The 58,767-nt window shown below is 40.1% G+C and overlaps 4 protein-coding genes and 1 non-coding gene across 6 annotated transcripts; 2 read left to right on the top strand and 3 right to left on the bottom strand.

Moving 5' to 3' along the window:
* Positions 1-19,379: 19,379 nt before the first annotated feature.
* LOC107769804 (uncharacterized) lies at positions 19,380-21,117 on the top strand. Its single transcript, XR_012702735.1, has 2 exons — positions 19,380-19,482; positions 20,724-21,117. It is a non-coding gene; the product is annotated as an uncharacterized LOC107769804 (transcript).
* Positions 21,118-22,919: 1,802 nt separating this feature from the next.
* LOC107769805 (putative glutamyl endopeptidase, chloroplastic) lies at positions 22,920-34,090 on the bottom strand. Of its 2 annotated transcripts, none has more exons than XM_075237902.1 (15): positions 33,621-34,090; positions 32,235-32,454; positions 31,835-31,945; positions 30,384-30,429; positions 30,113-30,222; positions 29,510-30,013; positions 28,864-28,992; positions 27,893-28,192; positions 27,361-27,819; positions 27,177-27,242; positions 25,243-25,303; positions 25,009-25,158; positions 24,741-24,878; positions 24,204-24,508; positions 22,920-23,274 (listed from the first exon to the last, which is right to left on the bottom strand). In XM_075237902.1, coding segments are annotated over exons 1-15 (2,721 nt in total). In that variant the 5' UTR covers positions 33,742-34,090; the 3' UTR covers positions 22,920-23,273. The 2 variants fall into 2 exon arrangements, with proteins under 2 accessions (XP_075094003.1, XP_075094002.1); XM_075237901.1 differs by having other exon boundaries at positions 24,216-24,508.
* Positions 34,091-35,601: 1,511 nt separating this feature from the next.
* On the bottom strand, positions 35,602-36,922 carry LOC107769809 (uncharacterized). The gene is made up of 2 exons (XM_016589068.2): positions 36,741-36,922; positions 35,602-36,304 (listed from the first exon to the last, which is right to left on the bottom strand). The coding sequence occupies exons 1-2, from the start codon at positions 36,790-36,792 to the stop codon at positions 35,703-35,705; spliced, it is 654 nt and encodes a 217-aa protein (XP_016444554.1). The 5' UTR covers positions 36,793-36,922; the 3' UTR covers positions 35,602-35,702.
* Positions 36,923-49,994: 13,072 nt separating this feature from the next.
* LOC107769806 (calvin cycle protein CP12-2, chloroplastic) lies at positions 49,995-50,634 on the top strand. Its single transcript, XM_016589065.2, has one exon. The coding sequence runs from the start codon at positions 50,055-50,057 to the stop codon at positions 50,442-50,444; it is 390 nt and encodes a 129-aa protein (XP_016444551.1). The 5' UTR covers positions 49,995-50,054; the 3' UTR covers positions 50,445-50,634.
* A 1,147-nt stretch (positions 50,635-51,781) lies between these two features.
* Positions 51,782-53,434, bottom strand: LOC107769807 (bZIP transcription factor 53-like). The gene is made up of 2 exons (XM_016589066.2): positions 53,292-53,434; positions 51,782-52,888 (listed from the first exon to the last, which is right to left on the bottom strand). Exon 2 carries the CDS (start codon positions 52,523-52,525, stop codon positions 52,091-52,093), a length of 435 nt encoding a protein of 144 aa, XP_016444552.2. The 5' UTR covers positions 52,526-52,888; positions 53,292-53,434; the 3' UTR covers positions 51,782-52,090.
* Positions 53,435-58,767: the final 5,333 nt, after the last annotated feature.

The following is a 58,767-nucleotide window of genomic DNA, read 5'->3' as shown; positions in this document are numbered from 1 at the left end:
TTTCTCAAGATATCGAAGGTTTTTTGGAGGTGCTTTAGATGATCACCTGTATTCAAAGACTTGACCAACATGTCATCTATATACACCTCCATCATATTACTCTTTGCTTCTCGAACATCTTGTTCATGAGCCTCTAATAAGTGGCTCCGGCGTTTTTAAGCCCGAAGGGCATCACATTATAACAATATGTGCCAAAGTTTATTTTGAATGAAGTTTTTTTTCTTGATCCTTTGGGTTCATCTTGATTTGATTGTACCCAGAGTAAGCACCGAGGAAACTCATTAATTCGTGCTTGGTCGTTGCATCAATCATTTGATCAATGTTTGGCAAAGGGAACGAGTTTTTAGGGCACGCCTTATTCAAGTCTTTATAATCTACACACATTCAAAACTTGTTGTTCTTTTTCGGAACCACAACTACATTACCTAACCATTTGGGATACTTTACCTCTCGGGTTGAACCGATGTCAGGTAGACGAGTTACCTCTTCCTTAACAAACCTGTTTCTAACCTCGGCTATCATACGTTTCTTTTGCCTTACAGGAGTAGTCTCAGGTCCAGACTTAGCTTGTGCACGACCACCTCTGGCGGGATATCTGTTATATCTGAGTGCGACCATGCAAAATAGTCGACGCTAACTTTAAGGAAATTAATAAATTCTAACATGAGCTCGGGAATGAGTCATGTTCCCAAGTTAAACTTTCTCTCCAAGAATTCCTCGAACAAAGCCACTTGCTCGAGTTCTTCTACTACGGATTTGGTCACGTTTTTCTCTTCTGGTACCTGAAAATATCTTGGTACCTAGTGGGATTCTGACGACTCCTTGCCCTTATCACCTTCATTCAGCATGGGAGCAGACGTCGGTTCCTTTAATTGCTATTTGCTAGGGTCCTTCTCTTTACTACTGGAAATCAATATTGCATTCATTTCTCTTGATGTCGGTTGGTCTGCTCTTATCTGTTTGATTCCCTTTGAGGTCGGGAGTTTCAATAATTAGATGATATGTTGATGGTACGACCTTCATTTCATGTAACCATGGTCTACCGAGAATTATGTTGTAGCTTATGTCACCGTCCACTACTTCAAATAAGGTGGTTTCATGACCCCTTCGGCGTTCGTGGGCAGTAGGATCTCTCCTCGGGTTGTCACACTTGCCAAGTTGAACCCGGCGAAGAGCTTTGTTGCTGGAATGATACTTCCAGTTAATTTGGCTTGTTCCAGCAGTCTCCATTGAATTTTGTTGACTAAGCTTCATGGGTCAACCAAAATATGCTTAATTTTGAAATCTAGAACATTAAGAGAAATTACCAGGGCACCGTTATGCGATAGAAGAAGTCCGTCGGCGACTTCCTCCATGAAGGTGATATTGTCTTCGGCGACTTCCCGGAGTCTCTTATTGTGGGTCACCGATACCTTTGTCTTCTTGGCCAACGAGAATGTTATACCATTGATTTCATTCCCTCCAAAAATCATGTTGATAGTCAACCGAGGAGGGTCTTCCCCTATCTTTGAGGGCTCTGAATTGTCCCAGTTGTGACCGTAATTGTTCTTGGCTCAGTCGCTCAAGAATTCTCTGAGATGGTCGTTTTTCAATAACATTTCCACCTCAGGTGCCGGCAATCCCCGGTCTTGTGGCCGTGAGTCCCATGATACTCACAACATAAGTTAGGATCCCTCTAGCTGGGATCAGATCTGATTGGCTTTGGGAATCTTGCTTCTATGATATTCCTCATCGTCGATACCAACTCCACTACACTGATGTTGAAATTGTAATCTGATAACCTGGGATATGCGGAATCTCGGGTCCCCGGTACTTCTTTTTCTTGCAATAATCTGTTGTTCCTGCTGCGGTTAGTTCTTCTTTCGGGAGCAAACCTATCCGAGGATGGGAACCCTTTGATGTCGTGTCCCTCGATTCTTGACTACATCAAAATATAGAAGATTGTTGGACTCCATTAAAATAAACCTTGAACTTATCATGGTTCTTGTCTCAATCCCACCTAATGGTTGATGTCGGGAACCCAAGCTAATCATCTTCTATCCTTTTTTTTGATTAATAGCGGTTATGGACATCCGCCCATGTGGGTGGTGCTTGGAATTCGAGCAGGCTTTCCTTCAACTTTCGCGAGGCATCAGAGCTCCTCGGGTTCAAACCTTTTGTCAATGCCTCTGTTGCCCATTCGTCCGGTACGACCGGTAGCAACATACTTTCTTTCTAGAATCTAATCACGAACCCCCACAGCTATTCGGACTTACCCTGTGTGATCCTGAATATGTCCGCCTTCCTAGCCCCGGCATGGCCTTAATGAATGAATCTCCAAGCATTTCAAAATAGTCAATTGAATGCTAGGGTAAAAGTGAATACCATGTCAAGGCCCCCTTCGTGAAGGTCTCTACAAACTTCTTCAGAAGAACTGATTCGATCTCATATTGAGCCAAATCGTTCCCTTTCACAGTCGTTGTATAAGTTGTGATGTGCTCCTGAGGGTCCGAAGTCCTATCATATTTTGGTATATCTGGCATCTTGAACATCTTCGGGATTAACTCTGGTGTTGCGCTCGGCTTAAACAACAACTTAGTATACTTTTTCGAATCTGGGCCCTTCAAAGTTGGTGGTGCGCCTGGAATCTGATCCATTCGGGCGTAAAACTCCTTTGTGTTCTGATCCATCCACTCGTTCATCTCCCCCGTGAATCTCATGAGTTCGATTTTGAAGGGATCATTACCGTTGTCGTGACCGGATCCGCTACTGGTCCCCCCAGCGTCGTCGAAGCCAACCTCACCCCTCGAGGTATTGTTATCAACTCTTTGAACCACCTGATTTGCAGGAATGCCGGAAGGAACCGGGCCTCTTCCATTTGCGTTGTTGGAAGCGCCTAACAATGCTTGCTTCAATTCTGTCATGACTTGATCCTGCCTTGAGAGGTGGCCCATGATGGCTTTATGTTGCTCTCTTAAGATCCTTACTGTCTCCGCAACGTGTTCATCTTCTGCATCATTGGGAGTTGGCTTTCGTACATGTCGTGGGTACTGTCCTCCACGGACCAGGGTTACATCATCCTCCTCGTTGCGGGTGTCGCTGATTGAATCCTCGTGTTGAGGTAGATTTTTATGTCCCTCGAGATTGTGTGCGATGTTGACATTGTTAGCTGCCATTTTTGAATTTTTGCTAAGAAACAAAGAATCAAACAAGTTAGTAATAAACCCAAGGATCAACTCAATTACGCAATTGTCTAGGCCCCACGGTGGGCGCCAAAATATTTACCCGTAAAACAGTACAATGAAAATTGTTACGTGGTTTATAGACAAGCGAACCGAGTTGATCCAAAAATGATAAATATATAAGATTAATAATAAGACTTAGCGTTAAAATAAAAGAAAATGATAAGTCTGGCTCGGGGAGCCATGTCTCCGAGGATAGAAATAAGAACAACATGAAACAGTAAGCAAAGCATTTTAATTAGCTTGAGAATGGAATATAGCATAAGTTTTGCCAAGAATTTTCTCTCTTATAATGGCTGATGAGTCTACTATTTATAGCTATACCGGTGGAAACAAGATCCTATGATCAAACCCCTCTTAAATGACAATAAAGAGGGCCATTGATGAATATGTAGCGACATGCCATGAATGCAAATATTCTCTGCAACGGCTGCCCATTTAATGCTAGAAAATATTTTTCATAAAATAATTTTCGATGACAAACATTCGATATGCTCATGTTGATTGTGCTCCCTTCGGGATCCACCCGATATCAATGACAATTGTTGTTCCCGGTACTGTTGTTACTCGATTTATCTTCTACCTGTCTTCGATTTTACGTGTTGCACTACTATTCGATCATTTAATATAAACCAATTTTATTATATATATATATATATAGTGACTCGAACCCGCAACCTCAAAGCTAAAAATAAGGGTGTACTAGTTTAGATGTGGCTTACTTTTACTCTTTTGTTTATTGAGGTGTCACACATACACCCTGCTCTGTGTATCTTTCTTAGAGTATTAGATTTAGTAAATTCCTTTTTCTGACAAAAACATAAAGAAATAAAGTATGTAACAATGGTTATTTATCTCAGCAAGTAGAAATTAAGTTAAAATATTGACCTCTTTATGCCGGAGAACTGTGCTTTTGTATGTGTTTGTGCCGTGCGCATGACAGGGTATCCTCTTCGTTTTTCAGTGTGTCTTCGTTATCAACCAATACCGACAAAGAGAAGGATATATTGAAAGAAAAAAAAAAACTAAAAGGACATGGACAAAAGAAAGTATAGCTGCATGCGGGAAAAAAAGTTTAGTTTAACGTAGATGTATAAAGCCCGTCATGTTAAGTTATTAGTATGTGAATATTATCATTTAAGATAAAATAACGAAAAACAAAAGATAAGTCATAAGTAGGTGTAGGCCGTCCTCCACATGCATCTACTTTTAATGGGATATTTGCACGAATAGGATTATTTAGTGTTACTGTCACAACTCGCACTTTGGAGTTGTGATTTCGGCCAAGAACCGATGAGAAAAAACTCTTCTAATTGTCTGACGTAGAACTGTCTACTCGGGCAACTTGGGCTTTTTAATTTTAAGCATATATAAGGGGGTATAGGTGATTAAAGCTCCGACCTGCCTCCCTCATACGTGCTGCCACCAAGCCGTATCGAACGAGCTACCTTGGGGGAAACCTCAAGGGCCTGCCTAGATGACTCAAAGGAGTGTCAAAGGTATCCATACGAGTTTGGGAACTCTATGGACGGCGCAACGCCTTCGGGCTAGCGTTGGGCATCAAAGTGGTGTTGGAGGCTCGATGTGTGGGACAGCCAACCCCGCGGGCTGCCGAATGTTGGAAGGAGACCTTCATGCCGATTGGATACTTGACGCACCTGTCATAGGGGCATCATGTGTCGACTAGTGAGCATGGCTTGAGTTCAACCATGCAAGCAAGGGTCTGTTGGCCTAAAGGTGCAGTTATGGGGCGACACTGCACTATTCGGGATGGAAGCGTGTCGCGAGGGCAATGTATGGGCATGGCACGAAAGACGCGCATGACAATGGCCAAGGGCTAAAGGTTGGCTTACTCGGGGCGAGGCTCGAGCTAGTTGCGGATGCACTAGGCGAGTGTCAAGCTTGAGGATTGGGCTGTGCACGTGGGAGCGATGCTCAGTCTTGGGCTAAGGACAAGACATGTCCTAAGCCAATATCCCCCAGGGCGCGCATGAATAGTGATCCTAAGATGAAGCGCCATGACATGTCTAGGGCCAAGGGCCTAGACATCTTACGGGCTGCACAAGTTGGGGCAAGCCCCACCAACAGGCACAGGATCGTGCTTGGAATCCTGGGAAAGGAAACAGGCTGGCCTGCAGTGAGGGGAACTGCAGGCGCCGCACGGGCGAGCAGGTGCCACTACCCAATGTAACCCAATGTAAGGAAATGGGCCCGTGACACTTGGTATCAGAGCTGATTAAGTCCACACTATGTCGTGGCATAACGTCAAGGCAAAGGGTGGATATGGCGAGTGCATTTTGGATGTCAGTGCGGAGATCATGTCAAAGCAGAGATTGATATTCATATGTCACCAGAGATCGAGAACCCGATACTGATGGTCGAAGAAAGAAATGGGTGATTTCATTGTCTTTCGAGAGTCTAAGGTGCTACCGAATGAGGTGATATGCCGATGAGTCGGATGGTCAAGAGAAAGCCATGTTTGCCAGGTCGTGCAACCATATTACGAATAGTGGGAGCCATGGACTATAAACTTGGGCATGATCATAGCGGAGATCTTGCCAAGGATGCGTGCAACGCATCAAGTTGAGTGTTTTTCCTTCGGGATAGACTTGTGAGCTGCCTGAGGGCATTGCCAAGGTGAGGAAACAGATTCGAGGGTATAGCAAAGCTTCGGAATTGGGCGAATTTTCAAGTTAGAAGGTGTCATTCTGGAAAGAAGTACGTCGAATGATCGGGGACCGTTGAGAGTCCAGGTGTTAGGCACACCGAACCGGAAAGCCCTGCTAGCAGGACCAAGAGGGTACCTGTCTATAGGGCGAGTATTGAAGTACTACCGGGAGCATTGGCTACTTGCTGAGGAAGTGACAGTTGGAAACAAAGAGCTTTGTTCGGGAATGCGACGATGCTATGACTTTGAGAATGTAGTACTCACCAAAGGTCGTCCCAAGAGTTGGCTGAATGCCGAGTGGGACGACAGTGCTAAGATGTATCCTCCACATTGAGTGTGGGAGGATCCTGCATATGCAAGAGGCATATGGGCGAATCAGTGAGTCCGGAAGCCAACACATCTTCAAGGTAGTGAAGGCAAGAAAAAGCTACGGGAGCGAAAGGCTACAGGAGCTATGCCAGAGGCGTTTGAAGGCTATGTGAGCGATTGAGCTACTAGAGCCGCGCCAAAGAGCACATTGATGTGCTAAACTGTGAAGGAAAGCTTCAGACGGACATGAAGGCCGTGAGGGTCATGGTGTAGTTGACTAGTGTGGGTCAACTACAAAGTGAGACACCAGAGAGTGCAAGTGCGGAGGCACTTTCCAAGCGAACATCGAATGGAGGTGAAGTGCAGAGGCACGCTTGGAAGATACTTGGGGGAGAAGTGCATGGGGCACAACTCCTTTTGAGAAAGGACTTCGAGGAAGTCCAACCCACAGGACGAAGGGAGCCGACATGGGCATACCTGAGGGGGCAGACTCCGGGATATCGTAGGCCATAATGTGTCATCGGGGATGATGACATTATGAGTATGGGAGGATGTCACAACTCGCACTTTGGAGTTGTGATTTCAGCCAAGAACTGGTGAGAAAAGGCTCTTCTGATTGTCTCACGTAGAACTGTCTACTCGGGGAACTTGGGCATTTTTTATTTTAAGCATATATAAGGGGGTATAGGTGATGAAAGCTCCGGCCAGCCTCCCCCATACGTGCTGCCACCAAGCCGTATTGAACGAGCTACCTTGGGGGCAACCTCAAGGGCCTGCCTAGATGACTTAAAGGAGTGTCAAAGGTATCCATGCGAGTTTGGGAACTCTATGGATGGCGCAACGCCTTCGGGCTAGCGTTGGGCATCAAAGTGGTGCTGGAGGCTCGATGTGTGGGACGGCCAGCTCCACGGGCTGCCGAATGTTGGAAGGAGACCTCTGTGCCGATTGGATACTTGATGCACCTGTCATAGGGGCATCATGTGTCAACTAGTGAGCATGGCTTAGGTTCAACCATGCAAGCAAGGGTTCGTTGGCCTAAAAGTGCAGTGGTGGGGCGACACTGCACTATTCAGGATGAAAGCGTGTCGCGAGGGCAATGTATGGGCATGGCACGAAAGACGCATATGACAATGGCCAAGGGCTAAAGGTTGCCTTACTCGGGCGAGGCGCGAGCTAGTTGCGGATGCACTAGGCGAGTGTCAAGCTTGAGGATTGGGCTGTGCATGCAGGAGCGATGCTCAGTCTTGGGCTAAGGACAAGACATGTCCTAAGCCAATATCCCCCAGGGCGCACATGGATACTGATCCTAAGATGAAGCGCCACGACATGTCTAGGGCCAAGGGCCTAGACATCTTACAGGCGGCACAAGTTGAGGCGAGCCCCAGCAACAGGCAGAAGATTGTGCTTGGAATCCTGGGAAAGGAAACAGTCTGGCATGCAGCGATGGGAACTGCAGGCGCCGCACGGGCGAGCAGGTGCCGCTACCCAATGTAATAAAATGGGCCCGTGACAGTTACTGTTTATATTTCAACCCGTTAAGAAAAGCTTTAAAAAAATAACTTTGTTGCCGATAATTTAAAGTATGCTGCCAGAATTTTTAAGTATGTTGGTAGAATTTTGAAGCACATTGCTAAATTTTAAATACTGCCAGAATTTGAAGCGTGCTGCTTGTTTACCCGTAAAATAGTCTAGTTGAATTTATACGTGGTTTCTAGATAAGTGAACTAATTTGATCATGAAATAATGTAATAATTGAAGAAATGTACAATACTTTAGCCTTAAAATGTAGATGAAACCGCTGAGATGACAATTCCGGGCACAGCAATGACGAGATCAAAAAGTGGAAAAGTAAGATTGTATTAAGCTTTGTATAGAATGGGGTGTAAGTTTTTTCAGAAAATTTGTGTCATTTACAATGATAACTGGGCTCACTATTTATAGTTGTGTCTAGAGAAGGAGGTCCTAGGATCGTGCCCTCCTTTAATGTCAATTATGAGGGTCATTGATGAAGATGTAACGGTAAATATAAATGCCAAATTCTCTGTAACGGGCCATCGCTCTTAATGCTGCAGAATATTCCTTATTAAATGCTATCGGGCGCAGAGCAATTAATACACCTTTATGAACATTATCCTTTCCGGTGACAAGTGGAATAGCTGCGTTCGGTCTTTGGCCATCCCTATCTAGGGTTCTATGTGTCTTTCCTTTAGATGACCACGTGTCATATCATATTTCATCCTATACAGATAGTCCCCCTGCTTTCCAGTGACATAACTTTGTGTTATCAAGAAGTTGATAGAAACACACTTTTGGCGGGAATTACTATAACTCCCTCTGAAGGCTTCTGACGGTTGATTAGACGCACTTCTCTTCGTATGTAATGCCCCAAAAATGCGTCATCCCACGATTCAACACAACTTTTGCCGATTATCGAGGTAATCATGGCCATGAATTTAGCTGCCAAAATTTTACTTATACGCATCATTCTTTTCCTTTGCACTTCATAATTTTTCGAACTTGTGATTTGCATATTTGTTCTCCATCCTTTCTCTAATTCTCTTCAAACAAAAACCGTTTCCTTCTTCTTATTCAATGGATTCTTTCTCCAAGCATGTCGGTTCTTCAAAGAACAAGAACAAAGCCGAGGACTCTGCTCCTCCAACGGTGGGTTCCATCATCCCAAGGAGACTCAGTACCACAAAGGACTAGAAGAAAAATTTCCTGCTGCTAACCCTCGCACATGGGCTGTTAGTAGGTACCCTTCTTCCATTCGTCCTTCCAGTATTCCTGTTATGAAGGAAGACTGCCGCTGTCATGAGTTGGATATCATTGCTCCAGATCTATCGGAGCGAGTGGCCCTTCTCAAGGAAGGTTTTACATACTTTTACATGTATCCATTTACTTTGGATGTGTTTTCTTTGAGTGGAGAGCTTGATTCCATGATTGCGGAGTTTTGCCTTCGCTACCAGGTGTGCTTGGCATAGGTAAGTCCTTCATTATGGAGGACGGTCGCCTGCCTTCGACGCCTGTGCCAGGAGACTGGAGAAGAGCTAACATTAGCTCGTATGATGAATCTCTACTCCCCCAAAATTTTCCGGGGGGTATGATAAACCTCTGCAAACGCGGTCACCATGCTCTGTTGACTAGCATGGATGATGACAACGACCGTGGGTGGACGGAACGATTCGTTGCAGTTGCCACCAATAATATCATTCCGATAATGGCTTCATCCTTTCTGGCCGCTTGGAACCACACTCGTAAGATCTTTATTTAATATATTTTCTTTCACTAAATATTCTTCTATGGCCTTATCGACTCTTCACCCTTCGTATGTTTTAGCAACTCGATGGATCCCACCGGTGGTGGAAGGTCTAGACCGGTGGGTTTAGAAGATCTTGGATGTCATGACGCCCGAAACTCTTTTGTGGAAAGAATTGGCCCTTAAATATGGGTGGAAGGCCAAAAATTATGGTAATTTTAACTTACCTTGTTTCCATTTTGTTTTTGTATATGGAGAACTTGGTCGAACCCTTCTAACTTGTTCACGAAATTAGGTCTACATGCGAGCTCTGTTGTTGCACCTGAGGAGTACGTCTTGGCTGATCCTACTGATGCACTCAGACTGTTTCAAGAGGCACTTACTCGAACATATATCTCCGGGCCTGTTTCGGGCGCAAACATTTCTTTACAGAGTCCTCGGCCGGAGGATAAACAACCGAAGAGAAGACGTTCCTCCGTGATCGGGGAAAAGAATAAGAGGGCAAAGACTAATGCTCCTGAGTCATCTCCGATGGCGATGGTGAATGGTCCTCCTTTCGGGCCAATTATAGACACTGTGATGATTGATGATAACGAAAAAGCTAGTGATGAGGGAGCTTCTCTACATAGAAGACAATGATCCCCATCATCTCAACAAGATGTTTGACCTGTTGAGAGAGTTACACCAACCGAGGGCGATGCCTCAGCACTTTGGGGAGAGTTTGATTTGGTAGATAATATCAACTCCCATTTTTGGGCCCCAATTGTTCTGCCTGGTACTGTGGGGCTGAGTACGGGGTCCTTGCCATCTTTGGTTGGCGAGCATCCAACAACCAGCACTGCATTTGATGCATCTATTTCTCACTATTCAACTCCATCAGCTTCATCTCCATCTTCACCAATACCAGCAACTGCTACATCATTTCTATCTTCATCCACTCTTCCGCCAGCAGTTGTTGGATCGCCTCCACCGGCCGTACCTTACCACGAAGAGGGTGTTCCTCTTCCACAGTCCCCAGTTCATGGGAATTTGGGGCAAAATTATGCTGCCCCTTCTGAAGATCCACAAAGGAGGAGGAACGTTACTCTTTCGGTCTCTACCGGATGTAACTTGTTATCCCGGCCGGTAGAGCTTATTAATTATCTAACGCCTTTGGCTGCAAAGAAAGACTGGGAAAAGATTCAGGCACTCTCCGGAGAGTGTTTGTTAAACAATGCCATGCACAATGCCGCATCGGTACATTCATTTCTTCCTTCGTTATTTCTTCTACTTTTGTATGAATGTATTCTAAGTTTTACTTCTTCTTGTTTTGTAGGCCAACTTTCTTCCTTGTGAGGGCCTTCAGAGGTTGATTCGTGAGAAGGAGGAACTTACTTCTGAACGAAATAATCTTTTGGTGGAACGGGACCGAACTGTTCTCCGCCTCTCGGAACTGGAAACCAAAGCTACTAAGGTCATTGTTTTGGAGGCTCGTTTGTAGCAAAGCGAGCAAGAAGTGGTAACCCTTAGCCAAGAAATTGGCCCGTTGAGGGTTAGATTTGATGAAGCCAAGGCCAAATGGCCTAAAGTCTAGGACGACATTCTTGTTGCAACCGAGCGCAAGGCTGCCTTCGCTGAAAAAGTGATTAACTTAGAGGCAGCCTTGAACTCCAAAATTGAAGAGCTTGCTGTTGTGGGGGTGAAACACGTCCAGCTAGAGAGAAGTACAGGAAAACTGTCGAGCATAATAGGCTCTTTAGTTCAACTTAAGCGCCAAGAGGCTCAAAGGCCGAGAAACTTCCCTCGTTGTTGAAAACACTTACGCAATGTACAACATGAGGAGAAAAACCATGGAAGAGGCCAAAGATGGTGTCATTGACTTTGATGCCAAAATTGTTAAAGGCACGCGAGCTTGAGTTAGCGGCTTAAAGTGGACTCCCATCGAGTTCTGATGTACCTGGCCCTTCTAGTTCTGAGTTTTCAGGAACTGAAGAAGAATCGAAAGATGATGATGCCGAAGGCCAAACTAATGAAAATGTTGAGCCACCGGTGGACCCACCTACTTCTCCCGGGGATGCGAACACTTCTTTTCCTCCTGGTTCCTGAGGCACTGTAGTTTAGCTTTTCTTTTCTTTTTCCCATTTTGTACTTTTATCGTTTTGGCACGTTCTTGTAAATAAAGACATATTTTTACTCAAGTATTGTTTGAGTCTTACTTTCGTTTAAACATCCATGCAAGACTTTAACCTTTGTATTTGCTTAAGAATTCTATGAACTTTTTTCTGTACGCGCTTTACTGTGTGTAGTCTCGGATGCATTATCCTCGAAGCACTTTGGTTCTGAGCATTATCCCTTTAACGTGAGGGTTTCTATAAGTATTTTCGCAAGTTTACTTTTTGCATCCTTTCGTGTATGTCTTCGGGTGTATTTTTCCTCGAAGGCATTTTGATTTCGGGCATAAATTCTTCCAAAACCAACTATTTAACATGAGGGTTTTCATAAGAGATGGCCCTTTTATGTTTACAGTGCTTTTGAAGAGGACGTCTCATGTTCATTATGGCACTAACATTTGAAGTACTTGTTTAACTTTCAAATGACAAAGTTAGTTCATCGTTCAGACAAGAAAAAAGATAAAAATAAAAGGATTTCTTTTCATATAATTCATTCTATTTCCAAAAGTACACAAGCATTTATTATGCTAAGAAATTACCATTACTTGTGGCTAGCATTTATTATGCTAAAAAAATGGCCATTACTTGTGGCTATCTTGTACAACTTGTTTCTACGGGGCTGGCTGCGCAGTCCCCAGTCTCGATGATGTATTTGGTTTCCGGATTTTTGTTTCTCGGTTGATGTGGCAGTCAATGTTGTCGTATCCTCATATCATTCCCCCCCAGTGTTCGAATGCGAAGAATGCGAATTGGAACACTAGAAGTCTTGTGTCTTCAAAGATCCCACCAATGAATTGCTAGATAATCCTTAACTCGGCAACATACCTTACTTTCCCTTAGGAATTCATGCTATCGAGCGAAAGAATATCTAACAATACTCTAGCAGTTTGTGCTCGTAAACGGTCGGGTAACTTCTGTTCGGTAGCAAACTTAACTTCCCAGTGGGAATTTGCTATCGAACCAAGGATTATCTAACCATCCCCGAGTGGAAGATTGTTTGTTTGCCTTGCTATCAAAGGTCTTATTGTTGTTGTCTTCGTAGTATGCTTTCTATTGCTGCATCATTAAAAACCTTGCCAGAAAAACCCAATTGGGACAAAAACTAAACGAAGGGGAAAAAAGTGCGTACATACTTTCCGCTTGAGTAATGTTCATCAGTAATAATATCTTTTGAGGTGTGCCACGTTCCAGTTGCTAGGTAACTTGTCTCCATTCTGGTTCTCCAGCTCGTATGAACTTTTCCTACTGATAGCTGAAATTCGATAGGGATCTTCCCACGTTGGACCTAGCTTCCCCGGGTTGAGCTCCCTGGTATTTTGGGTTACTTTCCTCATAACCAAATCTCCTACTTTGAAATAACGGAGGTTGGCTCTTCGATTATAATATCGCTCTATTCTCTGCTTTTGAGCTACCATTCTTACACGCGCCAAGTCCTTGCGTTCCTCGAGCAGTTCCAAGTTGATTAACATTGCTTCGTTGTTCGATTCTTCATCTGCCCGAAAATATCTCAAAGTGGGTTGGCTCACTTCCACCGGGATTAGGGCTTCAACACCGTACACAAGGGAAAAAAGGAGTTTCTCTTGTGCTCGATTTGGTCGTTGTTCGGTAGGCCCATAGAACTCCGGGCTATTCTTCGGGCCATTTGCCTTTTGCTGCTTCCAACCTTTTCTTGAGGTTTTGAATAATCACTTTGTTTGTTGACTCCGCTTGACCGTTTGCGCTCGTATGATAAAGAGAAGATGTGATTCTCTTTATCTTCAAATCTTCGAGGAACTTTGTAACTTTTGTATTAATAAACTGTGGCCCATTATCGCATGCTATCTCTTTTGGTATTCCGAACCTGTAAATTATATTTTTCCATAGAAAATCCACCACTTCGCGTTATCTGATCTTCTGATAAGGACCTGCTTCTACCCATTTAGAAAAATAGTTAGTCAGAATTAAAAGAAACCTTACCTTTTCGGGAGCTGGTGACAGCGGTCCGACGATGTCCATCCCCCATTTCACGAACGACCATGGGGACAGAACCGAATGTAAGGGTTCTGCCAGTTGGTGTTCTAATGGTGCGTAGCGTTGGCACTTATCATATTTTGGTACTAAGTCTTTGGCATCTTGTTCCATGCGATGCCAATAATATCTTGCCCGTACCAACTTCAGCACCAAAGAATCTGCGCCCAGTGATTGCTGCATATCCCTTCGTGGACTTCTCTCATGATATAATTAGCTTATGCCGCTCCTAAGCACCGGACCAACGGGCCTTGGAAGGATTTTCTATATAATTGGCCTCTCTTGAAGCTATAACGTGCAGCTTTGATGCGTAACGCCCGTGATGCTTTGGGGTTTTCGGGCAACTTCCCGTACTCGAGATAGTTGATTATTTCATTTCTCCAGTCCCAGACCAGACTAGTCAAATTTACCTCATAGTAACCATCTGTATCCGGGACTGAGTTCATCAGTTGCACTACCGTCCCGGACTTTGATCCCTTTATTTCCTTTGACGATCCTAAGTTTGCTAATGCATCTGCTTCTGCGTTATCCTCCTCGAGATATGAGTAACTGACCATTCCCGAAATCGTGCCAAAAGAGCCTGGACCTTTACCACGTATTGTTGCATACGTTCTAATTTGGTATCAAAGATCCCGTAGACCTGATTTACCACTAGCTGCGAGTCACATTTGATTTCGATAACCTCGGAATCAAGTCCCCGAGCTAATTCGAGCCCTATAATCAAAGATTCGTACTCTGCTTCATTGTTAGTTAAAGGGATCGTTCTAATGGCTTGCCTTAAGGTTTCCCCCGAAGGCGTGATTAAGACTATTCCAAGTCCATGCCCTTTTACGTTGGAATATCCGTCCGTAAATAAGGTCCAAACCCAGGATGTCGATTCTGACACCATTACTGCCTCCTTGGTTGCCAGAGGCAGTAGTACCAGACTAAAATCGGCCACGAAATCAGCCAAGACTTGTGACTTAATTGCAGTCCTTAGTTTATATTCTATGTCAAACTCACTCATTTCGACGGCCTATTTGGCCAATCTTCCCGAGAGCTCAGATTTATGGAGGATGTTCCGCAAAGGGAAAGTACTCACCACAACTATCGGGTGGCATTGGAAATAGGGCCTCAGCTTCCGAGCGGCCACTACGAGAGCTAAGGCTAGTTTTTTTAAATGTGGGTAGCGAGTTTCTACTCCCGTTAAAATTTTGCTAACGTAATAAATGGAAAATTGCGTACCTTCGTCCTCTCGGACTAAAACCGCACTTATCGCAACTTCTGAAATCGCGAGGTAGACTGGCAATGTTTTTTCCTTCTTTTGGATTTGAGAGAAATGGAGGGCTTGATATGTATTTCTTTAGGTCCCTCAGATCCTGCTGGCACTCCGGTATCCATCAAAATTATTTTTCTTTTTGAGTTGTGTGAAGAAGCGATAAATTTTTCCGACGACTGGGAAATAAACCTACTCAAAGCTGCTAATCTTCTTATGAGCCTTTGGACTTCCTTTACGTCGACAATTGATACGGGATATCCTCTATGGCCTTGATTTCGTTGGGGTTTACCTCAATTCCCCTTTGTGAGACCAGAAATCCTAGAAACTTACCAGAGCTGACCCCGAACGCGAACTTCTCAGGATTAAGTTTCATGTTGTGCTTTCTTAGGATGTCGAATGTTTCTTGTAAATGCTTAAGGTGGTCACCTGCATTCAAAAACTTAACGAGCATATCGTCTATATAAACCTCTATACTCTTTCCTATTTGCTTTTCAAACATCTTATTTACGAGCCGTTGATAAGTGACTCCGGCATTTTTCAACCCGAAGGGCATCACATTGTAACAATATGTACCAAAATGTGTTATAAACGAAGTCTTTTCCTGATCTTCCGGGGTTCATCTTGATTTGGTTGTACCAGAAAAAAGCATCGAGGAAACTTATTAACTCGTTGCCCGGTCGTGGCATCAATCATTTGATTGATATTTGGTAGTGGGAATGAGTATTTCGGGCACGCCTTATTAATGTCTTTATAGTCTACACATATGCAAAATTTATTATTTTTTAAGGAACTACTACTACATTGGCTAGCCAGTCCAGATATCTTACCTCTCGGATCCAAACTCAGCTTGTGCACGGCTATATCCGTCGGGATACCTATCATATCCTCGTGCGACCATGCAAAACAACCGGCATTAAATTTAAGGAATTCAATAAAACCAGACCTGAGCTCCGGGTGCAATCCTGTCCCTAAATAGAATTTTCTTTCTAGGAATTCTTCGAACAATGCAACTTGCTCCAGTTCCTCCGCCATGGACTTCGTTGCGTCCATCTCTTCTGGAACTTGGAAATATCTCGGCACCTGATAATGTTCTGACGACTCTGCTCCCGAGCTAACTTCTTCTAGCTCGAGAGTAGATGTCGGTTCCTGTAGTTGCTATACCGTGTGCTCCTTCCCCTTGCTACTGGAAACCAAAATTGCATTCATCTCCCTTGTTGCCGGTTGATCACCTCTTATCTGCTTGATTCCTTCGGGCGTTGGAAACTTCAACAATTGGTGATATGTTGAGGGTACAACTTTCATCTCGTGTAACCATAGCCTTCGCAGGATGATATTGTATCCCATGTCATCATCCACTACTTCGAAAAGAGTTGTTTTCATTACTCCTTCAGCATTTGTGAGCAGCAAAATCTCTCCCGGGGTGTCACGCTCGCAAGATTGAATCCAGCGAGGAGCTTTGTTGCCGGAATAATGCTTTCGGTGAGTTTAGCTTGCTCCAATACTCTCCATTGTAAGATATTATCCGAACTTCTTGGATCCACTAGAACATGTTTAATTTTAAAATCCAATATATTTAAAGAAATTACCAGTGCATCATTGTGTGGTAACAACAATCTGTCTGCGTCCTCCTCCGTGAAAGTGATATCGCCTTCTCGGAGTCTTTTACTATGAGTTATTGATACTTTCGTCCTCTTTACTGCTGAAAAGGTGACCCCGTTAATCTCATTCCCTCCGAAGATTATATTTATCGTTTGGCGTGGGGATTATTCTCCAGCTTTCAAAGGTTCCGCGTTGTCTCTGTTACGACCATTATTGTTCTTAGCTCGGTCACTCAAGAATTCTATGAGATGACCATTCTTCAATAGTGTTGCCACCTCTTCCCGGAGGTGTCGGCAGTCCCCTGTTCGGTGGCCGTTCGTCTCATGGTATTCATACCATAAGTTGGGATCCTTTTGGCCAGAATCAGATCTTATAGGTCCCGAGAATAATGCCTCTTTAATATTTCTCATGGCCGACACCAACTCCACTATACCGACATTGAAGTTATATTCGGATAACTTGGGGTAAGAAGGATCCTGAGACACCGACGTCTCTTTATCATGAAGTGATCTATTGTTTCGACCACGATCAATCCCTCTGTCAACAGTGAGTTTGTTTGCTGCCCAGAAGTTTCTGCCACGATATTCGGTCCGCTCGTAAGGAGAAAATCGGCCCCTCAAAGTCCGTATGTCCGCGTCGTAGTCATCCTTTGATTTTTCTCTGATCTTTTCTCGTCCTTTGGCCGATGATGTAGAACTGACTTGGTCATCTTCGATCCTTATCTTTGACTCGTACCGGTTGTGGATATCTGCCCAAGTTGTTGCTTGAAACTCAAGCAGTCTCTCCTTCAGCTTTCGGGAAGCGTCTGAGCATCTCAGATTCAGTCCTTTGGTGAATGATTCAGCTGCCCATTCATCCGGGATAGCCGGAGTAACATTCTTTCTTTCTGGTATCGGGTATCGAACTCTCATAATAATTTAGATTCTCCCTGTGTGACCCTAAATATGTCGGCCTTTCGGGCTTGTACTTTTCTAGCCCCGGCATGAGCGTTGATGAAAGAATCCACGAGCATCTCAAAGGAATCTATGGAATGCTCGGGTAATAATGAATACCACGTTAGAGTTCCCCTCTGAGAATTTCTCCAAATTTCTTTAGGAACACAAATTTAATTTCGTGAGGAGCTACATCATTTCCTTTTACCACCGATGTGTAGGTGGTAATATGCTCCTGTGGGTCTGAAGTCCCGTCATACTTTGGCACTTCAAGCATTTTGAACCGCTTTGGAATTAGTTCTGGTGTCGCACTCGGCTTGTACGGTAATTGAGTATACTTCTTCGAGTCCGAGCCTTTCAATACTGGTGGCGCACCCAAGATTTGGTCCATGCATGCATTTACTTCCCTCGTAAACCGTAAAAGTTCATTCTTGATTGGGTCGTTCTCGTTGTTGAGATCGGATCTGCTCCCCCTAGCCCCGTCGGAGCCAACTTCACTCCTGAGAGTATTATTGTCGACTCTCTGCGTTGTTTGATTTGCGGGAACACCGGGAGGAATTAGATCTCGTCTGTGAGATTGTATAGAATGTGGTGTAAGTTTTGCTAGAAAATTCATGTTCTTTAATGATAACTGGGCTCATTATTTATAGCTGTGCCTAGAGAAGGAGGTCCTAGGATCGTGCCCTCATTTAATGTCAATTATGAGGGTCATTGATGAAGATATAACGGTGAATATAAATGCCAAATTCTCTATAACGGGTCGTCGCTCTTAATGCTGCAGAATATTCCTTATTAAATGCTACCGGGCGCAGAACAATTAATACACCTTTATGAACGTTATCCCTTCCGGTGACAAGCGGAATGGCTGCATTCGGTCTTCAGCCATCCTTGTCTAGGGTTCCACGTGTCTTTCCTTTAGATGACCACGTGTCATATCATATATTCACCCTATATACTGCTATAACTCATTAAAAAATTTCTACTTTTAATTAGGGGGAATCCAACCTTAGATACACTATCTTAAAGAATTAGTCGTATACCCATATATCATTTTTTTAGTATATTGAACCAAAAAAATATTAATAAAAATATATTTTTTTACCCCTAAAATGAGTAACAATTAAATTTGTACGCGGTTTAAAGGACACGTGATTTAATTTAATATGAATGATCTAAGAACAATAAATAATTAAATTAAAGGAAAGCAAGGCGATCAACCAAATATGATGGAACGATTAAGCATGAATTTAAGTTTGAATGCTGAAATCGGTTCCGAACGAGCCCTCGAGATGAGCTCGATTGCAACGAAAGAAATGAACAGCTGAAGAACACTTTGAACAGTAGCTAGAAGACAAAAATAAACTGTATTGCTTTGATATGCGTGCCAACAGTAGTGAAAAAATAAAAAGGTTCTTCCATTTATATACTAGGGGAGTTTCAATCCTATTACAAGTCTAAATAAGATAAAAATCCCTTTCTCCTAGCAAAACACGATATGCAGTTGATATCGGGCATGATCCCGCGCCGTAATATCTGGTTGTTGGCGGATATTCTGGCCCCTCGTCCATCTTCTCTAACCGTCTTCGATTCCATGTTTTGCTTCAGCTCGATTCTCCATGTGTTTGGCCATGCCCGATTCTTAACGTGTCATTCGTTCCCTTAGGTTTCGATCTGTGGGCACCCTCGGCTTTACCCCAGGCATCGTCGAACCGCATCATCTCCTGCTCCTTCACGGGAAAATCGGGGATAACTTTATCCCTGAATTTACCCGTATATAATATTTATTAAATAATTTTATTATTATTTATTACCGTATTATAATTGTATGAGTATAATGTCGGTATAACTTGTTCAACCAAACGACTCCTTAAAGATTAGTCGTATACTAGTACTTGGGCCACGATAATATCGCAGATTGGCCCATTTCGGACAGGGAACCAAGTAAGTCCTAGATACTCGTAACTCGTAAGTGGTCCCGTGAACATGGTCTATTGGTGTAGGCCTAAAAAAACAAACAAATAATACTCCTACATTTCTCTTCTCTACCGCATCGTCCTCATCCGAGCTCTTTCCTCTCAGGTACAAACCCTAGCTTTTACTTTTTAAGACAATCGAATTTTCAATCTTCAACGTTTCTCAAATTTTTCCTGTACTAGTTTTCTGATCTGCAATTTTATTCAGCAAAGTTGTTAGGATCAACGTCTCTATTTTCAGTTGATATTTTTTTCCCCTTATTTTTGTTTCATTTCTCATGGATCTGATAGAATCTGCTGTAGTTGATTTTATTTATCAGCCCGAACTCAGATCCAGTGAGAACAATGCTTTTTATTTATATATTTTTTATGCTTGACTTGAAAGACTTACTTTCCGATCTGGATTTTTGAATAATTTTGCTGCAGTTTGAGTTGAATAAATTGGATGAAATAGCAGCTATGATAGGATATAAACTGTACGCTTGATGTTTAGCTACCTTAGGGTGAAAACATAATTAAAACATAAGCCAACTATTTAGAAAGCAGTTGCTGTGAGGTAGAGGAAATTCCTCTCTTTATGTGTGCTTTGTACTTGGTAAGAATTATTTAAGCCACCCACACAAAGAAAAAGGGTATAAAAGAGCTAGTAACTATTAGGGATAAAGATAAAAGTAAAGCAGGTGTAGACCGAAGTGGGATGGGAATTATTGCTTTATGTTGCTGCAGTTTACAAATGTTGGATTCAAAAGAGAATAATAAATAAGAAAATATTTTGGTTAGAGAGCAATTAAAATTTGTAGAGGGAAATATGGAATTCAGGGATAGTGGAGGGAGATAGGAAGAGGAAGAATGATATCATGATGGAACTGCAAGCTATGGTCAATTCAAATTTCATGTTAGTGCTATTCGAAGCCCCAATGAATAAACCCATGTCCAAGGAAGGGAAAAAAGAGAGTGTCCATTGTGGATGGGCAAACTTGTTGGGAGTTGCAGTGGATGGAGCAACTTTAAATTGTATGAGTAGGTACTCTGGACCCCCCAGCTTTTTGGTCAGACTTAGTTTTACCTCCATTGCTAAGCTGAGCTCCTGTTGGTTCATCTTTCATTATTATTACCTCAAGCATAATTGCCATCAGCTCAATGTTTTGGGTAATTCTTTGAGTCAGTCATTCTTCAAGTTCGTTATTGTTTGTTTCAATGTAGTCGCTTCATTAGTTTGTTGTATGGTTGTGTATAACTCGCTTCTAACTACATTTCATGCGTCCTTTACCACCATTTAGTGGACTGTTGGTTTTATGTGTAAATTAATATGGGTGAGTTGAACTATACCCTGCTGTGATTTTGCAGAAACTTACCAAGTTCAGCATCAAATGGCTGGCCATAGGATTGCACATGCCACATTGAAAGGCCCTAGTGTGGTGAAGGAAATAGTTATTGCAACTGTACTTGGTTTGGCTGCTGGTAGCTTATGGAAGATGCACCACTGGAATGAGCAACGAAAAGTTAGGTCATTTTATGACTTGCTGGAGAAAGGTGAAATAAGTTTAGTCGCAGAAGAATAATTTTTCGAGGATCTCGCGTGAGTTGGCTCTTCAATTAAACATGGGCATACTCTTATGTCTAAAAGAATAAGTTTATAAACCAAGTATCTCTTTGTCTATTCATTGCTCCATGTTTGACTATTAAGTTTTTGATTTTTCATTGACCTGCTTTGACAGGCCAGAATGAATTTTCTTCATCAGTTTAAGTGTGTCATTTAACAGGCAAACCTCATATGTCTAATTTGAGTATATTATTTCTCGCCTAATAGGTTTAATCCAAAACCAGAAAATTTATCCCTGACCAATATGGTCCGTGTAATCCTCGCCTACACGGACTATTCGCTTAGTCCGTGTAATCCTCTCTAACATATATGCTGTTTCTGTATCTAGGTCTCTCTTCATTATTATTTACACAAAATAGATGTAGACGTGTGCTTGTAACTCCGAGATGGCATTATTCTGTTAATATATGTCTTATCATTGCTAGGAAGAACTCTTTCTTTTTCAAGAAAGATACCCTTTTTGAACGCATTTGTTAGGCTTTCCATTCATGTTGAGTTCCAAACCTCAAGCCGTGAAGCGTTAGCAACTTAATCACATCCATGTTTGGATTTTATCGAATGTGCTCTTTTCACATATGGTCTAAAGCTGACGAAATAACGTGCTAATTTGGTTATTCTAAATGGGTATGTTGAATTATATAAACATATGTTCACGTTTGCGTTATAGTTGGTTATTGACTAAAATTCACATTTTGTTGCAATTTCTTTGTCGTTATCCGTTAGAAGTTTCACTGTTTGTTGGAATCTATTTTACCTATCCTATTGCCGGACTTGCATTACATCGAATATAAGTATAATGGCGTCAAGAAAAATGAAGAAATCGGTCCTTTGGCGAATGTTGAATAAATTGCATGCTTAAGTAGAAATCTCTAGAGAAGGCATGCTAGTTATTTTACTGGTTCCTTGGTTGTTTACTTGTTTATCCTAATTTAAACCATTGTAAAGTTCGGGGGGGTATTTGGACCTTTTCCATTTAAACTATTATGGTCTAAGCAAAATCTGGTATTTGGCCAAAAAGAAGAAACGAAGGAGGACTTGGGTTTTTTTGTTGTATAACAAATATAAGTGTTTAGTACCTTATTATCTAACTTAATATGTTTTATATTTAAATTGGAGTCGTCGAATTGTATCATTTTAAGATAAGTCGAGCTTGTACAAGTTGACTAAAGTGTGAACTTTCTTTTTTAATAAATAAAGGTTACCATTGTGGTGAGAGGTTTAGACCTGTATATTAAAATCCAAAGTAAATACATGAAGAATTGGGACAAATATTCTATCCCTTTCCTGGATAGTAGTTTGGAAGGGACCTCTATCTCTACGACTACAACATAAAAATGCCCGATCATACAGAAATAGAGGGTATGGGACAAAAAAGCTGATTTAGTAAATACCCTGTACTCCAAAAACTATACGTCAAATATTTTCCTTCTAGTTTTGATTCATGATGAGGCTTTTGAAGAATATTGAATTTTGGAAAAAGTCAAGTCTAACCGGAATAAAATGAATAATGAAGGGGAGTTATTTCGTTACAAGAATGTAAGATCATTCTTTTAAATACTCTCTCCAAAAATAAAGCTCTTTTAAATATATATTATTATCGAATTGTATAAGCTCAACACGAAACATCGTTAGGATGCTTTTCCGTTTTTTCTGTCTCTCTTTTCCTCTGCAACCTCTTTAATTTCAATGTTTTACTGTTTCTTTTTATTTTACCACTCTCTATCTTTACAGGATAGGGGTAAAATTTACGAACACACTACCCTCGTCAAACCCCACTTATGAGATTATACGGGTTTTGTTATTGTTGTTGTTGCACTAGTGTTATTACGTACTTCTATATGTGCCACGAAAGTCGGATTTTAATTTGAATGCGCACTCTGGGACTTCCCCGGAAAAAAAATGTAAAGTTAGAACCCTAACAAGAAAAACAGCACGAAAAATTAAGACTGAAATCACAACCCAGTAATATATTAGGTGTTGAATAAACAATTTTTAATTGTAGTACACAGTACAAAGATGTTTACAATATCCAATATGAACTGTCCCTGTAATTAGTAAACAATAGCTTTACACTTGTAAATTGTAACAGGGCAGAGCAGAAGGCAGTATAGTCACCCATGAGGCCATCACTGGCCATGACATTAAAGAAGTACAGCGTTTTATGAAAACATCTGAACTGCACTCCTTTATCAGGGTTCTTATTGTTGCAATAGAATTGCTGTATAAGTGTGGTCAGCAGGCGGACCTTACCAGTGACTCCTGGCTTCATCCCCAGGTAGTTTGTCAACATGAAATCTACAAAGCAAGAAACAACGATGGGCAATTTGAGAAAAGAAAGAGAGATGAGAGTATAAATTCCAGTGAATAACAACGTGATCACCAATTATGCATAGTACATTGCTAGAGTATAAAGATGTAGCAGATAGGCGTAGTAGCTACTCTGTGCTGTAACCTTGTTATTTAAGAAGGTTACTAGAAACAATGGAGGTCATTCAAGGCACTTGCATTTGGACAATTATGGGAAAAGGGGAAAAGGAGGCATTTGAAAGAGTCTACTGGTAGGTTGGTAAGAATGGACGGAAAAGTAAAAAGGAGCATTAATAAATGCGACAGTGTATTTCCACCTATAAAGGCACCCATCTCTAAGTAAATCTACGAAAATAAATAAATGACATCAAACCTTTCCTTCCTATTCTTCAAACCAACCAACCCTTGAATCTTTAAATACAGAAAGCAAAGCACCAATCTCTATGTAAATCTAACTCCATACTGAGCATGGACGAAGTGTACCTTAGCCAATGAATTTGAGGATAACGTTCCCAAACCACTACCGTATCAACTATTGGAATGGAGATCTAAAAGCCCTCAAGGCATTCCCAAGGATGAAGGTCCATGACTTATCATAATAAAAAGGAATGACAAAACTATGTGTGGGTTCGCCAAATCTTGGTTATTGAGCGATAAAGTGCAGATTCAAGTAGTCTGTCAAATTAATTGGCATGGATAATAAAAATAAAACGAGACTGCATTTAGCCATGCTAAAACACAAAGCGCCTTCTTGAATAGAAATTCTCCACATGTGCCGAACGTGAGGAATCAAGAAGTTATACTTTATTCAAGCAAACAATCAATCAACTTGACTAGATTTCCATGACAGAAGATCCAAGTTCTTGATATGAGAAATTTTAGAACATACGAAGATATTTCATGAAATAAGAAATTACCACAATAATGACCTTGTGATACAGTGAAATTTTTCATCATCCAAATTTGCAAGCTCTTGAACACCTCCAGCAGCACCAACAGCTTTGCTTTGTGAATCTACTGTCCCTTGTGCATTGTCCTTGCACGCATTGAGATCTGCCTTGACATCTGAAGAATAGGCACAATGCTTTTGGAGCCACCTATCAGTCTCCCAGAGTACATGCATTATACTCTCTCGTGCTCCATAACCATGACTCTCATATGGTAGAATTACAAGGCGACAAAGTGCACCATGACCTTTCAGTGCATTGAAGAAACGATCTGACTGTATATTTTAAGCAAAAAGAAAAGAGTTTTTAAGATCAAGACTCTTGAAGTCAAGGCTAGCAAACTCATTAAATAAATCTAGGAAGAACTAGCATATTTACGGAGTAAATCAAGAACATATGCAACTAACTTGCCTACTTTAGGTGACAGGCAACATTCAAGGAAAATTTGGCTCTTGAAACAAGACGCTGAAAGAAGTAAGAATAAGAACAAGAGGACTGTCATTTTACCTGCATCGTCAAGGTTCCTGGATTGTTGTCCTCCTCCCCATGGATAAGCAAGATAGGCTTCTTAATCTTATTGGCTGACATAAAAGGGCTCATCTCAACATAAGTATTGGTCGCCTCCCAAAGTGTTCTCTCCTCGTTCTGAAAAGATAAACAAATAAGTTCTTAGCAATGGAAGTTAATTAAATAAATCCTCCTAGAATGCAGAGAGAAACACCAAGTCTTTAGGACTTTAGACTTGTTGACCTTACACATGACTTGAGAGGATTACCTGGAACCCAAAAGGTGTTAGTGTTCTGTTATAAGCGCCAGACCGAGCAATTCCACAACAGAAAAGATGAGGTGCACGTGCAAGGAGGTTTGCTGTCATGAATGCCCCATAGGAATGACCACCAACAGCAATTTTGTTTGGATCAGCCACCTAAAAAACAAAGCACCACAGAGCTCAGCCGTAACTCCAAAGTTTCATGCAACATATGTTCAGCGGGAAGAAGAAAAAGCTTACTCCACGGCGTATAACTTCTTCCACTGCAGCCTCAGCACTTGCAACAAGTTGTTCTATGTACCTGGTTAAGACAACATTTAATCAAAAAACAGCCAAACCTCCAAATTGCAGGTGGAAAAGTAAAAGAATCCATTTCATCACAAGACAGAGACATGGTTTATCCTTAAAATTAGTCCCCGAACATCAATAATCTACAAGGAGCAGCTGAAGGAAGCAAGTCCACTCAACATCCCATGACACCATCCCTCCCCCCACCCCCCCCCAAATAAAAGCAACAAAGAGAAAAGAAAGGGTTTGATAATGCTTCATCACTTGTCAGCAACCACATGGGCACAAAATTTTACGGAGGAGAAGTTCAGTAGAGTAGGTACATGCGGCATGGTATTCAGAATATTACTGAGGGAGGTTTTTATATTCAAACTACTCCCAAAATCATTAACTCTACAAATTACTAATACACCAACAGTCTCTGTGGCTAGCACGATACTCATGCAAAGTGAATTTTTTTTTAGAAGAACTAAATTCGTGGTTTTGATGGAGAAGTCCAATATGCGCTCCAACAAGCAACTTTCACATGGACCACCTTTCAGGCTATTATTCATAAGAATAATATAAAGATCAAACTTTTTGATGCAGAAAATTATTTTGATGAAGAATAATATAAAGATCAAACTTTCAGTATGCACTATGCAGTTTAACTCATTTCATAACAATGTGCAGAACACCAACAAGCTCAGAAGACGAGGGCTAACTGATCAAGATGCAACTGAAAGCAAAACATGCAAAAGAAAGGGAAATCTAAGATGAAAGGCAGTAGCTAGTCACAGCATTTTCCATTTTCCATTTTCCAATAGAGCATTTAGAAAGAGTGGAAGAACCTGGGAGAGCAGGGTTTCACTTATGGATACTCATTTCTGCTGTAAGTTTTACCAGATAAAACAACAAGAACAAATTCCCAAACAAAATCCCAAGGGCATAGGTAAGTGGTTGAGGCATAGGAGATTAGGAGTAACAATCAGAAGGGCATTTAGTAGTCGTTGAGGCACAGGAGTAACAATCAGGAGATCCCAAGTTCATACCCTGCTACAACAATTATTGTAAGTCCAACTGCTCAATCCTTGTTGGGCATGTTTACTCGACACATGTGCTTGTAGACATTTAAAAGGCTACCCGGTGAACTGGTTGAGGCTGACCTGAACACTGCCGTCATTAAAAAAAAAGGATAACTAGGCATTGTCCCTAGCAACTGTGCCTTTTTAGCTTCCTTGTTGAAATTTGCAATATTTCTTCGAGTTTGACTCAAATAGGAATAACATATTTCACTTGCCAAAAAAATGTAAGTCACATTGCTCTAAGCTTGCTTTCACTTGACCGTGAAACGCCCCTGCTTCCATTTCGGTTTCTCATAAATGAGGTCTGCCCACTCATTAAGTTCTCAAATAAATTAGATTTAAACCTGTGATTTTAAACCTCTGATTACCATTGAATTAAAGCTTTATTTTCACTTATAAAAAAACATAAATTGGATTTAAACCTTTTATCACACTTCTGCTCTTAAAGCTTTAGTCTTGTGACTACGCTTCATCAGTCAAAAATTTGCTAGGAGTCTAATTAATCTTCTTGCGGGGTCTGTATGTCAATTTTCAATAGAAAACGTAAAAGACCTCTCATGTTAGAGAAATTAAATTTTTAAATATCAAAATAATGAAATGAGACACTCATATCGGAGTGAAACGGATAGTGAGGATTCATGCAGCTAGGCCCAACTAGATTGAGATTGGTCTTATTATTTGTTGTTGTCGTATTTGTAGCAAGAAGACAACCCAGTTTTTCCACTAGTAGACCAATGATCATTAAACAGATTTAGTCAAGTGACTGCTACTCAAATTGATAAAGAGAAGTCACATCCTTAAATTATTAGTGCACAAGTTTACCTGTCATTGGCCTCTTCATCACCCTCTCCAATGATTGGAATTGTCGGCCCTGATAAGACAGCAAACCTGAAATTTGCGGTTCCAAATCAAGCAGATCCCCGAAAAAGACTAACATGACACACCAGCAAAATAACAAATATAGTAACCAAAATTTAGATGGATAATACAGAGAACAGAGACACACCTCCTTGCTAACCATAGGAGGGGGGATGTTGGCCCAATGCCAGCAAACTCATTAGGGGAACCTCGAACTTGGCTAGCTGCATCTTTACTCTTAAATTCTCCTGGGTATGACCATATTAGGCATGGGAGGGGTCCATCTCTCGAGGGATCATAACCTGGTGGAAGATATAGGGTCGCAGTAAGTTGAACTCCATCCTTCCTCTGATACCTGATCATTTCTTTTTGCAACGATTCCAACTGTGGGTATGGATGAGGGAAGTTTGTAATCTGACATGCTTTTTTCTCTGGCCAGCACAGAAGGTAGTACTGAGTGTTTTCAGTTTTGGATTCTTTAGAAGTGAGTATCTTCAACTTATTTATTGACAATTCCCCTTCTTTCTGATCAGACATCAAAGCAACAACAGTCTCAAAATATTTTTCCTTGTTACTCTGCCATATTCGTTCCTTACTGCCTGTATTTCTGAAAGAATTAATGTCAGATCACTTTCTTTGGCAAACGAAAAAATATGGGAAAAAACGTACACCAGACCTACATGTCAAACAAATCAAGAAACGGAATGTTTCCTTCCGGGGTAGCGCCACTTCCATTTAATAATAGATAAGTGTCCCCATCATCTTCCTTCTTCACCTTTGCAATAACATAAGTTCCAGCAGGAGTTCTCCGCGACATAGGAGAACCAGGATCAGAATAAACATCTTCTGATGATCGATCAAAGAGTATACGTGGATTTACATTCTCTGATCCGGGGGATATAACCCATGTCCTCACCTTCCTTGTTTTGTACCACGATTCATAAACTAATGCAAGTGTATCATCACACCAAGAAATCCCTCTGTACATGTAAGAAGATCCCAATATAAGAACATCATTTTTATTGGAGAATAATCTTGGTTCCTAATTCTTGGTTGTTTACTCGACAAGTGAATCCCCTCGTCAAATATAGAGGATAAATGAAACCTGTTTTTTGTAAAGGCAGTCAATGATAGCAATACTATCAAAAGCATCTATCTGTTATAACCCTATATAACAAGTAATATGTCCTTTTCCATTTATTTTGCAAAATGAAAAGAAAAACTTATCAATTCTTTATAAACCTGGCAACCCAAGTCAAATATGATATTAATTGTGTAAAAGTTCTTTTGAGGACTTTGAATTATGTTACTGCAAGTCTGCAACCACCCACCAAAATGACTTGAAATTCAACTTATCTATAGGTAATCAATCACCTGTAGTTGGCCAAATACTTGCTAAATAATCGGCATAGTGGCACCAAAAAAAACTGAACAATTGACTATTTGCATACTCTTACACAAAGTATGACTTGCAATCCAATACACCATAAGTAATATCTTCCGACCGAAAAATATTAATCACTGTTCAAGCATGTATCAAAAATAAATGAAAAATAAAGCTGTTTCAACGCACATATGAATCCCATGTGTATAAATCACATTTGTTGAGTAACAATCGTACATAACATGGCAGGTATAATTTTGTACATACCCATAGCGAAGATCCAGTTTATGTAAAATTTTAGGATGTTCATTTTCATGTGGTGCAGCAGATTGTGTATAAATTATGTCACGTGGAGAAACTTCGACTTTAGCATCACCACCGTCTTGTGTCTCAACCCTGAAACAGTTTCAGGAGAAAAGCATCAAATAAGTGACAATACTGACAATATAGCATCAAATAAGTGACGATACTGATAATTCAACAAATCAACATGCAACTATCATGAATTGTTACTTCAAAGGGGTAATTATAGTACTAGATTAGTACTAGCATCCAAATATTAGTGGATTACCAGAAACAAGTCATTCACATGAGAGCAAAATACAACAAACAACATCTACCTTTCTTCTCCCTTCTATATAGATCTGTAATCATTCAATATTTCTTTTATGCTTTTCTGATCTGAGGAGTCATAAGCCCATATTATAGGCTCAAAAATCAGTTAGAAAGATCTGGATAAGACTATTATTCAACTCCCCCCTGCCCCCAACCAACCACGAAAACAAGGCAGCTTAATTTTCCCCCATCAAATCTGAAACATTCATCTCTCTTTTTTTGGCAGTCCAGAAGCACATCCATGGACTTTTGTTAACCAGTGAACTAAATATACCAGAATAGATTTTTGTATGCGTACCAATAGAGATTCGATGGTTTATCTGCTCTCCAATTGATTGATCGCATTCCTTTCCTCACACTATTGAATGCAATGGGAATATTTTCGGCAAGGGGCAAATCACAAAGTTCTCTCACAAATTCGCCATTGGCCTTCCACACTTCAACCTTTTTGGGAAACCTTCCACATGGTACAACAAATGAAAACGGCCTGTGAGTTGAGGTTAACAAAATGTATGCTTGGTCCGGAGATGGGTCCATTGACGTGTATATAGCTGGTGGACCAAAAGTCTTTATTTCCCCATCTAAAGAAGCCAAAACCAGCTGTGTAGTAGCATAATACTCAAACAGATCTTCATCATATTCATCTTTGAGCAGATCCTGGTAGGTTCTAGATTGAATAACATTCTTCTGCTCATTAGATTGAATCTTGGGGCCAGAAGGAACCAAAGGTTTCCTTGGTGGATCTCCACGAGACAATGGAATGGTACATACCAAAAGAGTTGAGTCATTCACCCAAACAAAGCTGATAATAACAGAAACAGAGTTGTCAGGACAGGGAGATGTAGCTTAGAATCAGCAGACTTTCCTTTTAATGACAGGCAGAGAATGGAAAATGACCTACTTGTCAAAAACAGCATTTACATATATATCTGGTGACTCGAAAAGAGGTCTAGCCTTCCCAGTATCCACATTAGCAACCCATACTCTCAGTTTGCTGCTGCTACCATCATCCTAATACAAAAAATCAAAACATAAGATCAACCTTGTGACAAAGGACCTTACATGATATTAGGCATTAAGAATATCAGAATGATACAAAGTGAAATAACTGAAGGCAAAACGTACAAATAATATAGACTCACAGGGAGACACCCAAACATATATCAAAATACCTCATCAAGACGGACAGTGAAGGCTAAATGCTGACCATTATTTGACCTTCATAAAAAAGCAAAGAATCAGATGAAGAAGGAAAGATAATAATTGATCCAAATATACAGGTAAATTAGGTCTCTATTGAAGAGACATCTATATATAAAGGGAAATATGCAAGGAAAATATGATAAAGAGGCTTTTGTTTTTAGAAGGAAAAATAAAAGAGGCTTTTTACTCTAGTTTCACATTGCATCCCACATTAGGTGAAGTTTCTGTTTTCTTCTAGTAATTAAAGTGATGTACAGGTTTAATAAGTAAGGTAACTAATAGTAAACACAGAAATTATTCTTTTGGATATGGTAAACTCCAACCTCCAAACCCACTTTACCTAGGAGCCGAACAATGGCCCTTTCCAACTTTGTTACCTTAGTGATGCGAAACCCCAACCTTACCGTTAGAGGTCGAGGCTTCTTACCTCTAGAATATCCTCCCTTAGGAAGGAAATATTGAACTGTAAAATGAAAAGCTTTTATAGTTTTACTTATTCTTATTGCTAGTCAATCAAATGCTTTGGAAAGATCAATGACATCTACTGGTTGACCAAGAGCTAAGTGTGATGTTCAGTCTACCGGATCATCTCTTCTCTTAGAAATGATATTCATTTTTCATAGGGAGGTTGAATAAGTTATTAGTCAATATCGAATGTTTAGAACACTTGGAACTCATCGCCATCTTGCTCAATTAGGAAAATCTGCCTCCCATTTGTGACTAAATGAATTTTCAAAAGTAAAAACTAGCTGGTTACCATTTCCATGAAGGTTAGAATCTTGGAACAGATGGTTGTCTCTACCAGTTTAAAGATACCTTTTTGACTTCCAGTGCAATTTTGCCATATTTGACATGACAAAAATGGAGAAGGTAGGTTAGCTTGTGCAAACATATTACAGAAAGCTAAAATTGATATAGGGTAGTATTAGTTAATACTATTATGCAACAATAAATTTTTGGAAAATTTTAGATTAACCCTACCTTAACATCAAAGAGTACATTTTAGTTCTTAAAATCGTGCGTCTGAGATGCATGGAGTAGTTCATTTTGTAAAAGTTTCACTGTCCCAAATTTGAAAACCTAATGGAACTACTGTTTAGATTAAGAGAAAAATGTGATGCTATTATCGCCTGAGTCGTCAGAGATAATAAGTAATATTTGGAGAAGTATAAAAATGTCACATCAAATTTAAAGTAATACTAGAAAGTGTTATTATGTGTTACATTTGTTTTCGCAACTCAAGGAAAGAGGTCAATCTTTTCAATATGGACTTTAAAAAAAAAAAGCAGTAGACCAAAACAAAAGGGATAAAATGAGTATTACATGTAGTGCATATTAACTGGTAAGACCATTGTGAAGATAAAGCCATTACACAGTAACTTAAAGCACGCACATATAAAAGTATGGAGAAGGAAATTACCATGTTAAAAAATTAATTTTAGCACCTTCTGGGAGATACTGGATCTCTTTTTCCGGTCCTAGGCTACCATCTTCCATTAACTGATGGATCCCTATACCAGTATAGAAAGACCTGAGAAAGAACATCATAAGATCCTGTGTGGAAGCTGCCTACTAAAGATTGAAGTAGTACCACCATCAAGGCATCAACAATTACTAGCTTTAAAACAAGAAAACATTTCTTTTTAATAATTAACAAGAAGAAAAAGAAGAAGAATGATACCATCAAGGAGCGCTTAATCTATGCAAAGAACATAAGAGACACCAAGTATACAGCCAGAGGGAATAAAACAACCTAACATAGCGTCTCCAGCACTTGAGTGCTTAAAGGAAATATCATGAGAAGCTTCATCATTACTCACATGCGACTCCTGGTATTACATTTCCCGTCGATGCGGACTCCAGCAAGTTTCTCCTCGGGTCTTGCTAAATCTGACAAAGGTGGCAAGGATCTCCGCTTAAGAAACAGTATTTTATCCCTCAATGGAGAGAATGATAGTGCTGGAAGTGGTGGAGCATCAACAATATCTCTAATCTCACTGGGAGGAAGACGATATCCAGTGTCTGATGCTGATTCTAGATCTAGTAAAAAATTTAAAAACAAGAAGATTTATCCAATTAGCAACATATGTAAATTCTATTAAAGAAGGAAAATTAAAGAGTTAGAGAGTATCGAAACATGAAACCAAAGGCAGTGTAAAAATGGAGATATAGATGAAAAACTTGTAAAATTTACACATGGCCCCCCTCCCACCCATCCCCCCCAAAAAGAAATTTAACTAAATAAGCCTATCCTTGTTTTATCTATGGAAGGTACATACTCTACATTAACATGAAGCCAGTGCATTTACCACGGGTAGTAATACATGAGGCAAAGGAAGAGGCTTTATGAATGAGCATGGAGAAAAGCGAACAGCTTTATCATTATCTATAAGCAGTTAAGCACTAAAACAGTGAGGAAATTTTTCCACTTGAGATCCAACGCTCCAGCATATAAATCCACTGAAGGCGGCATTGCATATGTTACTTCAATAGAAAGTTAACTTGCCTTAAAGATGAGGAACAAAATACATCCTTTCATATTAAGGACTCTGTTTAAATGTCTATAGTCGCCTTATAGGCTAAAATTCTGAAATATAGTGCATGTGTAATATCGAAAAAATTCTTCTTTTCTCTGTGTTTCTCATTTTAGGGATGTACGGCAATCATATACACAGTAGTACGTTCAACGAATTTTTAGAGATAAACCTGTTTGGATCGGTTACAATAAATCCTCTACATTCATTCCACTCAAATCAGGTCCACTCCGTTCCATTAGAAAAAAATGATTTTTAAGTCAAACTAGACAATCTCTAAATCCCCCACTTATCTCTTCATGGACAAGTAGTTTAACCCCAAAATATCAATTTAACGCTTAAATAGCACTGTGAGAATTCTACCAATTCTTCTTTTATTCATCAAAACTCCTCAAAATCTCCATAGAGATAACTGCCTTAACCCTGTTCTATCATCTGAAGAACAGAAGTCATCATTTACTGAGGGATTATTCAGGTCCGTTTCATTCCAATACTAAAAAATTTATCTTTTAAGACAAATTAGAAGTTCTCCAAATCTCCCACTTATCTCTGCACTGATAACTAGCTTAATCCCAACAGGTATCCATAATTAAGGTTACCTGGCAGCATTAACGAAAAACAGGAATATTTATTAACGAAACTGAATTATTCAAGATGAGTGGACTAAAATACCGTCATCATAAGCAACAGAAGCAGTAGCATTAGCAGCGCCGTTAGAGCCACTACCATTGCCGCCGTCCTCACTCGCAAGGGCGTTGACGGGGACAACGTGGTGAAATCTGGAGGAAGCCATGGCGGATTTGGCCTTGAATTGCTTGCCGGTAACGAATCTTCTAGAATGTGCGCGGAGCAACGGCGGCGATGAGAGGCGTTTCACGGCGAGAGGGAGAGAAGAAGAGAAGAAGAGGGTTTTGGGAGAGTGTAGAGAGAGTAAAGAGAAACGATGATAGACTTTGGGAAGGCTCGTGATTGACTGACCGGTTCTTAGATTTCAATCATCCATTTGAGATTCCATAGTTTTTTTCCTTTTTTTAAAAAAGGGAACTCCCCCACTAGGATTTTTCTACGCATGTTGGTGTTACATGAGATGCCTTATTTTTTTCTTTTTAAAAAGGCCAAATAGATAAAGCCCCTTAAACTTTGGCTCCAATTTTTACTTGGATACCTTAATTTATACTTGAACCTATTGAAGACTTGAACTTCCATCAAGTTGTACTTATTAGACACAATTTGATGGCGTGGCAAAAAAAATTATTTCTCATGTCTCTAAAGCGCGTGAGCCTATTCAAAATCATATTTTTCTTCTTTTTTTTTATTCAAACAAATCTTATTTTCCAAAATCACCCTCATCAGTAAGCTCTCACCTCCATCACTGTCAATCTTCCGCCACTGCAGCTATCATTAATTTTCCTTTCTCTAATAATATCAAATGTGTCAAACAAAATGTATCAAGATAAAAGTTACCTAAGCAAATGAGAAAAATAGAAGCAAGAAAAGTAAACCCAAAAGCCAAAATGTAGACTTTTGCATAAAAAAATATTATCTTAGGAGACAACGGATAGAAAAAGAGTTGTATCATATAAATCCACTTTCCTCTGTTTGGAAGTCATATAAAGAAAGTTATCTGAAAATTCTTAAAGTGCCATAAATAGAAACTGACTAAGTTGAATAAAGATCCCTAATAGAGCTACTGTGTGTTGAATCGGAGTTCTGCCAAAAAAAACTAGTGGCACTGATTGCTAATGTTGGAATCTGAACCACCATTGGTGAAATATTTTTGAGATAAGGTGTAATTAGATGATGATGGAGTTAGACAATGGGAGAGGGGGCCGGCGGGGACGGGTCTGAAGATGAAGAGCGGGGTTTGGGGGGGAGGTTGTGGGTCTGATTTTCTTTTTTCCATTTTTTTCGTTTGGCTCAAAGCGTTTTTGGATTAATTGTAATCAAAGCCACGTGGTTTTCTTTCATTTGTGATTTTTGCTTTGTCATTGCGCGTGAAAGTCACACAATTTATATTTTTTGCTGGCAAGTTATGAAGGGTTTAATAGGCACACATTCATTGGAGTTAAAGTGTTCAATAGGTACAACTCTCGATTAAAGTGTATAAGTGGAAATTGGTGTCAAGTTTAAGGGGCTGACTATGTATTTGGCCTTTTAAAAACAATTACTTCTTTAGCAGGAGAGAGAGATACACAAAGCCAAGAAGAAGAAAAAATCATTGAAATTCAAACTCTTAACACTACGTGTGAATATTAGCTAGTGCTATACATTTGCAATAATCTTTTACCAGATTGACATTCTTCCGGTCAAGAAATAAATTTTCGTAAAACTTTAAATATTTTATTGTATTTTATAATTGAAGTTTTGATGACGACTTTTTTTATTCACCAAGGAAAAATAATTATTATTATTTCATGAAGAGGGAACATTATTAGTTATGAAATGATATTTTATGAAATTGCAACACGGAACTATTTTTATTTCACCTTGTCTCACTACTAGGCCATCAATTACAATTTTTTACTTGCGTCCCTTATCAAATTAGAAAAGACAATAAGAAAGAATCATGTAACCATGATCCGCTTAACCTTTACGCTTGGAATTACATATTGTAGTTTGCATCAAATTACACAAGGCTACAACTCAATTGAAGAAATGTGAAACTTTTTACAAAGTTCAAGGCTTTTAGCAATAAATTGTTGCACTAACAAGCAATAATATTCAAGCTTTTAATTACAAAGAGAAGGTCTTTCACTAGCTAGGAACCAACAAGAGTGAGTTGCTTTCTCTATCATTCTTAGTTTTCATGATTTGATGTAGATATTGCAGCCCAATTCCCACATCATGCAACATTAGGCCTAGCCTCCCACCAATCCAACTACCAAATTGGCTTCCCAAAAGAAAACCCAACCAACTAGTTTTCCCTTCTCCAATCATTCCTCCAATATATGACCCCAATAATGTGCCAATACTTCTAATAATTGCCTCAGCCAATGTACCACCTACATATATAGCCTCAAAAAAGTCCCATCCAGATGAAACCATTGGCCCCATAATATGTTTTGCTTGTAAAGATGCTCTTTTAGCCGCAGCATTTCCCAATTGCTGTCCTATTTTGACTGCATCTTCAATACTTTGTCCTTTGGACAAGTTTTCTTGGACTGCTTCTTTTGTTGCTTCATTCCTTACTTTGTGCACGTATGTTGCTCTAATGTAGTATAAATAAATCTTCACTAATTCCTTGAGTAAACAGCCTATGGTTCCGTAACTCATGTCAAAGCAGTTAATGAATGTGAATCTTTCGGTCTTGCTCCTTGCAGCTGATTCTTCTCCCACCAACTGCCTGCATTTTTCGGCTGCAGAAGAGAAACATACAAAATAGGGTCATTAAATGAAGATATTACCAGGTTGAAAATCTTAATAACCTATGATAAGAACAATAATTACACCTCAATTTTAAACAAATTGGGGTTGACTATACGAATTCTCATTAATTATTCATGTAGCTATTTAAGTTTGTATCAATCCAATATATTAAAATTTAGTTTCCAATCAAGCACTAGAAGTTATCTATATTTTGTATAAATCTCAAAACTAATATATATGACCACGGAAGAAAAAGATTTGTGTAGGCTATATGTGTATGCACGCGCATATGAAATGTATAAAGATGAAGTTTTGAATCTATATTTTCAATAAACTCAAAACCTTAAACCCATTACATTTAAATCGTAAATCGGTCTATGGTTTGAGGCCACACGAAGTTGATGCAGAAGGCGAGAGTAGATGTACCTATGAAACTCAGAACAAAAACTGCTGTCAAAGAGAGCAACTGTGCCCTCATCCTTTTAGGAATTGTCTGCTTCTTTCTTCTCGAAACTCAAAACCCCGATCGACAAATTAGTTTTGGGGTTAGAACATGGATGGGATTGAGTTTAAAAACGTAAAGATCATAGAGCCTAGAGGGAAAAGAATCTGATGTCATGTCGTAAAGGAAAAGGAAAACAAATAACAGTGTCCAGGCAAAGGAAGAAAAGATGCCCCGGAAACAGGAAGGCTTTAGGCTCAAATTAAGCACATTCAATTCACTCCTCTGTTTAATAAGAATTTCAATGTTTCCTCCTTCCGCGGACACCCCATCTTAGTTTCTTCCACAATATTTATAATTCAATGTCCAAATTTTGGAAGCGACATATTGCATTATACCTCTATCAGTTGGATTAGCCGATTAGGTAAACGTAAGAGATACACTATGTAATATAAGTATATTCTTCAATTGCGTCTGCCTTATTAATTAGTCGCATCTCTAGCTAAACTTTTTCTTCTATATCTTTTATTTTTATTTTTTGTGATTGTATACGGGTAAAACCGAGCCCACGAGATGCCTCGTCTTCCAATGAAGCAAACGGAGCAAGAGACGCGATGGCAGGGAACCAGAATCGAGACCAGGAGCCCCGCGAGCCGGGGTCCGGGCAAAGCGCCCGACCTCGAGAAGTATCGGGGCCATAACCCCGAGTTCGGTTCGAATCCTAAAGGCCTCGGAAAACACTACCAGGTAGCTGAGCACGACCAACAAAAGGCCACGGATATCACGACGTGGATCTCGGCACGTATCGACACAGAACCAGTGATTGGTTAAACAGAGGATTTTTACCTTTCATAGAATTGCACTTAGGGTAAAACTCCCCTACTATATAAAGGGGGGTTTGATTGTTCATTAACGGCATACCAAGGCAATATACTATTATTTTCTGTTATTCAAAGTTCTTACACTTGTTGATCAGTGTTCCGTTACTATAAGTCTGGGATCGAGAACGGATATCTCATTGAGGCTGACGTCGAGTCCAGAATCATCCCTTTCTCCTTGTTTTCAAGTGGTTTGACAATTTATTATATTTTTTATCTGTTTAATCTAGTAATATTTACCGTTTGTGTTGAATTAATCCATGTATCCTTAAAACCACAAACAAATTTAATTGTTATCCGTTTTCTGGGATAAACAGTTTGACGCCCACCGTGGGACTAAGGATAATAGTGGCAATTTGATATAAATCTCCATAATACACCTTATTTCACACTTGTTCTTTTAAGTATTTTTAATTTCAGGTCAAAGTTTAAAATGTCAAACTCTTAATCTGCTCCTCTGAACGTAGATGTTGCGTCTGGTCACCATGGGGAGAATAATAATATGGCACTCAGTAACGAGGTTCCCCCTGTCGACCCCAACGGAGTTCCGACTGCGGACCTGATCGACGCTAATTCACATGTGGCCATCAATGCGAATTTACCTACCCATCCTGAGAACAGCATCCGCAGGGGAGTCCTTTCGGAAGCCCAAAATACACTCGACGGTGAAGGTGATGGAATCAACCTGCGAGTAATCTTCGAAATGTTGCAAGCTCAACAAGCAGCGATAACCCAGTTGTAGAACCAGAGTTGTGCCCCCAACAGAGTCGAGCCCGAACTATCCCGGGAGAACGCTCGCAGAAACGAATCGATCGTAGAAAGGCCGAGTGAGGCCAAACCCGGGACCAACCCCGATATCATAAAGATGCTTGAGGAACTAAAAAAACGGGTAGAATCGGGTAAAAAGAAAATCGAAGACAATGACAAAAAGATGGAAACCTAAAATTTCAGGGTCGACCAAAACCCATGAGCACTACCTATATTAAAGGGCATGGATTCTAAGAAGTTTGTTCAAAAATATTTTTCTTAGAGCGCAGCTCTAAAGCCAATACCAAGGAAGTTCCGCATGCCCGAGCTTCTTAAGTACAACGGAACAATCCCAAATGAGCATGTGACCTCCTACACGTGCGCCATCAAAGGGAACGACTTGGAGGATGATAAGATCGAGTCCGTCCTGCTGAAAATATTCGGAGAGACCTTGTCAAAAGGAGCTATGATATGGTATCACAACTTACCCCCAATTCTATTGACTCGTTTGGTATGCTTGCAGACGCCTTCATGAAAGCATACGCCGGAGCCATCAAGGTCGAGACCAGAAAGTCAGACCTTTTCAAATGAAGCAAAGAGATAACGAGATGCTTAGAAAATTCGTGACCCGATTTCAAATGGAACGAATGAACCTGCCTCCGGTCGCGGATGATTGGGCCATCCAAGCCTTCACCCAAGGATTCAATGCTCGAAGCTCATTGACTTCACATAAGTTGAAGCAAAATCTGATAGAATATCCGGCAGTAACTTGGGCCGACGTCCATAACCGGTACCAATCAAAAATTAGGGTCGAAGATGATCAGCTTGGGGCCTTTTCCGGGTCTGTTTATCCCGTCAGAGCCAGTGACAGATCAAAAAGAGACATTGATTGTGAACCAAGATAGAATAGAGACCAGTATCAACCATACAATGGAGATCGAAGAGGTAATGGGCCTGGACAAAACCTTGTGAGAAGTGAAAGAAGAGGCGACCAAGGACAAAATAACTAGGGGCTCTTGAGCAAAAGAGGTTTTGATAGGCCTAAGGAAGCGCCAAGGTTATCGGAATACAACTTCAACGTCGATGTTGTTGCCATTGTATCTGCCATCGGACGTATCAAAGACATAAGTGGCCTCGATCTTTACAGTCTGATCCTGCCCAAAGGGACCCCAACCTAATGTGTAAATATCATGGCACTCACGGCCACAGAACCGAAGACTGCCGACAACTGAGAGAGGAAGTAGCCCGGTTATTCAACAACGGATACCTCCGAGAATTCCTGAGCGATCGAGCCAAAAATCATTTTATGAATATGGACTCCAATAAGCAGATCAAGCAGAAGGAACATGATTATTGATGGGGTCGACGTCCCCCAGGGGCCGATGTTAAAACGCACTAAAGTGTCCATCACAAGGGAGAAATAGACTTGAGATTACGTGCCTGAAGAAACCATATATTTCAACGACGAGGACACTGAAGGCGTCGTGCAACCACACAATGATGCACTGGTAATATCTATACTCATAAATAAATCTTGAGTTAAGCGTGTATTAATTGATCCAAGTAGTTCGGCCAATATCATCAGATCGAGGGTTGTAGAATAACTGGGTCTACGAAACCAAATTGTGCCAGCAGTCCGAATTCTAGACGGATTCAACATGGCATGCGAGACCACTAAAGGAGAGATAACCCTACCAGTGAATAGCGCTGGAACCATTCAGGAAACAAAGTTCTACGTGATCGAAGTAGATATGAGATACAATGCTTTGTTTGGGAGACCATGGATTCACAACATGAGGGCGGTGCCCTCGACACTACACCAGGTGTTGAAATTCCCGACACCGGGAGGGATTAAAAAAATTTACGCTGAATAACCATCCACAAAGCAAATGTTTGCGGTTGATTAGGTGGTACCGATATCCGTACTCTCGACACCAAAGAATATGAGTTCGATCACCAAGGAAGGAACCAAATAGCAATCACCGATATCGGTCCCAACCGAGCCGGAAAAGTAGAGACTGGGCGAGGATGACGACTACGAAGTTCCCAGATTTCATAGCTCCCGATGATACTGATGCCACCAAATCAACAGTCGAGGAGCTGGAGCAAGTCATATTGATCGAACACCTGCCCGATCGGCAGGTATACCTGGGAACGGGGTTAAGTCTCGAGCTCAGGAAAAAAACTCATTGAATTACTTATAGCTAACATAGATTGTTCCACATGGTCCCACCTTGACATGACAATGATCCCGCTTGAAATAACTACTCACAAGCTGAGCCTAGATCCAAAGTTCCACCCTGTCAAACAGAAGATGAGGCCTCAGTCCGAGGTCAAACATGCGTTCATCAAAAGACGAGGTATGTAAACTCCTTAAAATAGGATCCATTCGGGAAGTTAAATACCCAGATTGGTTAGTAAACATAGTAGTAGTCCCTAAAAGGGGGAATAAATTAAGAATGTGTGTAGACTACAAAGACTTGAACAAGGCATGCCCCAAGGACTCTTTTCTTTTGCCTAATATCGATTGCATGATCGATGCGACGGCCGGCCACGAGATCCTCAGTTTTCTCGACGCATATTCTGGGTATAACCAAATTCGGATGGACCCGGGTGACCAGGAAAAAAACATCCTTCATCATTAAATACAGCACCAACTGTTATAATGTAATACCATTCGGACTAAAAAATGCCGGTGCCACTTACCAACGCCTAGTAAATCGGATGTTCGAAAGAAAATAGGAAAATCAATGGAGTTTTATATTGATGACATGTTAGTTAAGTCCCTGCGAGCAGAGGACTATTTGAAATATTTGCAGGAGACCTTCAACATATTAAAGAAATACAATATGAAGCTAAATCTGGAGAAATGTGCATTCGGAGTCGGGTCCGATAAATTCCTCGGATTTATGGTGTCTAACCGAGGAATCGACATCAACCCTGATAAGATAAAGGCCATAGATGACATTACCATGGTGGACAATGTCAAGGCCCTCCAAAGGTTAACCGGGGGCATAACCTCCTTCGGTCAATTTATTTCAAGGTCCTCCGATAAGAGCCATCGGTTCTTTTCGTTATTGAAGAAGAAGAATAACTTATCATGGACTCCGGAGTGCCAACAAGCCTTGGAAGAACTCAAGCGGTACCTTTCGAGCCCGCCTTTGCTTCATACTTCGAAAGCGAATGAGCAGTTTTACATGTACTTGGCGGTATCTAAGATAGCGGTAAGTGGAGTCCTGGTCTGGGAAGAGGAAGGTACGCAATTTTCTATCTATTATGTTAGAAGGACTCTAGGCGACGCCAAAACTAGGTATCCTCACCTGAAAAAATTGGCGCTCGCTTTGCTAGCCGCCTCTAGGAAGTTAAAATCATATTTTCAATGCCATCCCATATGTATCGTAACTACTTATCTGTTGAGAAATATAATGCATAAACCCAAGCTCTCGGGGTGATTGGCCAAATGGGCCGTGGAAATCAGTGGATACGATATCGAATATCGACCCCGAACCGCCATCAAATCTCAAATTTTGGCGGACTTCGTGGCTGACTTCACTCTGAACTTAATACCCATGGTCGAAAAGGAATTGTTGTTGAACTCGGGGACTTCCTCGAGGATCTGGACCCTCTTTACGGACGGTACCTCAAACGCAAAGAGTTTCAGGCTTGGCATTGTGTTGAAACCACCGACGGGTAATGTAGTTAGATAATCTATCAGAACTGTAAAATTGACTAACAACGAGGCCGAGTATGAGGCCATGATTGCAGGTCTCGAATTGGTTAAAAGCCTGGGGGCCGATGTGATCGAAGCTAAATGAGATTCCCTCCTTGTGGTAAACCAAGTTAATTAGATGTTCGAAGTCAAAGAGGGACGAATGCGAAGGTACCTGGATAAACTACAGGTAACGCTACATCGGTTCAAGGAATGGACCCTGCAACATGTACCTCGGTATCAAAGCAGCGAAGCCGATACTCTCGCTAACTTGGGATCGTCAGTTGATGACGATGAATTCAGCTCGGGAACGGTCGTACAACTTATGAAATTGGTAGTAGAAGAAGGCCACGCCGAAATAAATTCGACAAGATTAACATGGGACTGGAGAAATAAGTATATAGATTACCTGAAGACCGGGAAGCTGCCCTCAGATCCTAAAGAATCAAGAGTCATGCGCACAAAGGCGGCCAAGTCCTGTTTGTCCAAAGATAACACCTTATTCAGGAGAACGTTCGATGGCCCACTCGCCATATGTTTGGGACTGGGAGATACCGAATATATCTTGAGGGAAGTTCACGAAAGCACCTGCGAAAACCATTCGGGTGACGAATCGCTGGTTCGTAAGATAATCAGAGTCGGCTACTACTAGATCGATATGGAAAAAGATGCGAAGGAGTTTCGTACGAAAGTGCGACGGATGTCAGAGGCACGCACCGATGATCCATCAGCCCGGGGAGCTACTGCATTCGGTCCTGTCACCTTGGCCATTCATGAAATGGGGGATAGACATCGTCGGCCCCCTACCATAGGCACCCGGTAAGGCTCAATTTATATTATTTATGACTGACTATTTTTTCTAAGTGGGTCGAAGCCCAGGCATTAGAGAAAGTCAGGGAGAAAGAAGTTATTGATTTTATATGGGACCACATAATATGCCAGTTCGGAATGCCGACCGAGATCGTATGTGACAATGAGAAGCAGTTCGTCGGCAGTAGGTGGGCAAATTATTCGAGGACCATAACATCAAAAGGATCTTATCAACACCCTATCACCCTAGTGGAAATGGGCAGGCAGAGTCTACGGACAAGACTATACTCCAGAACCTTAAGAAGAGATTGACCGACGCCAAAGGAAAATGGAAGGTAATCTTGTCTGAAGTCTTGTGGGCGTGTCGTACGACCTCAAAATCTAGTACCGGGGCCACCCTGTTCTCGATGGTCTACGGTGACAAAGCGTTAATACCAGTCGAAGTAGGAGAACCGAGTTTCAGGTTCCGATATATGACCGAAGATTCAAACGATGAGGCCATGAGCATAATCCTAGAATTATTGGATGAGATATGCGAGGCCGCCCAGAAACAACAGATCGAAAGGTATTTCAACCAGAGAGCCAACCTCCGACACTTCAATATTAGGGACTTAGTGTTAAGAAAGGTGACACTAAACACCCGGAACCCGAACGAGGGGAAGTTAGGACCGAATTGGGAAGGTCCATATCAGATTATCGAGATTACCGGCAAAGGATCATACAAACTCGAAGCAGGAACGGTGAGCGACTATCGAACAACTGGACCGTAACCTACATAAAACGATATTATTGCTAAGGTATGACCCCATCCTTTCTTTTCTTTACATATATATTACAAATTGGACTAACACTGGTAGGAAACAGTCAAAGAATAATGCAGCTATTAGGCCCGAAAGCACACATTGCACTCTTTTTTCCTTGAATCGATTTTGTATCAAATGGGTTTTCTGACAAGGTTTTTAACGAGGCAACAGTAGATCGTGCTAACTTAGAATTGAAGACCGGTTGGGAACCGGAGTCTAGGGTCGCATCAACAGTATCTGAGCCCTCTCAATGATCGACCTCGAATACTGGGGGTCATTGCCCTCGGATAATGATTTTATGATTTTAGCAAGCAAGGAAACTTTGTGCTTCAATAGTCTGGGCTCGGTGGATAGGATTTATTGTAAGGGCCAAACGGTCAAATGAACTGTGCACACATAGACCACTTGTATGTTGCGCACAGAAATAAAAGAAAGTTTCTACCTTGTATATACATGTTTTGTCCCTTAAGACTATTAAATTTTGTTCGTTACAGATGGATTGGATATTGAGCCTATGCGTTGGCTCTATCTGGATCCAAGAAATCACCGCCACTCGGAACTATCATCCTAGGCAAGCCCGGACAGCTCAAGTATTGAAGCCCAGGGGTACAAAGCCTATTAGGAAATAACCGAACTTAAAAGGCTATGATCATCCTAGAAATGACCCGGAGACGTCCGAAACCCGTAATCAAAATATAAGGCCTTCAAAAATTCCAAACCGGTTCAAAGGCTAACATCGGCAAAACTATAATCTAAGAACATTTAAATACGCACTTCTGGGAAGGATTCCGGTCATACGAAGCCCCCCATAAGTTTCAAACAAAATTACATCGAGAACGAGCCATGTTCGAACCTCCGAACAAGACCCTATTACTACGCTTTATTTCGTGCTAAGGCATTGGAAATATTTGCAATTATAAAGAGGAAACCGAAGAAACTAACTTAAAAATAGAAACAAACTCGAAAATTTCCAAGGAGAAAAAAAAATCCTTATATATATTCTAATAAAGATCTTTACAAAGGCCAAACGGCCTCAACAAAATGAACAAAAATACAAAAATAAAAGAAAAATCTCTAAGGCACCTAAGCCTGATCTCCACCGGAGCCAGCCTCGTCACTGGAGTCCTTAGAGCCTTTCTCATCCTCGGGGTTAGCCAACTTCTTGGCCTCGACCTCGAGCCTTTTGGCATCTTTGATCTCGACCGACAGATCAAAACCCCGGGCATGGACCTCCTCGAAAGCCTCTCTTCGGGACTAGCACTTCACATATTCAACAGTGACTTTCAAGCGGTCCTGGGCCGCCTTAACATCAACTCGGTTCTGAGCCACCATCTCTTCAGCATCGACCCTGGTTGTTTCCGTCACTGACTTGGCTATTTCCAGCTCCTTGCCAAAGGCATCCCATTTAGCGATAATCGATCCCAGTTGAGACTGGAGGTCTTCAATTTTTAGGGCCCGGGCCTTAGTTTTCTAATTTGATACCCAAACTTTGACCTCCACCGAGGCCAGCTGCTCTCGGGCAGTCTCCTTCTACGAAGCCAGTCGGTCCATTTTTCCCTTTTACTCTTTGGCAATGGCCTTGAACTCGTCCATCTCCACTCGAAGTTGATCGATCATGTCAACCTACTGTTTAACTTACGGGTTTTGACCATTAGTCGTCATGTCTAACTCGTCATCGCTAACTTCAAAGATCTTTACCTGTTCCACCAGGTCGGCATGTTCCTTCCGAGCCGCGTCGAATGTAGCTCACTGAGAAGCCTTGAACTGGTTAACCTCAGCCCGGTATCGGAGAAAGACTTCATGATGGAGTACCGAGGCCTACAAAAATATGAAAAGGAAAAGGCATGAGAGCTATCAAAAATTAAATTCAAAGACAAAAGAGTGTAATGATGCCTTACCCGGTTCAGCGCCTTTTGTGCTTCGTTGAACAAACACAGCACATCTACCTCTTTTATTTTTTCCTGGTCTTCCTTAGTTACCAGGCACCGGAGGTAGCTAGCCACTCCGACAGGGGCGAAAAGGAACTGGGTATCCTCCGGGACAGTGATGCTAACTGACCGCTTCCGACCAGGATCCGTGCTCGGGGCGGGGAACCGGTTGATTAACTTTGGCTCGAGTTCGGCCCATCGACCTCCGAGGATGAGCTTTTCCTCGGCACATCTAAATCACCCAACCCAGAGAAGTCTTCTAGAGCGATTGAGTGCACACCATAAAAAAAACGGAGGGGATCGTCCGCGCCATGATCCCCTTTGTTGGATCGCTCCTTCGTCACTCGGGCTTCATCGAACATGGACTCCGTAAATGAAGGAGACCCTGAAATTTCTATAACACCGGGCGGGGAGGGGCAGAGCCGGCTTCTCGAGAAGTCTTGGCCCTCGCTCTTGTACCAGCCTCCTGAACCCAAGGGGGATTAGCCTCAGTCGTTTCCCCCTCGGTTGCCACCCGCTCCTCGGGGATGTATGACTCACAGGCCACGAAAAGATCATCCTCTTCGGGCTCGTTACTGAGCCGGTAAAGCGAGTCCGAGTCTGGAATTCGAGAGCTGGAACTTTCCTTTGGCTTACGAGCCAACCTTCTCCTTAGTTTCTTTTTCTCCGAGCTCGGGGAACTCGGAACCCTCCTTCTTTTCTTCTCTCCTGTTATGGCCCCGGGCTGCCCCAAAACTGAAGGATCAGCGGGTAGGTCTTCACCCCATTCCAAGGGCCAAAACTCGATGGTCTTAGGTAAGCCTGCAAAAAAGAGAAGAGAAGCAATGAAGACGTAGTGTTGAAAAAGAAAGTCTAGTGCTCCTTATTTAGGAAAAGAAATCTTACTGTGAGAACAGGCCTCCTAACGGCCCTTCGAGAGCTCGCGCCATGAATGCTCGGCATAAGGCATCTACGACCAAATGCCCTCGATCCACTCCTTGAGCCAAGGAATGGCATTTGGGACTCGAGTGAGGGTTGTACCACAGCAAATACTGACGAGAAAAAGCAAGATAAAACATAAAATCGACATTAAAAAGAGAGTTATACTTACATGATACGTTCCACTTCTCGGGGAATGGCCTACACTAGGCAGGGATCAAGTCTGTGGTCCTCACCCGGACAAAGCGTCCCTACCAGTCTCGATCCTGGTCCTCATCGATACTGCAAAATGGGGCTTTGCTGGCCCGACGTACAAGCTTTATCAGTCACCCCCGGAAGATTCGGGGACTATACAAGAGGAGTAGATGATCGGTGGTGAACATGCAAGAATTGATTTTGTTCACAAAGAATCGGAGAAAAATCACGATCCTCCATAGTGATGGGTGGATCTGGCCGAGGCATACTTCGTACCTCCTATAGAAGTCTAAGATGACTGGGTCCATCAGGCCCAATGTAAAGGGATAAGTGTAAACACTCAAATATCCCTCAACATGGGTAGTAATGTCGTCATCAGGCCCGGGAATCACTACGTCCTTATCCGTCCAGCGGCAATCCTTTCAAACCATATGAAGAAAGGGCTCAGTAATGGAGCAGATGTATCGTGACACCGCCTTGCATCGGCTTTGAACCGAAGAGGGCTTTTCGACCTTGAAGTCATTATTAACCGAACACCCCCTGGGGACGAACATTTTCAAGGGGGGTTAGACCATCGGTTCATCAGTGGCCGCGCCCGGAGTAGACCTATCGAGGACAACCACATTAGGGGTGGTCTCCTCGACCTTAGTGATCGGCTGTGAGGCAGAAGAAATACCTTTCTTGGGAATAGTCTTGGAAGTCTTCGCCATTTTTATCTAGGTAAAAGGTTTGAAAGTGTGAAAGAAGATGAAGAGATGACGAGTAAAAACTTATTGAGAAAATCAAACATGATGGCTTAAGTGAAGGGTAAAAGAAAGATTGCAATTTGAAGAATGAAGGTAAGAATGTTGAAGAACGAAGGAAGACAGTGATATCTTGAAGGATCGAAGGTAGAAGCTTGGTCAAAAGTAAAAAAATGAACGAAGGAAGAAGTATTTATAGAGGCTTTGCGCCGTTTTACATCCAGGAACGACCTGTCGGTGGCTGACACGCGTTTGGGGTGATTATGACGCCATTGACGGTATGTTTCGGTTTCTTTGTCGTTTTGTGTCACGACGTGTTGAGGAAGGGATCAAAGAACTCATGTCATTCCTCATCGTTTCCGTAAACTTATTCTTCGAGAAATGAGGGGACTATCTGTATACGGGTAAAACCGAGCCCATGAGATACCTCGTCTTCCGATGAAGCAAACGAGGCAAGAGATGCGACGGTAGGGAACTAGAATCGAGACCATGAGCCCCTCGAGCCGGGGTCCGGTCAAAGCCCCCGACCTCGAGAAGTATCGGGGCCATAACCCCGAGTTCGGTTCGAATCCCAAAGGCATCGGAAAACACAACCAGGTAGCTAAGTAAGACCAACAAAAGGCCGTGATATCCATGACCAGCCGGATATCACGGCGTGAATCTTGGCATGTATCATCACAGAACCAGTGAATTGTTAAACGGAGGATTTTTACCTTTCATAGAATTGTACTTAGGGTAAAACTCCCCTACTATATAAATGGGGTATGATTGTTCATTAAAGATATTGTAACATGCATACCAAGGCAATATACTATTATTTTCCTGTTATTCAAAGTTCTTACACTTAGGGGTGTTCATAAAAATCTGAAAAACCGAACCGAACCAAATATAGAACCAAACGACTAAAAATCGATACTTTTTCGGTTTGGTTTGGTTTTGGTTTTGAATTTTAAAAACCGACCAAATTTGGTTTGATTTTGGTTTTAATAAAAAAATAACTGAAAAAACTCGAACCAAACCGAATATAGAAGTAACTATTTAAATATTATTATTATAACTACATATATGTATATTTTTATACAAAATTTCTAAAATTTTATGTTACATTTTAATAGTTTGCACTTTTAATCTAGTTCTTTGCTATTATAATAATCTAGTTCTTTACCTTTATATTTTAGTTTGATTAATAGTTTTCTTTTGCTAAGTACAAGAATTTATTTCATGTTAAAAATAATTTATTTTTAATTGAGTCTTAAAATTATTTATCACTATTTGGTTCAATTATCATCAATATATCTTGATAAATAATAGATTTTTCAAAGAGCAATTGGTTTGATAGTGTTATGTTGAAAATATAGTCGCCAGAATATGTGTTTGGTAGTGTATATCTCATATTTAAGAAAAAATCGATAAATAATCGAAAAGCCGACATACACCGAATTGATAAAAAACCGACTTAATTGGTTTGGTTTGGTTCCAATATTTGAAAAACCAACTTACTTGGTTTGGTTTCTTTTTAGGGAAGAACCGATCCAAACCGAACTATAAACACCCCTACTTACACTTGTTGATCAGTGTTCCATTACTATAAGTCTGGGATCGAGGACGGATATCTCATTGAGGCTGCCGTCAAGTCTAGAATCATCCATTTTTCCTTGTTTTCGAGTGATTTGACAATTTATTACATTTTTTATCTTTTTAATCTAAAAATATTTACCGTTTATATTGAATTAATCCATATATCCTTAAAATCACAAACAAATTAAATTATTATTCATTTTTTGGGATAAACAGTGATTTTCAAGAATAGATTGTGTTATTAGTTTTCTTAAAGTACCTATGTCACCATCATGAATGACATGGAATAACAAGTGTGTGGTGGACAGCTCCTTTGATTTTTAGAAGTTTGGACTTTTTAGAGCCTCAATTTTGCTTAAGTATCGAAAGTTGGAGAAGTGAAATTCACTTAGTCACCATTTAATTATATACACCGACAATATAAATAAATTTATACGATCAATTAAATTTGATATTTATATCATGCTATATATTTTATTTTTCGAGCAACTCCTTCAACTTATTGTTATTACATTGACGCTTTAAAGTTTTACTACAGTAGTAGTGTATAAAAGTTAAACTTGGTTTCACCCTTTGTTCACACTCCAATTTGAAAAACTATTAACCAGGATTATCCAATTTCAAATTAAGAAGAAACTAATCCTTGTTTGATTCATTAATCAATCTTGAATTTCTGTGAACGGTACAAATTCCGTGACCAAACTGGACCATCATCTAAACTCCAACTAACACACGGAATAATATCAAGCTTTATGCTTTAGATTTTGTATTTTCTACGATAAAGATCCTAGAGAAACAGAGCACATAAAAGATATTTTACCACAATATCTCTCACAACGTGCATGTCCAGCAGTGGCTATAAAAATGATAAGAAATGTGCGCTCAATAGTCGTTCCATGCTCTGCTTATATATATGTACACCTTCTCATACGTAAAACATCATATCCTACAAAAGAGTAAAACAGAGAGGGGGAAAAAAGATCTTGAGAATGGCAACAATTGCTGGTGTTAGTCTCACTACTCCAAGAGTTTTGGCCAAGGCATCCAACTCCTCCAAAGTTGAGCCGTTTAAGTTCCCATGCCTTAACAATCCATGGAAGAAATCAGCTCAATTTGGGTCCCGTAGGATGTACCTTAAGCCAGTGTCAGCAGCACCAGATAAGCTTTCTGACCTTGTGGCTGACAGTGTCAAGGGCGCAGAGGAAGCATGCTCAGAGAATCCAGCTAGCGGAGAATGTGCGGCGGCTTGGGATGTAGTGGAAGAGACAAGTGCAGCAGCTAGCCATGCACGGGACAAGCAGAAGCAGAACTCTGACCCTTTGGAAGGTTATTGCAAGGAAAATCCTGAGACTGATGAGTGCCGTGTATATGACAATTGATTATAGTTGTTTGTGTTTCCAAGCAAACTTCTGCTTCTTAACCACATACTTCTATTTTATGCCATGTAATTTAGTCCTTTAAATTTTGGATGCTCTAAAATAGGCTACTCATATCATATGTATGATGAAAGAAATTGTCCTATTTAGCTTAGTATATATACAATACAAACCTATTGAATGTTGTGTTTAAGGATGGTTATGCTATATGAATTTATGGTATAACAAGAAATTAATTAGTAGTTATCTATATTTCTTGAAAGTCCTTGTCTGCTACTTTACTCGATCTTGTCGCTATATTACTAGTAGTATCATTTATATATTTTTAGTGTGAGCTGGAATCCTTGTCTGTTTATACTTTATACCTAGCTCTCAGAAAGTCTGAAAAGATAATTTTAGAGACACTTTTTTATTATAAAGAATACATAGAGACTTAAATCAGAAGTAACATAATTGAGACTGATAATAGAGGACGGGCGAAGCTCCATTATCCCAAGGTAGTCAAGCGAACACCCTTACTCGAAAAATTACGTTATATATAAATAAAATTTTAAATTTTAAAGATATATAACATATATTGAACACCTTTTATAAAAAAAATTTATCCACTTCAAGATTCTCGGCTTCGCAGGCTAATTGAAGACCAAAGAAAGTGAAACTGACGCAGCTTATGCTTATAAATCAGAAGTCATTATTCAATACTCTGTTCTCATGCTCTAAATCTCTTGGTGCAGGACATCACATTTCCAACTCTCAACCAACTTCCCCTAAACTAAGAATCATTTGCATAGTCACTATGTAGCCATAAGTCAATTGTCGATTTATCTTTTGACATGGTAAAGATTGCCTTTCGAATAAAGACTAACAATATATAATAATTTATTTTTTAGGAATCGCCACACCGCACTGTCACTGACCAAATATTATAAGCCTATAAATTGGCCTCAGCGCTAGAAATATAATGAAATGGCTAACCTACCCGAGTGACGTAAATAACCTTTTACGAGAAGCACCTAAAAATGGAATTACACATCATTCTCCACAATTTAACAAGCCATTCAGCTATAGATGCGCAACTTTTGTCGACAAAATAGGCAGAAAATCCTCAGCCGGTATTATGATGTTTGATTTTGGAGTAAGTTCCATGTTCCATTCTTGAACGCGTATTCTAAGAATAAGCAGAAAAAGAATTGTTTGTGAAAAGCCTTGCCCTGTATCACCAACCTCCATATGATCCAAACAATCAACACTGCCACCAACAGTGTGACAAACAGAACCACGATTACCCACAACCTTGCAGAATGAAAATTGCAATGTCGCAAAAACAATGGCCATGCTCGTTCACATAAAAGATTTATTTATAAAACTGGAGAGCAAAGATCATTGACACAGCGCTAGAAACTGCGAACACACCAGAGCTAAACATTTGGAGCACCAACAACACCCAAACTAACACCAAGCTAATACAAACAGAAACTACCGACCGACAATAAACAAAAAACAGTGACCGACTGCAAAAAGGATAATGTAAGCAACCCCTAACAAAGTCCACTTCCACTAAGGATCGCATATTCCAATCCAAGAGCAACACCTGATTAAACAAGAATTCAAGCTAAGAGCAGAGTAGTTCAGAACTGCAGAGCAGTAGCTCAAAACTGAAACATATTAGCAGAAGCAGTGATGGGTTGAATTGGGCAAGGAAGCTGCCACGGCTCAAGCAAAGTGTCTGGAATTTCAGGGATATCCACAGCTAGTCCATTAGCATCAGCCCAGAAACGAGCGAGCGAATTGAGCGAATCCAAGCGTTCAGTCAGTTCTGCCATTTGAGCCCTCAGGACATTGTTCTCCGCATCAAGGGTCAGGTAGTTTCTTCCCACAGCATCAATCTTCTCACGCCACAGAACGTTCTGATTCTGTAGCTGTGTCATTTGGCTCATCAACTCTTCCAAATGCTGCTGCTTCCTCATCCGTGACCGCCTTGCAGATTCACGGTTGGACTCCATTCTCTTTCGTTTTCTATCGTCATTTGTGGCATAACGTTGGCCATCAGAACCTGAACTAGCCGGTTGCTGTGTCAAAGCCATGTCTTGTGTATCGTTCCAGTCAGAGGCTAATCAGACAACTATTGGAATTCAAAGAAGGGGGAGGGCACTATTGCTCTTGCTAGGTTTTGCGAGTTAGGGTTTTCTAAGTATGGAATTTCTATAACAAACTGGACAGGAAAACAAGGTGTGAGGGGGGCTAGTTCATGAAAACACGTAGAACCAGTACAGGAAGACTACGGAGAAAGAATGCATAATACGAATTCGACGCATGAGGGTCATGAAGAATTGGAAGCTAACATAAAAACTATTTGTGAAACCCTATTTCAATGGGTCAATGAAGATTTCAAAGTTTGTGTATATCCAAATCCAAACAGTATCTGCAACAATTAAAGGCAAATCAATCTGCAAGACAAAAACAGAGCAGCAAAGTATTAGCAAAATCGCCAAAAATAGAAAATTCAACAATAACAGAAGCATAATATTTAAACAATCAACCCGATGAAATCCCAATATCCTTCTCGATCTGTTCGGGTCTAAAAGGATTCACTACATAATCAAAATTAGGCTGATTCTACGCAAAATATATTGACGCCATCGAAATTTATAAGTTTAAGAAACAAATATGCGGTAAATAGGATAAAGAAATAAGAGAAACAGCAGCAAAAATGAAAATTAATATACAAACAAATAAAAAAACAAGGAAATGAAAACGCAAGCAAAAAGGAAAACAGAGAAAATGAAATAAAAAGAAAACAATAAATAAAATGAAAGGATAAAGGAGAAAGAAGAAATAATTGAGACATACCAATAGGTGTGAAACCGAAAGTGGGCGAAAGAAGGACTGAAAGGTTGTGGAGAGGGGGTTTATATAGGGGAGAGGAGGTAGGTTTTTTGGTAAATATATGCATTTTATTACGTAGTGGTTGGCGTGTAAATGGAAAAAGTAGTGATGACAGCTAAGCAAAAAAAAATTATTGGTATATCCGTAAGAGACGCTGGAATCTTCCCCGGATCTTCCTTTCCTGTGGGCGATGTTTCCGCAAAGTGAAAAAATATAGTAGTATCTTGTAATAATAAGTGAAAAAGAAACTTTCTAGTGACTTTTGATTTAAAAAAATCTGAGCTACTGTAGTTCGAACATGTTTTCACTTGTTCTCGAAAACTACTTTTACAGTATTTTTTTTTTTCAAACTAAGAGAGTGTTTGGGTAAGTTAAAGTTTATTAGATGGATTATAAGTATATTTTGACTTATTATGTGTTTTTTAAATACACAATGTACTTACACATACGTAATGACAGATCCTGGATTTTGAGTTCGTAGGTATTTAATTTTTTTTAACGTAACGTACTACTTCCCCGTCTCAATTTATTAGTCTTAGTAACTATTTTGGGAGTCAACTAGTTGTACTCTTTGACTATATTTTTCATATATATGTTATAATTATTTTAAAATATAAATTATTATGATTTATAGTATTTTTATGTAGTTTTTGATTTAAAAAAAATTAGAAAATCCATGACTAATTTATGGTCAAAGTTAAAAAAAATTGACCCTCGTGATTCGAACCATGACTGTTAGTCATATGAAGAGGAGAGACGTTGATGCCCTGGTTAGGAGGTGCGAGAGGTTGCACGTGGTGAGTCAGAGGAGGGGTAGAAGGAGACCTAAGAAGAGCTGGGGTGAGGTGATTAGGCAGGACATGGCTCAGCTCCAACTTACCGAGGACATGACCCTCAATAGAAAGCTGTAGAGGTCGAAAATTAGGGTGGTGAGTTGATAGACATTCTAGAGTTTTGCCTTGTCTTACTAGTAGTACATAGTACATAGTTATACTAGTTAGGTACCTTCTTATTCTTAGTCCCTTGTTTATATACGGTACACGTCAGTATTAGCAGTAGGATTTGCACTATTCTTGTAGTTTCATATCCTTGGATCTCTGTCATTATTCGTTGTATTATTTGCTTACATTGTCTTATTACATTGTTGTTGCTATTGTTTCTCTATTACTCCATTTTTTTTACGTTCTTGAGCCGATGGTCTTTCGGAAACAATCTCACTACATTCATAGGTAGGGGTAAGGTCTGTATACACACCGTCCTCCCCATACCCCAATTGTGGGATTCCACTGAGTTGTTGTTGTTGATTAGAACCATGACTAATAAATTGATACGGAGGGAGTATCAATCGCATTGTATAAGCGCATAACTATTTGAACACGGCCATAAAAAAATTAATAAGAAAACTCATAGTATTAATATTATGGGTATCGTGAAACTGTAATGAATAACATAACTAGCGAGAAAAGGGATCGACGGGTTTTGCCGTTCTAGGCGAACTGTTGGTCTTTGTCACACCTCTTTTTTTCCGAGGGATAGGAGAGTTTTTCCAATTAACGTGACATTATTCGAAATGAGATTATTTATTTAATCAGAGCCGCCACTTGAAATATTTATTATGGTGTCCCAAGTCACCAGTTTATTTTAAAATCCCAAATCGAGGAAATTGACTCTATTTATGTCCCGCGGACACAAAAGATCGGGTAAGAAATTCTGTTAACCCGAGAGAAGGTGTGAGACACTCTCGAGTTCCGTGATTTTAGCACGATCGCTTAACAATTAATATTTGGCTTAATTATCTGATTTATTACATGTTTAAAGACTTATTGTACATTAACGCTTCTATACCGCTTTCAATTTTTAGCCATTTATGGGATTTATTTGAACAAGTCGCGATGTCGTGCACTCCTTATTTTTGTACACATTGCAAATCACGCCACGTGAAACGCACCCACGACTTACAACATATTTATTTTATTATTATTTGAAGTTGGGGTCAAGTCGCGTGAAACACGCACTTGAGTTTGGAATTAGGTATCATGACTATGCCACGGGAACCGTACCCATAGTCACAATGATTTATCATTAATCGCGCCTAAAATAAACTACGCTTATTCATTAATTATTTTCCTAAACTAATTTAAGATTATTGTGAGACCATAAATTATGGAATAGTTGTGAAAAATAAAGTAAATTGATTATGAAAAGATGGGCTAGCTTTGTTATTAAACATGAAATGGGTCAGCATCCGTTTACTACTTTGGGCCTTAGCGAGATTAAATTGATTGGCCTAAGTCTAATTTTCCAAAAAATCAATCCACGACCCACAGCAATTGAACAACCCAAACTTACTGCATTTTTACACTTGAACGAAGTGGCCTAATTTTCCTAGCTAGCGGATGGCACTACATTAACAGAGAATCACAAGACATCACTTTCGCAACCTAATGTATTCATCTTCAGTAATTGAGTTTAACAAAGGTTCAAATCACGAGCATGAGATTTATTAAATAGATTATATCACCTTAAAGTCACATGTCAAACTAAAAGAAATATAAATAACATAGAATGAATAGAAATAGACCTTACTAAGCACTCAATATAGGTTCAAAATCTTTAAGCAAATTGAAGCCATCAAATGGCTTAAACAGAAGCAAGAATGACATAACACTCAACTAAAATAGTAAAAGAAAGATAGAAGATTGACCTCCAAAGACAACACTCTGATTTTAAGCGTATGCATCTCAACAATTCAACTAGGCCTTGACGGAAAATCGATCAGCAACCTCACCGGAGAAAACTCGTCGGAAGAAATCGACTCGAATCATAACCATGCGACGAACTCCACTCGAAAAATGGGGACAACCTTGAGGTGTTTTTGGTTGGTTTGGCAAGGAGAAGTGCTGCGTTTTTGCATCAGCTTTGGAGCTGGAGATTGGTCTTAATGGATGTGGGTTTTGCGGCTATTTGGGGAGCTTTAGGGAGCTGATTTTGGCAGTGTTTAACGGAGGTTCATGGCTGCATTTTCGGGCAGACTTTCAGCTCGTTTTTTGGAGCTTTTGAGGTCGTTTTGGTCCATTTTTGTCTGGTTTTTGGTGGTTGTTAATGGGTGGTTTTACATGGCTGTTCGGGTGCGTTTTTGGTGATGTTTTTTGGTGGGTTTGTGGCTGTTTTTCAGCTGCTGTTGGAGTTGTTTTGGGGGTAATTTTCGGATGTTTTTCAGCTAGATTTTGGGTGTTAAAAGGTGCGAAAATGACCAGTTTTCATGGTTGTTCTGTGGCTGATTTGGGGCTGGTCTTGTGGGCAATTTCTGCTCGTTTTTGGAGCTGATTTTCAGTGGTTAAAGATGGGGTTTGACTCATTTATGGGGTTGGATTTTGGGATGTTTGAGCGCATGGCGGCTTAATAGTATTTGTGGCCTAAAACTCACTTTATTTATTTTTTTAAAAAAATCACACACATATAAGTGGTATATATATATATATATATATATATATATATATATATATATATATATATATATATATATATAAATTCTATTTTTCTATTATTTTGAGATACAAAATTATTAATAATTTTTTATAATCGATCTCTCCTAAAAATATTTTGGACAATATTAAAATAGTTTTTAACTCTTTTATTTTAGTTTTGAACAACTTGATTCATATTTTTCGTGGCATATTTAAATTCTAATAAATGAATAAAAGACAATATATAACTATGAAAGTAAGAATAAAATGAGATGATAATAACACTTGAAAGTTATAATAATAGAATTTAATTCAAGAAAAATGATGACTTGATTTCAAGATATCTTTTTGCTCCTTCAATAACACAAAATGCTTGAAACTTCAGGAAAAAACAAAAAAAATGCACGATATATAATATCAATAGTACTTTTAAACTATGTGCATTTTCGAATAATACTACTCCTACTAAGTTATCAGACTTAAACCCAAAAAAGCAAGAAAGAGAATATATAAGAGTATAAAGCTATGCGAACGATTAACTCTTGGACAAATCAAGAAAGGAAATGAATAGTGTAAAAATATGATTTAGTACTACATGTTTTCTGATGAAAAAATGGGTAAAAAGTGGAATATAATAATTTCACTTGTTAGATTTTTTGTTCATACAAAAAAAAAAATTGAAAGAAATTCACATTTATAAAAAGTATTACGCTCACTTAAATTAGTTACACATCTATTCTTTTCTTTTATAAAAAATATCTAATTTTCAAGGTAAAAACTACTCATTATTTTCCTAAAACAGCCTATAAATCTATTTTGGTATTAAAAAAATGCCCCCCCCCCCCCAAATTTGGGGTCTCAAGCAAATGCTTTAGAAGTTTTACCCTATAGACGGCCTTGTTTGAGGGCAACATTTTCGGGCTTTTTGTGGAACTTTAGGGGGTGTTAATGTAGGTAAGTTTGGTATATTTTAATGGAGGAAGACAAGGGTGCTTGGATGGAGGAGCTATGTTAATGGTGGAAGAAAAAGCTTTTTAATGGCTGAAAGTTGCAGGGTTTTAGAGAAGAAGACCCACATCCTACTCCATTCTCTCGTTCCTTTTTTTTCTTTTTCTTTTTTCCTGTTTGTTTCTCCTTTTTCTGTTTTTTCCCCCAGCCATTTTCGTATGTGTGTTCTATATCTGATGTCAGGAAGTGGGGAGGATTTACGAGAGACGTGAGGGAGAGTGTGTACTGTAAAATGACGTGGGAGGTTGGAAAAAAGGGTAAAGTGAGTGTGTGGTAGTGTAAAATGACGTGAGGGATTTAGTGAAAAAGGGGTAAAGTATTGCTAGTGTAAAGTGATGTGAGGAAGTTGGGGAAAGGGGTAAGGTGAGGTATTGGTTTGGTGAGTGAGATATAATTTTCCTAAGTAACACCTATAAAAGTTGAAATAAGAGCTAAAATATATAGGTTAAAATTAAAATATATTTACATACTAAAAAGTGGTGAAAAATTTAAGCATGGTCTTCAAAAGGGGTCAAACTTTAGAGTCCCTTCTTATGTAGATTTTCTTTTTCTTTCTTTGCTATAGTAAAGTAATTTAGATAAAGTAAAAATTTTTTTTAAAGAAAGGTAAAACAAAAAGTTAGCGAAAAATATAAAAATTGTAAAATTTTAGAAAAAAAGTAAATAAATAAATAAATAAGTGAAAACGGTATTTGAAATTAGAGTTGTGTTTGGACATTAATATAATTTGAAGCTGTTTTAAAATTTTTGTGAGTTTTTCAAAATTCATTCAACTTCAAATTAAATTTGAATTTTCATGGTCAAACACTAATTTCGAAAAAAATAAATTATTTCTAGGGAAAAAAAAGTAAAATTTTATTTATTGCCAAATGGGCCCTTAAAATGGTGGCTATCAAAAAGAACAAAAGATGCCTATTAATAGAGTCTTGTAATAAACCCAGAAACGAACTCCCGCTGCCTACTTT

This window comes from Nicotiana tabacum, chromosome 19 (assembly GCF_000715075.1).
Source record: "Nicotiana tabacum cultivar K326 chromosome 19, ASM71507v2, whole genome shotgun sequence".
Classification (NCBI taxonomy): domain Eukaryota; kingdom Viridiplantae; phylum Streptophyta; class Magnoliopsida; order Solanales; family Solanaceae; genus Nicotiana; species Nicotiana tabacum.
Note: the sequence above shows the minus strand (reverse complement) of the source record. Positions and strands in the feature narration are given on the sequence as shown.

Coding starts and splice junctions, on each gene's coding strand:
- LOC107769805 (XM_075237901.1), bottom strand. CDS start 33,741: ATGGCTTCCTCCAGATTTCACCACGTTGTCCCCGTCAACGCCCTTGCG. Junction 28,993..29,509: donor AAACCATCGAATCTCTATTG/GTACGCATACAA, acceptor AAACTGTTTCAG/GGTTGAGACACAAGACGGTG. Junction 28,193..28,863: donor AAACTGGATCTTCGCTATGG/GTATGTACAAAA, acceptor TTACATGTACAG/AGGGATTTCTTGGTGTGATG.
- LOC107769809 (XM_016589068.2), bottom strand. CDS start 36,792: ATGAGGGCACAGTTGCTCTCTTTGACAGCAGTTTTTGTTCTGAGTTTC. Junction 36,305..36,740: donor TTTTGTTCTGAGTTTCATAG/GTACATCTACTC, acceptor TCTCTTCTGCAG/CCGAAAAATGCAGGCAGTTG.
- LOC107769807 (XM_016589066.2), bottom strand. CDS start 52,525: ATGGCTTTGACACAGCAACCGGCTAGTTCAGGTTCTGATGGCCAACGT.
- LOC107769806 (XM_016589065.2), top strand. CDS start 50,055: ATGGCAACAATTGCTGGTGTTAGTCTCACTACTCCAAGAGTTTTGGCC.